The sequence below is a fragment of the Solea senegalensis genome, linkage group LG3, assembly GCF_019176455.1.
Source record: "Solea senegalensis isolate Sse05_10M linkage group LG3, IFAPA_SoseM_1, whole genome shotgun sequence".
In the NCBI taxonomy this organism is placed as follows: Eukaryota; Metazoa; Chordata; class Actinopteri; order Pleuronectiformes; family Soleidae; genus Solea; species Solea senegalensis.
In genome coordinates this window covers 13734799-13806887 of record NC_058023.1, presented here as the reverse complement: position 1 = coordinate 13806887, position 72089 = coordinate 13734799, and the positions used below count along the sequence as shown (strand labels likewise).

The 72089-nt window shown below is 39.8% G+C and overlaps 2 protein-coding genes across 2 annotated transcripts in view; both read left to right on the top strand.

Annotated features, from left to right (window-relative positions):
- The window catches only part of LOC122766125 (phospholipid-transporting ATPase ABCA1-like), an 87522-nt gene extending 84194 nt beyond the window's left edge, over window positions 1-3328 (top strand). Inside the window, exon 36 of the mRNA XM_044020765.1 lies at window positions 589-3328. Within this exon, the coding sequence (XP_043876700.1) occupies window positions 589-711 (123 nt within the window). The 3' untranslated portion in view covers window positions 712-3328. The remainder of the gene's footprint in view (window positions 1-588) is intronic.
- A 29393-nt stretch (window positions 3329-32721) lies between these two features.
- On the top strand, window positions 32722-35837 carry LOC122765858 (caspase activity and apoptosis inhibitor 1). Its single transcript, XM_044020312.1, has 6 exons — window positions 32722-32916; window positions 33835-34029; window positions 34684-34768; window positions 34873-34930; window positions 35031-35098; window positions 35219-35837. The coding sequence occupies exons 1-6, from the start codon at window positions 32812-32814 to the stop codon at window positions 35701-35703; spliced, it is 996 nt and encodes a 331-aa protein (XP_043876247.1). The 5' UTR covers window positions 32722-32811; the 3' UTR covers window positions 35704-35837.
- The last annotated feature ends 36252 nt before the right edge of the window (window positions 35838-72089 follow it).

Here is a 72089-nt window from a genome sequence, read left to right as displayed (position 1 = left end):
CCCATTATTGTCACTCATTGTTGTATCAGTTTGTAGCCATGGAGATGACAGAGTAGTTTCTTTCAGAAATGGGCTTTTATTTTTTTATTAAGATTTTAAATACAATCCAGTAATCCACATGACTTTTGATATTCACGCAGCTGCTGAAAACCTCTCTTATCATTTTAGATTCTCTTTGTAGCTTGTGTCTGCAGAGAATGTGGTTAATTCGCAGCAGACAGCGAAAGCTAAGAGAACAAAAAGCCTGGACTGCAGCAGCGTTTACGGCACACACATGACTTTTTATGAACGACTTAAGATTGATTTCTTTTGACATGAAAATGTATCGCAGAGCGAAGAATGACTGTTTTTACTCCTTTTCTCAGCTGGTCAAAGATGTCAAACCGTGAGCCTCGATGCTTACTTGATGCTTCATAGCTCTCGTCTGATAACTCATTCACATGCACCCCATTGCCTGGACTACAATTTCTGTTTGGTTTAGAGGCAAATGTTGGAGTAGAGAAATGTCCTCAAGCGTTTCAGTCCTGCATGTCTTAAGTGTTCATCTTGCCTTCATCTTTGAGTAACCTTTCCTCATTAACATTCCAGGTCTTTGTGAATTTTGCGAGGCACCAGCACACAGAAGAGGAGTCTCAGGGCTACAACAACCCAGTGGACATTTCAGATGAGCTTCCTGTGCCACCTTCCATGGGGGGTAGAGAAGGTGTATAGTCCACACCTACAGTAGCCTGCAATATATTGTAATCAAAAGTGAATGCATGTGATTTTTCTCTGCAAAGATGCAGTCCTAATTAATACTCTTAACATAGGCACGACCTATTGTTTGTGATATACACTTTGCACTGTTTGTGAAGGTGTCTGTCTGTGTGTGTGTGTAAAAAAACAAAAGCTAAAAATGATCTCTAATGCAACAAATCAAAAACCTAAAATACTACAAATGTATAGCACTGTTAATATAGCCTCCATCCAGTGTGGACATGAATACAGTAGATTTAGTAGAGTTAGAATTAAGGGCCACGTAGTTGAAATATTAATAAAGCACATGTGGACGTCAGATTTGAAAACTGCTGACACCATAGGCTGTATTTAAAAATGGATGTAGCTTTTTTTGGTAGCAAAACAAAAAAAACAAACTTCAGTTATGAGGCACTGAGATTGACAGTTTGACTGGCGCCATGTCAGTTTCTGAGACCAGAGGTTCACACCTGTTACCTGCAACCAGGCTTCTGTTGGACAATACCAGCTGTCAAACACTCAGGTGTTCTCTTATATTCGCTGTGCTCTCTTATCTATTTTTCTCTGTATCAGAAAATCGATTACAAAATTGCCATAATATTCTTTTGAAGAAGACACTGAACTCCTCAGGGAAAGGTTTACTGATCTTATAAATTTAGACAAAACATGGCTTATTTTCCCTTGGATTCTTGATTGAGAGTTCTTTTTGCAACCAGTAGAGTCGCCCCCTGGAGGCTAACTGCTACTTTTTCTCTACGTCTTGGTTTTCACTTTTCACACCAGTAGACTACATCCATTTTTATACACAGGTTAATATACCTCAAGAACATAAAGTGCTGAACTATTCCTGAGTACAGTTGTTTACATGTATTGTTGTATACATTATTATAGGTTGGCATTGGCTTTAGTGTGATGGATTATTGGTGACGTGGAACTGATCAGGTCAGGTGTTTGATGGCACTATCAAGAAAGTCGCGTCATATACGTTCACATTTAATCCCGCCTCAAAGCGAATCAACAAGAGACTGAAGTGAAATTCCTTCATCAACACACAAATCACAGGAGCTCAGTGAGTTTTCACCTCACACTGTGAGTCGCTGACAGGCAATGCATTGATTGCCACCAAGCATAAACGATTAATAACAACTCTGTCAAGTGTGTTGGCTTTGAATGCCTCAGTGAGCCTTCAGTCAGCTGTAGTTGGTGTTTAATGAAAGACATTGGGGTTAGTCACAGTCAAGCAGCTGTCAAACATGTTTGGTCTGAAATAAAGGAAACACATCTTGTAAGTGTTTCAACCACAGCTTACTGGCAACCTTTATTCCGAGCAATTAGACGCAGATTTTATGTATCTTTCTAATATTTCTTATTTAGTGTTTACCTGTTCTTTGTGTACTCTGTGACTCTGCTGATAAAGTAAATATGTTTGTTACAGTGTCTCTCCAAAACAACTCGTAAAAAACTGAAATTTAGTGATGACGCTGCATAGAATTGTGTTAAAGTTCCTTATGTGGGATAGACAAGTAGATTGACAGGGATAGATGTCATTTATTTCCAACTGTACCAAAGAAATTATTTAAAGTTTCTAAGCAACATTGATTAATTTTGCCTTAATAATAATAATAATAATTAATAATAAAGCCAGAATCAGTTCTTACTGTGCTTTCAATTGAGTCATTTTAAAAAGAGAAGTCTGTAGAAGTGCCTTTAATGTAATATAACCACATAAACTTTATTTAGTTCATGAAACTGCCTTAGGAGCGTGATATGTAACAGGTCCTCAATGCATTTAGTTACTTTTCAGTTGCTGTTCAGGGAAGGGAGGGAAACATTGTTTGTACCTCTTGATATTATGACCAAAAATATTTTAAATGTATCATGTAAACTTTTGATTTCACTATAATTGTGTCTAATGTATACAGATATTGTGTCATAACGTTTGAACAAACAATTCAAATAGTTTCTCAAAGCTATATTTTATTATACCCTACACTATAGATTTTAAGTGTCTTAATGTAAAGAATGTAAAACTAGGGATGTCATCATCATCGTACCACAGATCTGGTGTCTGGTCGTTGCCACACTCACTGAGATTCCACTTCACTGAATCTCTACTCAATTCAATACAATTCGAGCTGTTGCTCACAGACAAACTCTCCTCGATTTAATCAGTGTGCAAGCAGTCGTTTAGATTAACAAGATGAAAGGCCGCTTTGCCAGATTAGCTTAAAGAAAATATTATTAGTCACTGTGAAAGCTGTTTGTTTTTACTGTGCCTGCCTTCTTCCACTTCTTCTTGTCGCCAAACTAAAGTTGCAAGGACGCCACATATTTCATGCTGTCGTCAAAAGAACGTCCTGAGTTTTCACAATATTGGGTTTTGATTCGGTAACAAGGCGTTGTACGGGTGACGTCCCTGTTTAAATCACTAAAGCTCTTTTTGTCAAAGCACTTTACTTCAAGTGAGACGTCGTTTGTATGCTTCTGTGTGAAGTCCTCACATGACTATCATCCACTGCAAAGATTAAGATCTCCTCTTTGTACTTGCCTCATGCCAAGCGAAATGATTATTAAACATTTGCACAAATTGTAATGTGACCCTGACTTTAATGTTCATCCATTGCTGCGTTCAGGCCACTAAAAATCTCTTTAGTTTGTTGTTATGTCCTTCGTTTTACGACACCTCTGTTGCAGACTCACACATACGTCCACTCAGACCATTAGAGTGTGCTGATCGACAGTGGGTACGTTTGTTTTATTTTTATTTTTTTATTTATTTTTTTTTAAATGTATTTAGTGGAGACTGTGGTGACTTATTTTAATGTAATTAATTCCAGCACAAATTTCCATTTCTCCTCTGAAAATGACAACCAGCTGTTTCTGCTCTACTTTTCTTTTTACATGCTGATTCCACACTGATGTATTTGTCCTATCTGATACAAACATACTGGAAACCAAGGACAGAAGACAGCAGTCAAATTAAATAACATATGAAATGCATTCAATGACTTTGTTTTGTGTAGCTCTTCAATGGCAAACAAACTTTTTCTCTGACTTTGTCCACGTATCACAACACTGACTTCCAGGTCACCCTGGCCCACAGGTGGGAACTTCACAGATGTGGTGCAGCTCTTGTCTTAAGGTAAGATTGCTTGTCACTACTTCCCACCGTTATTCACATGCATGTACATGGTAGGCATTCATTTATTTAAAGGTGACATAGAATGCTTGTATCACACATATATGTTAGTTATGGAGGTCTACTTACATATATTAACTTGTTTTCATGATTAAAAACCTGTTTCAGACCAAAACCACACCCCCAGAATGTGGACTGTGTTGTGATTGGCCAGCCAACGAGAGCTTTCCCACTGTCCTGTGATTAGCCAGGTACCTGGAAGTGACGTAATGGATAGGCAAGCTCTCAGATGCACAGCTCCCCCTCTGGCAAGGTGGATGCTCTGCATCTCAGCAGCTACAACAAGAGTAGTTCTTCTTCTTCTGCGGTTGAATGTACGCAACCGGATGTGCCCGGACTAGTGCCCGCACCGGGAGGCGCTACGGTGGTGAGAGGAGTGGTGAGGATTTCTGATGACGACATCAACCTACGAAAGTGCCGATCCGCTTCACAATAAAACCCTATTTTCTCAGCAGTGGCTGAAGTGTTTGTTCTGAAACTTTAGGGTTTCATAAACGAGGTAATGACGCAGATACACACACAAACGCAGCGTTAATTGGAGCTTCCGGTGTATGTGGGCTTTAAACTCCTGATTGTCTCCCTGCAGCATTTCTCCTTCAAGTATTTATATTTGCATATGTACAAAACAGTTGAAGGCCTTTCATGAAATGTTCATTTCACTCTCTGCCGTCGTCCATGGCTACTCTTAAAAGAAAATATCCACTCTATGTGCAGTGCATTTGGCATGAAATGATGGGAAAATACAGACCGGAACACCAGAAAGCAACCCATAAGTGACATGTTCCATTTCAAGTATTTGAATGCTGTGCCTTTTTGCACAAGCATTACCAATGTATCCTCAGTTTGTCTTTCATTTATTACATTTTGTTTTACTTACATGTAAAATCACCCGTTCAGAAACAATCAGGTTTAGTTTTCTTTACTGCTCATCACATGCTGCACACTTGTTCGTGACTTGACTGACATTTTGCCAATCTAATTGTAAGGTACAAGAATACAGTTAAAGTCCACTGGAATGGGATGGTTGCAGGAGTTAGAGAAGATTCAATGATCTGCTCGACAGACAAGTGGTGCAGGAAGCTCCTGCCATCTCTCACACTGTAATCACCACTCTGTTCTCTAAGTTTGCTGTTCTCGCTTCAGGCTGCCTGGAATACAGTAATTGGAACAATCTCTGTTCATCTCACTGCAGTTAAACTGCCACGGACGCTTCAGAGGAACTTTTTTATTCGTCTAGAGTGCTTTTTAAGATAACCCTTTCATTTAAACAACAGTCCCTTTATTATTTGTCTTGGTCACTCACTATTATGTCCATTAACATTTTAAAAGAGATGTCCTTACCTTTCGTAATTGTTCAACTTGAAAACTTGTGTATAACTGTCAGAATGTGGAGAGCCAACATGTTCACTGTTAAATACATAGAATGAACAAGTATAATTTACATTATATATGCATATATATACTTTGGAACATTAAGCTAACGTAAAGATAATTCCAAAGTGTTGCTGTACCATGTTTTCTGCACTATGGCAGTTGTATTTAGGCAGTCAAGCTTTGACAAGCACCTTGACTCTCTGCATTTAAAGAAATATTAAAGAAAGTTTTATTCTAAATGAACTATAAAACAAATAGAATTCACTTGGCCTGAGGCAAAAACAACGTTCTGCCTGAAGCTGCTTTGTACATAAAAGCAGGAAGTCAGCATAGTGTGTCATTGCCTCCAGTTGGTTTGCACTGCAAAGCCATTTTGAAACTTAGCGATGATTATGACCTTACTCTATTTATGTGTTTAATTTGTTATTTACATATGAAATAATTTGTTTACTTTTTGTCCCTGTAAAGGTGCATGAAGACCTTTCCCTGCAGGAGAGAGAGCTAGGTCTGTGCCAGCAGTGGACATGTTAAATGTTAATTTTGGCATATTGAATATGCACAATTCAGTTTAAAGCCGAAACCAAGCAGTGACTGGACTAATGCTTCCAAAATATAAGCCGTGTCATGATTTGCACTTATCATATCTGAAGCTCAATATGAAGCAGAGAAATTTGTGTTGTGGGCTGCAGTATATCTTCAGTGGTAATGAATGTCTCATAGAGCAGACCGCAGTGTGTGACCCTGTCTACAGCTGGTGTAAAATATCACTGTTGTCTTGTGGCGAAGCTTCTCCTCTCCTCCTCCATTTAATTGCCTTTGTTGACATTTTTATGCATGCATGTCGGGCTAAACTCTCCATCTTGTCTGCTCGTTTGATTTAGTGGATGAAAATACCTTCTCCTCTCTTGTCCTCTTGTCCTTTTTTCCTCACACAGGAAATGACCTAACAGCTTCTAGATTATTATTCCCACATTCTCTTGTCACTGATGTTCCTGGTTTTATTAAGTTAGATCTGTTTCTTTAATTTCCAAGTTGTTTTTTTTTTTTTTTTATCTGGCATGGAGTTGAAGCCTCAGATTAACTGGGTTTTCAGTCATTTGTATGCAGCGCTGCGTTGGGCGAGAACTTGCTTTGAGCAAGTTCAGAGCTTTATTGCGTCGACTTAATGTGGGCGAGCGACCCCGGTGGTATCAAGGGGTTGGGATGACGCATGCAGTGACAGGGTTCAGCTCAAACAGACAGCGCTGCATCAGAAGTTGCTGCCGTCAAGGTATCGTCACATTTGTCACAGAGCCTTTATTGTTCTTGTAACGGCATCACACCGCGCTGGTGCACGAGTTAGTAAAGTTCATCTAGTGTAAAGAGCAAAGTCACAAAAATTTTTAATTATGTTAGCGATAGCATCATAAAAGGTGATAATAGATGAGATGATGATGAGGGATGGAGTTTGCTATGCGGGCCTCAATTCCCTTTTTGATTGGTGTTCATTTAGGATCTCCTGCTCCCGAACGTGCAACAACACGTCTCTCTCGAAGTCACCTTTGCAGTTGGTGGTGAATTGGTTTTCTTCCCATTTCATTACATCATGTTTGTTTTTGCATTACTTAGCTAGCATGCTCAGGGGGAAGGGCGCTTGATTGTCACACTCCCACAATTACTGCGTAAACCTTATGCACAAATCTGATCAGCAGTTTAATTAAGCCAAGTACTTAACTAATTACTTTCTAACACTATAAATATGATTCATCATTGGTTTCGTGACACTTTCACTTTCATTCATTTCTTTTCACTCAGTGAACCACATATTGAAATCCACCATACACACATACATACATACATACAAACAAACGAACGGCCATTTTATTAGGAACACTTGTTTCACTGCTTGTTAACATTAATATCTAATAAGGCAATTACACGCTAGCAAGTCCATGCATTGAAGCGTGCTGAAGTTTAAACCGAGCACCGGAATGAGGAAGAAAGACGATTTAAATGACTTTGAACGTAGTTGACATGGATCATTGGCACCAAACGGGCTGGTCTGAGTATTTCAGAAACTGCTGATCTGCTGGGATTTTTTACACACAACCATCTCTAGGGTTTACAGAGAATGATCCCAAAAAAAAGAAATTATATTCAATATCCAATATAGTTTCTCTCTGGGAGATAATGCCTTGTTAATGGTCAGAGGAGAATGGTTCAAAATGATTTAAAGGCAACAATAATTCAAATAAGCACTCATTAAAATGTCAAACCTTGAAGCAGTTAGGCTCCAGCAGTTGAAGCTGCCACTTCATCAGGTGTCATCTGTACCTAATATAGTGGCTGGTGAGTAAAGATTTATATATTTACAGTGTAAGGAACATTATGGGTACGACACATCTTTTTAGACAGACCTGAAGGTTTGCATTGTAGGTTCCTACAACAAACTCTAATGTGAGATTTTTATTCCCTTATTTTTAAAAATAAGAAAATAAGATCTCAAACAAACAAAGTAAACAAAAAAATCTGTACGGCTGTTAAAAAAAAAAACCCAGCTCCACTGTCACATTACCTCAGCACAACCACCACTAAAGCTTTCAGCTGATTCCAACTTGAAATTTCGTTTGACATGCTTACCTCTTCTGCAAAAGCCTTTCGTCTCTTGAAAGTAGCATCTTGCAAAAACACGAGTATAAACAAACCGATGCTGTAAGGCAGAGCAGCCGATCGACTGGTTCGCGTGTGTCCATGACAACCTCTCATTTAAACACATATAAGCTTGACCGAGGTGTTTACTGTTGCATTTCATATTGTAGAGAGTCAATGTGAGAATTTCTTGAACTTTGTGTCAAAATCGGACCAAAAACCCTTTTAAAGAATCCATTGAATCTGAAGTTGCAGAAGCCAGCTTTTTTTAGTATGTACAGTACTGTGCAACATTATATACTTTCTCAATCACACATGGAACACATTTGGTGAAAATCTGAGGAACATGTATGCAGTTTTAAAATATAACACTTCACTGATTTGCATTCAGCTTTGTATTACTGGAATAGGGGTAGTATTTTTGAAAAATTATGCTTCCCAATTAAGTAAAATACCAATTAATTTTATGTAAAAATATATATATATATATGTATATGTGTATATATATGTTAAATAGTGAATTATTTCACTATTTAATTAAATATTTCCGAGTCCTTGCTGCAGTGCATCATTAACTTATTTTATCCATCAAAGTCAGTGGGTGGCTTTCTAGCACCTGATTAGTTACCCTGCACATCAAGTCAAGGCAAATCAATTCCACATAATGGATTGATGCAGAGCTAGTGAACACATTCCTATACACTGGGTGGCACTATTCACCTCTGTATGTTTTTTTTTTTTTTACATAAAATGAATTGGTATTTTAATTAATTAATGACACATTTAATTAATTATTTAATGGTGTATTTATTTCCCATAAATATTACCCCCATTCTAGTAATACAAAGCTAAATACAATTTGGTGAAGTATTCCTTTAATGTTATTGGTAAAAACCTGTGTATGCCCTGCCATATTATATATCATTTATATATTATATTACATATTATAATATTATATATTTATATTATTATTATAATATTGACAACTGTCTGCTCTGAAAATGGTCACACCAGGTTCTACAGACATATGTTGTGTGAGTTAAACTCATTAATAGATTTTTTAACAAATCAGACCAACTTTCCGTCATTATTCCCATCAAAATGGCAATGATCAAATAATGTGACAGACATAAAAACAACAAAGCTGGTAGTGCCCAAGAAAAATGACTCATTCCCTGACAAATCACCCCATCCTCATTTAAGATGTAAGAAAAGTCCAGGCAGCAATTAAATTTCCTTCCTCCCACATGTGGCAAGGAAATTTAGCAGTAATCTGTAAAGCATCGTTTTTAAGGAAAAGGTTGAATTATCTTCATTTATTTTACTTTCGTGTTTTACTTACGTTTTTTTCACACTGTGCTTAATTGTGCACTGCCAACAGGGAATCGGGGCTGAGCAGCAACAACTCCATGCACTGATAATTATTTCATTTGCCGGACAGAGTCTGTGTATCTTGAGGGCCAGAAGGTTACAGCAGTGTTTGGCATTGTGGGGGAGTCAAAACAAATGCAGAACACATAAAGACATTTTAAATTCAATAACCGTATATAATAAAAAATGAGGTTTATCCTTCAGTCAGTCAGGATTAAGAGCACGCAGACTTGCTCTAAAGAGTCTTGTTTACAGCCAAGGTTACTGTTTTCCTTTCAGAATCGTCCTCTTTCATCTTGTTGAGTGTGTTTTATCATGTTGTCCTGTTCATTGAAGAGTGCATTCAAGTCTCAACAGTGGTTGCGACTTTGTCTGAAATTGTAATACACTTGACTTGAAAGGACACCAGCGATCTTGTGGGCAAGATAGAGGCAAAATAACGAGTGGGCTCTTACTGCCAATTCAAAACTCACTGTCTAATAGTTTGGCCAAGCGGCTCAGTTTACCAGCGAGGTTGCTGGAGGAGGGGAAGGTGAGTAAAAGAGAAGGAAAAGAAGACTGACTGAGTTCAAGGCCCAAACACTCTCATGCCTCTCTTGTTCTAAAACCTCCTGATGTTTTCCAGGCTGTTTTGCTGCTGGATTTTGCTCCACTCCCAGTGTTAATCTGACATTATGAGGCATTCCGGCTTCCCCTCTCCGCTGACAGCCCAAACTCTTCAGAGGGCGCACACAAGCCAAAGTGGTGCTGAGCGTGTCGGCAGAACCATGCAGCTCCCAGCATGCTTTGCCATCATTGCGTCACCTACCTGGTCTGGCATGGACTGAGCCCCGGAGACCACCTCATTATTCACTTTGACAGGGTTTTAATGACCCAGCAGCTATGCCCAGATTTGTTCTGGGAGCGTGAGCAGATGCCTGAACCTGTAGCTATGGCACTGTCATCAACCTGCCTCTGAATGTGGAAGCAGAACTTTTTCAAGTGAATAGACAGGAAGACAAATTGGTTAGTTGTTAACTGTGATCTATGTTTGTATAAAAATCCTAGAGATGGAGACGGTTTTCTTTCTGATGCTAAGCAGAATATATTCAATAGCCATTAGAACTCTGTTGGAAAATGAGCGTCTAATTCTCATGTGATTTATAACCCCAGTAAACATTTTCCTGAGGAGTTAATGTCTCAGTCACTAGTTTCAAGTCTTCTTCAATAGAGCATGATGGTAATTTCGTAAATGATGTTCTCCCCATTGTGAGAAAAAACATGTTTACTGGAAAAAACATGGCATCAAAATTCAGATATTACTGTGGATGTCATCAAGACCAGCTGCTACTGGTTAAAAACACAAATTCTGTTCGCATATGCCCGACGTCCACATTAAGAGCCAACAATATGAAAAAGTTTAAAAAATGTATGGGAAAAAACCCACTGCTGGCTTTGTTTGTACAATCCAGACCTTCATTTTAATATAGACAGGCACCTGCATTCACTTCCTGAATGGATCTTAATCAGCGTGACTCGACTCTCAGCTGTGAACCAAAAGCACTGCTAAATCCCGTTCGCATATTATTAGTATGGACATCGATTACCTCTAAAACGGAGCTCCAAAAGACAAACGCGTCTGGATACAGATCATATTTATCTGAACAAACTAGAAGGGATATCACTAGACAATGAATGTTGTTGGGGATTAAAAAAACAAAAGGCCTGTTAATGCACCACACACATCTGCCTGCAGGTGCATACTGATCAGTCAAGCTTGACTGAGCACAGGGTGATTAACCCAAGCCTTTATTTTGATGGAGAGACTGAGGGCCACACTTGAAAATGCCACCTCACCGTCCCTTTCGTCTTTGCTGCCTCTTGAAACACAATTGTGCAGCCTGTTGCTAAGGACGCAAGCCCTAAATTTGCCACAAGCGAAGGGCTTTTCTTCCCCTAATATATTTTCCTCCTTTAAATCAAATGAGGTCTGACCTTATCATCGCTTGAATACAAAGAAGGCAGAAGAAGACAGAGGGTTCCCGTTTCAGGACGGACCTGAATGTGTTGCCACAGTCTCAGCAACCTGCACTTTGTCTCAAATGTTTGCCGTCACTGTACTTCACTGCATCGGGGGGGGAGGGAAGTGTTCTGGCCCCAAAAAAACTGCTGACCTTCAAAATGCAGCAGCTTCTGGACAAGCCCCTCAAATATGAGATCAATGGAGAAGAAAGATTAGGACACAGGCCGGCATTCATATTGCTTCTTATGAAAGAGATCGAGAGCTTTCTGAGACGTTTGTCTTACAGATTATGCTGATGTGTCAAAACCTCAGTGCTACTTTTTGAATCTCCCTCAGAAGAGGTTTACATTTTATATTTCCTCGATATGTTCCATTACAGCTTCCCGTTCGTGTGTGAAGTCGAGATATACTAAAAATCCTAGTGTGGCGTTACGAGCTTATCAAAGGGCATCGCCAAAAAATCAAAGGCTATCGTGATTACGTCTCTCCATGAATCTTGTGAATCGTGCGAGTCAAGGCCTTTGCTGCAATAAACAATATTAATAATTGAATGTGAGCAAACTTTGAGTTGTCCTCTGTGTCTTTCTACAAAGCATATTTTTGTTCTGTGATTGAAGTATAGTGTGAGCGTTGTCACCACAATGTTCTGTCCATGTGTGCGATTCTTTCCGGGGTTCTCCGTCTTTCTCTCGTAGTCCAAAAACTTTAGATTAACAACAGATTAGGTTCCTTTGACAATGTAAATTGAACGTAGATTTCTTGAGTTCCTGTTGTCTTGTGTAAATCCCAGGAAAGCCCAGTGGGACAGAAACAACAACCATGCCACAGTCGTCCTTATTCTGATGCTCAGTTTGAACTTCGACGGGTCTTTCTTGACCTTGTTTACCTGCCATGTGAGTGGCTGATGAGCAGTATTTGAATGAGCGGTCAGTGTAATAGGTTTACACGTGCTGCTTAAAGTCATACGTTTCGCTGCGGGCTTGTTATGAAGAGAAAACGACAGTTTCAAATGTATAGAGTGGTCTCAGACTTGGACCCGCACGAACAAGAGAGAACAATGTCCTGCTGTGTGCGTGTGTACAGTTGCAGTAAAAGGCCAGGCCAATCGATCAGCAGGGGCTTAACAGCTTAAGTCAAAGAGCACATTTCTGCTCGCTGCTCGCTGCTCTGTGGGCCTCCCTTTGCTCTGCTTGTTCCAACATTGAATTCAAATGTCCAGACGGCGAATGCGCCCACTGAGCCCCTGTCAGACTAAGATTTATATCTTACAGTCTTATCTGACAGTGACCGAAGCGCGCATGGTAAATACTCGACGGATGTTTTTTGTCATAGTTGAAATGAAAGCTACGTGTAACGCGGAGTGGACGTTATTAGGTCATTGAACCTCATTCCAAAAGCTCTGTCACCTGTCTGTTAATAACATCAGCAGCAGAACGGTCAGCTGGGACTGTGAAATCCACCCGTACCATCTCCTGAAGACCACTTCAACTAAATATTTGCATGAGAGCCCTGGCAGGCGAGATGCATTTTGGCAGAGGCCTGTCAATAACACCTCTGCAAAGCCTGCGAGTCAGCAAGTGTGGACTTTCTGTCCTCACTGCCTCCAGTTGTCTTTCTGCATCTGAAGCCTGCGAGGAAACAAAAGCCCTGAGCAGAGATACTCAGCTCGAGTGAGTGACTTCCAAGCAGCGCCAGTGTGCTCCAGGTTTTGCTTCATGGCACCCTGTGAGTGTGTGTGATAGTTAGTTTTTTTTTTTAGTCATAGATTTTTCAACATTTCAAAGTCAGCCTTTGAGCTTTGCGGGAAAAGTAAATAACCTGTCTGATCCGACACTATCCGCAGCATTAATAAGCAAGTACTACCTCATAATTGTGATGGATGATACGTGTCACCTTTTGTGTTTTCTTGACTTCAAACAAAAATGCTGATCGTGGAAAAGTTTTGGTGGTTGGTTTGTTGGCAGAAGCACTTTGTTCTGCTTCTGCTGAGGAACAGAAGCGCAGGTGTAATGTTTTATGAGCAGAGTGATTGCTTTTTAAAGGCGGGTGATTCGTTATCAGTGCTGCAAGTATTACAACCTGGGCATGTTCTTATCTTAACCCCGCTGTTAGACAGTTAATCAAACCGTTCCCACTTGTCATCGAAAGTCGAGCTCAATGGCTCTCGGCTTTAAAGGGGAAAAAGAAGCCTGTGCAGCGCGTGCGTGTGTTTGGTCTCTGCTTTTGCAGCTGCTTGTTTGTGTTTCCAGCGGCTTTGATTAGTGTTCTCCAGTCTACTTTGGCGTCCCACATCTCCGGAATATATTGAGGGCGCAGAGCAGGAGGAGGCGCTGAGGAGACGCTGAGGAGACGCTCCTCTGCATGCTGTCGTCTCTGAGGACGAGACTGACTGAAGGGAGAGATGCAGAAATGTGTAACATTCATACTGGGGCCTAAAAATAAACACGCTGGTGGCATCATGAGGTGCGAGTCAACAGAAACAGCAACCCCAACTTTGTGTGAAGCCATTCAGCCGGTCCGTGTTGTCCTGCTGCCAGGGAATTAATAGCGCTGTGTAAATGTTGATTTTCAATGTTTATTTTTAATGCTCAAAATGTCTTATTAGGTTGTATTTTGCACATAATTTAATAGGATTCTCAGCGTGAATGAAGAGGGATTTAATTAAGGGGATTGAGACAGCTCAACTAGCTAAAGAGTCTCGCGAAAAATGGAATAGTAATTGTAAAAACTAGAATGAGCTGTTAAAACAAGTCAATGTTTCAGTGAAACAAGGAGAAGAGAGGTAGTTGATACTAAAGGTGATACCACATTGTCTCTCTCGGAAATAATACAATTTTTTAAGGTTGTTTTTAAGGTTCTCACTGAAGGTGAAAAAATATCTGTCGTTTCGTTGCAGTTTACACAGATGGGCGGTGCTATCTCTACTTTACTCTGTTATTCATATTTCTAGAAATTTTAACTTTTACGCCACTATATTTCCCCTAACTTTCTGTTACTCGTTACTACCAAATAAAATCAGAAGAAGAAGAGTTGAAAATGCTTTAAACTACAGTTTTGCCATTCACATGCAGCAACATGGGGTTCAGCATCTCGCTCCAGGAAACATTTAGCAGAGCCAGGAATTGAACCCACAGCCTTCTAGTTGAAAGACCACTGAACTACCGTGGCTCAATCCTAAATCCCCACCTTTTTAATACTTTTACTTCTAAAACTTAAGTACATTTTATGTCAGAAAATTACTTTTTATACTTAAGTACATACGGTAACTGTCATAGACTTTTACGCAAGTCATTTTATAAAAAAGTGACTTCAACTTCTACCAAAGTCATTTTCTAGTTACTTTATACAAGACTACAGATGGGACATTTTTAGCACTTTATGTGTTGGAGGGGAGTGAGTGACACTAAACCAAAAAATAATAATAATAATAATAAGAATAATAATAATAATAATAATAATAAAAATAATTAAAAAAAAACAAGGTTGTTGGCAATCAGTGACACATCCCAGGCTGTGTTAGCCCTATATGGTGAATCATAATGTGATGCAGTATGTAGACAATGTTAAATCTTTTGTTGTTTTTAAATATAATGCATGAATCAGTTTTGTGTGATTTTATTTTCCTAATTTTTTTCTGAAAGAGTAAAAAGAGAAAAAGTCGAGGTCGTTGCATGTTGTTCCCTGAATGGACTTTAAATATCACATAATGTCACGACCAAGAAACCTTCTCCCTGTTAACGTGTGTATATTATGGTCTGCGTCTCTCTTTGTTGCCACCAGAGAACCAACTCCTGTCAGGAATGATCAGTATTTGATGTCAGTGTTTTTTTGTTAAAAGAGTGATTTTGTTTGTGAGCTTTAGACATTTTTTGTTAGTATTTTTTCTCCTCTTAGGAGTGTTTTTTTTTTGTTGCACTTTGAAAATAATAGTTTGCTTATTCTCTCCCGAAGTCTTTGTCCCAGTGTGACACATATTGCTTTTATCACTGCTCTGATGGAATTATTTGACTCAATGCTAAAAGAATTATCGTTGTGTTGTCTTATACTTGACGCCCTCTGTTTTGTCTCCATACTGCAGCTGAAAATCTGCGACAGTAACAACGGGAAGCGAGAAACAGAATTAGACTCGGAAGTGGAGTTGATCAACTCTATGAATGACCTGCAGTAGGTTTATTTCCTTGCAGAGCCCATAATGACTGCTCTCAGGCAGAGATGATAGTTAGAAAGACGGACACTTTTGATATTGGAAGGGTTGACAAGTTCACTGTGACTTCTTTCACCCTCTGTACCATTTCAAAGCTCCAGCCACCCCTCGGTGGCCTCACATAGTGATGGTCAGGCTCTGCCCGTTGCTCATCCTCCTGCTCTTGCCGGACAGAAGGGGACATCTGGGATGACATTCCGAAGCAGATGCGAGGAGTCCATTACGGTTGCCCCCCCAGCTCCTCTGCCATATTTCCTCTGTCAGTGTAACCACCGCAATGAGATTCTGAGGGAGGTGACCAAGAGCTTGGCCTCATCTCCTTTGCAATCTGCTTTCAGGATGACAGAGCAGCCATACGCGGTGGTTCGAGGCATACATGCTCTCTCACACACACACACACATGCAGAGCGCCACACCACATAATGAGGGTCATTAAAGTGTTAGTGAAACGTGTGATTGACAGGTGGCGAGGTGCACTGAGTGGCAGGTCCATCCACAATCCGAGAGATAAAGATGAACGGTGTCACTGCCACACAGACACACTTTATATTATAATGCAGCAGTGGCAATGTCGACGCTTTTACCTGCCGTGACGGAGCCAATCCCGCCGCGACGTCCGGATGAAATAGTTTACGTAAAAAAAGTTTAAGGAGCTTTTTCATCTTCCTTGGGCCAAAATAGTATTGATGCCATTTTAGTGCCTGTCTGTTCTGCTTGATTTGAAGTGCTGTCATGGCTCGATATGATTATATTAGGCCAGGGGAAGGGAAGAGAGCACTCTCCGGAATGTGAAGGCGGAAAAACTTGAAACATCGCCGGACCTTTAGAGGACGACCTCTCTCCGCACGCCGCCGTTTACTAATTGTTTTCTTCGACACATTCATTCACACCGAAATAATGCACTGAGTGGAATGATGCGTCAACTGCGGAGCCAAAAAAAATGCGATGAAATGTTAAAGGTCCAGTGTGTATAAGTGAGGCGGAATATATGGAAGTGTGCCATGGGATTGTATAATCTCTGCTCTGCTAACTGAAGGCTACAGGGAAGAGTGACGTGAGGAATATTCACAATCTGATTTGACTTGTTTTGCATTCTTGAATCTGTTTTAATGAAATTTTACAATCGTTAAATCATTTCACCACTTAAGGCAACAGTTTCACACGTTCTGTATTCAATTTTCTTCCCGGCAACAACAAAAATGTTCTAAAATATCCTTTTGCTGACAAGAGGTCAGAAAGTACAAAAAGCTTTTGCATGGCGGGATTGAAAATGAAAATTCCCCACTTTTTGAGACCTTGAGTAGGATGTTTTGAACTTTAAGAAGAAAAGAGGAAATAAAATAAATCAGCCCATCTTTTGATAAATGTTACAACATAAATTAGAGTCTGTGCTAAAAGGTCAAAGTGTTTTTTTCTGCTTGTGTTCTGTCCAGACTTCAGTCTTCTTTGTGAGTAAGCCCCTGCAAAGACACAGCATTTTCCCCTGTTAAACCTGCAATATAAAAATTTCATTTCAGCTTTCAGCTTACCGTGCAGTAATGCCTCCTGCACAAACACTTAGCTTCGCTGTTTATTAGAACTGCAAATCAATGTCAGCGTGAGTGTCTGACTGCTCTACCTGAACCTATCAGGCTGTATCCATTATGACAAGTGGCAGACTCGCGTTTTTAAACGTTTACAGATGCAGATAAAATGATTGAGCTGCAACAAATCATTTTATTTTGGGCTGTATGACGGAGAACCAAATAGAGGCTTCAGTGATCACACGCGGCCACGTTAATGTGTCTCGACAACTTCGCAGAAAAGAAATTGGGAATCACATGAAAATGAACAGCAGAGCAAAAATCAATAACAACAGAAATTGGTCTGCATCTGAATTTGGATTATTGAGCCATTTCCACCTGGCAGCCACTCTTCTCCAGTTTTACAGTGTTTAGACGTCTAGTTTATGACAGAGGTAGGCTTTCAAAGCACTTACCTCAATTCTTTAAAAATGTTAATGGAGGCAGCGTTTCAGTTTCCCAGTCATTCTCTAATGTGGTTTTGTGGAAAGAAATATTTTATTTGATAGCAAAGTCACCAGCAGATACAGGAACGAGCCAAAGTTCGACTTTACCAAGTTGTGTTCAATTCCAGGAGAAATAAGTTTGGGGGGGAAAAACAGATAAAAGTCCCTGTGTGTGTGTGTGTGCCATGAGTGAAGGTTTTTATTGTCTGAAATGTAATGTACACAAATATGATGCGGACACCTGAGACCTCATAAAAAATGCAGGATTATTGGTTTGGACATTTTCCTTAGATTGCCTTTTTCATATAAAGAAGGCAGGTGAAGGCTGTGGGTCAGACAGAAGGACAATGTATGGAACACTGAGGTGAGAGATCATGCAGGAAGCTCACTTGTTTTCAATTTCACTCGGAAGTTGGCAGAAGAGCTTCCGTAAAATGTTTGGAGAAGTTTGTGCGGACGTTTTTTGGTTTTGTTTCTATGCCCATGGACTCTTCTTGGATGGGGGAAATGTGTGAGCTACCATTTTAAGTTGTATTCGGAAAATCAGCGATGGATTGAAAGTTGTTCATCACAATGGCAGTGCTCGAATTTATTTTTTAACTGGAGCTGGATTGGCCAATCCCTCAATGTGGCAGCTTTTCAAGATACTCTATACTATTATTCTAATTGAAAGCTGCAGAACATCAAGGCGGTTGTGATTTGTGAGCTTTAGAGGAGTTGGAGTGTTTCTGCCTACAGAAGTGCAGAAGTTGTAAAGCCATGGGTCTCAGCATGTGGGTCCAAGGGCACATGATTGACATTTCCAAAGACCTCTCGAGCCACAGCCAGAGCCTAAAAGCTGCCGGATCTCCAGCCGCGTGTGCAGCCCCACCCCCCGATGCCCATCAATGCCGAGGCTGTGTGTGTGTTCCACCCGCATTAGGCGTCTCCTGCTGTCAGGGAGACATTAGCAACCCAGGCTGTGCCCCGTCCTCTGCACACACGCTCCTGTTTTTGTTCCCGGTCACTGTTTAGTTGTAACCTCTAACGTACACTTCCTGGGAAGAGGTGACGACGTGGTGTTTGAGGAGCGTTCCGCCGATTTGTCCAAACCCACGTCATCCGGGAAGACAGGTTTGCCGCCTGGTGACGGAAAGTATTACTCCTCCAAATGTGACTTCATTAAAGTGATTGGAAAGAGTTACGTCACAGTCTGATAGGTTCCCACTGGTTACGGCTCAGCAGTGACATTCATTTAGCAGATTAAACGCTGAGTAGATGTGGAGCTCGAGAAGCAAAGTCAACCTGATGCGCAAAGTTTATTTATTTGTGTTGTTTTCTTTCTTTGTCAGACAGTCTGTGGGGAAATTAACTGATGAGTTCAAGCTGGCAACACGGTTGCTATAGAAACTTCACATGTAAGACTTGTTGTGGAGTTTGACAGCAGAGAGACAAGAGGAGACAGGGAGAGAGAGAGAGAGACAAAGAGGTGGCTGCGTTGAATACTCACTGGAGACAAATCAAAGGTGGAGTCATTTGCAACACAACGTTAATGCCATGTTTTATTTCTTCTCTCTCGTACCGCATCCTCACTGCAGTATCCACCTCAATCACATCTAACTTGACTGCGCCACACACACCATCTTTTTTTAGCAAGATTTTGAATGAAATGGGACAATTAATTAGACCGAGTATAACCAGCGGCACATTATCTGCTGTCAATGTGCCTTTTGTGTGTTTTCATATAATCACTTTGGAAAATAACATGTTTTGGCTGAGTTGTCCGTCTGTGAGCAGGAACATTGTTGTTGACATGATGTGTACGTATTGATCAGGTGTTCTGTTACTGGCCCCTAGTGGTTCGGTCTAGAAATAACAATGCAGTGTTGTAAGTTAAAGGTAATTTATGTTGCAGATAGAGCTGCTGTGATTTAGCAGGACCCACGGCACTCCCTGTAAATGTCAAGACAGCACAGATATTTCCTGCAAGGAAGCGTTCTTCTCCCGCCGTGGAGTACACATCTGTCATCGCTGTGATTGAAAAGAAACGGATAACTGTCTCTTCTAATGGAGCGAGGGACAGAGATGCAAGTTTTCTTTAAGAGCTGTCCCTTAAAGCGCATTTCCCACACCCTTTGTGAAATCTTATTTCAGTTTAAGACCAGTCGGGAAAAGATGTACCTGTAGAGAAAGGACGTTTAAGCTGATTAAATGGCGAATTTCATTTGTAGCCGCAACAGTTGACTGTCGGAGCCCGTCCTAATTTCAGTCTGGGTGACACATGAGATGAGCGTCAGGCTTCAGGCTCTGACAGGAGAGCTGCGGCACTGTCGAGCATCCCTCACTCTTTTCCTCCCACCGCTCTTGATGCTCCTCTCTCCTCACTCGCTCCTCTGTCTTTCTCAGTGACTTTCAGAGGAGAGCAGTGAACATTGTCATGCGGAGCTAGACTTGCACATCTCTATCAAGTCCCGGTGCCCCCTGGAAAAAGTGTTTTAGAGAAAGGAGGGGAAAAAAAATACAGTTTATTTTGAACATCTTCCTGCCCATTCTCATCTTCCCCTGCAAACACTGCCTGTGGGTACAAGAGGAAAAGTGCACAGGGAGCGTGTGCTTGCATACGGAAACACACAGTGAGACGTTCAAAGCCAGCTGCTGCTGATTTGAGACTCTGACGCAGACGCACTCTCCCCTGCTCCCTCTTTATATTGTAAACAAAGTGAACAAACACAAGCAAACACTCTCCACCTCTGTTTGTAGTTACTGTTGGCAGAGCTATGCCTCACTTGGATCCACGCTCTCTCAGAATAAACTTAACCTGGACGTGACTGGAGTTGAAGTTGAGTGAGGGAGACAGAAAGTTAGAAAATGTCACCTTCTGTTCCGCGGCACCTCGACTGCTAGGGGCCCGGCGAGTGCAGCAGGCCGCAGCGGGGGATGGAGGCGGGGGGTTGGAGGGGCATCTGAACCATAGCCTTGGGACAGATGGCAGGTTTAGACTCAGGGACCTGCTAATGAGCGGGTCGTGCCAAGTGGTGTAGGACACAAGGGCATAGGTGAGGATGCTGCGGCAAAGACGCGATCTTCCATTTCGATGAGGTGAGGCCGCGCCCAGATGCTCAGCTGGTGGTGACATACAGTAGCTGACCAGTTGGTTGTAATCCAAGGCCTTTGTTAGTCTGAGACCTGACCATTCGTCGATTATGATCTTCACTCGCAGGACTTCACTGGCATTAAACTTTGCTGCACCATCACTGCGGACCAACAGCTGAACCTTAAAGAGTTTGCCTCACACGATCTTAATAAGGAACGTTGAAGAACACGGAGTCGTCACATGGGGCTGAAGATGGAAGTGGATCACACGCCCCCTTTTTCAATCGCTCAATGCTGCACATTTAACCTTCTGTACTTTCTTTTTATGGATATTGTGACATATAAAATCTCTTTTGTTTCCTGCTCTTTGTTATGTTGTCCATCTGTAAGTGTGCAGAACGTGCTGCTCTTGTCGAGGCCCTAAAATCGCCATCCGTGCACATCAGCTGTCAGTGGCACAGTGAGCCCCACTTACTTACACTTAAAGCATATTGTGTTTCCTGTCGTCAAATGTCACACGGACTCAATGAGACATGGTAAAATGTCACAGTCACAACAAATAAAAACCCAACGATACTCAAAGGCAGGGACAAGAGAGACACGGAGTGAAAAGCCGTTTAACACTTAATGAAAACAGTGAAGACATAAAAGAAAGAAGACAAGATAATGTAAAAGCCAGATGATTACAAATAGAGGAGAAGGAAGAACCATATCACTTTTTTTCCACTTCAGCTCCTCCAAAGTTCTGGTCTTACCACAGTAGATGTCTTTTTTCCACTTTATTGATTTGGCTTTTTATTTTTTTAAATGCCGGTTGCACCCCCCCGCCCCCCATGCTACCCAGTGGCTGTATATATTAGGCAAATTTGGGTTTAAGTGTCTCACCCAGGGACTCATTTGTATGTAGACTGGGGGAGTCGGGGATCAATCCCCCGATCCTCCAGTTATGAAATGACTTTCCTGCCCCAGAGCCACAGCCGTACCAGGAAGGATTTCGCACTGTACTCTTTTAGCATTTTTAAACCTATTATGGACTGCTGAGATTGGCTGGAGAGCGCAATGATCCCTGTTGTGTCCAGAGATGCATGTTAAAGCTGAATCACATAAGACTACAGCGCCTGTTGTTGTTGTTTAAATCAGATGCGTGTTTTTCGAACAAAACATTTCTTTTTATATAGTTATAGTAGATATATAGTATGTATGACACCGTGAGAGACGTTTGTTTAATTTTAAAGTCACTATATGTCTTTTTGCACTTGTTTTTATTGTTTTGTTTATATATTGTATGGTATTGTTGGGTGACACGGCAGAGTAGTGGCTAGCACTGCTGCCTCACAGCAGGAAGGTCACTGGTTCAAATCCTGGATTTACTGAGGGCCTTTCTGTGTGGAGAGTGGATGGACGGTGTACGCCGTCTTTCGCCCTGGGATTGGTTCCAGCCTCCAAAGACAATGGGAGACGTGAGTGAGCATTGTATTGTTTAATGATGCTTTTTTATCAACGACTGGCACCTTATCCATTACCCTGGTTACTTGGTCCCTGGTTCACTTACCGGGTTGTGAATGCTGCTGTATGTTGCTTTTGTGTTTTCGCGGTCTTTATCATGCCTTGTCTTAACTAATTGCCCCAAGCGGGACTATTAAAGTAGCTTAAATTGGATTTCCCAACCTGTAAGACAAAGAAAAGCCGGTCCACACCACAGTCGTTTGTCTGGGAACACATTCAATTTTTTTTTTTTTCCTTCAGACTGACCAGCGTCCTGTGTGTGGAAAAACAGACAGGTGTAGTCGCACGCTGGACGCCATGGTGGATATCGCCTCCCAGGAAACATTTCCACACCTCAGACATCTGCATTTTACACCTCAGTGTCAGTGTGATGGGGCCACTACAGGAGCTCCAGACTGTGATTGGCTCCATGTGAGTTTTTGAAACATGTGGTGCAGTGGAGTATTATCTGGTTTCTTAATAGCCTGCCAATATGTTAAATTTATGTGGCTGGTTGTCACGGTGTGCGTGCTTCTCTCAGATGGATGGACACATATCGTATCTGCAATTCCGATTGGAATATGTGGGCAAAATAATAATGATGTGCTAGTTAAGGTCGAGCCGGCTACCCTTTGCCTTCACTTGAGAAGTCTTTAATTTCACTCGTGAGGCAAGTCATGATCTGCATTTATATCCACCCCGGATATTGATTTCTCTGCTGTGCTCAAATATAGTGTTGTTTCATCTGAGCCCGGCGGTGAAGAATAGTCCGGATGAGGCTGATGTTGGTGGGATAGACAGGCTGCACCGTGGGAGCTCGTTTGTCCGGAGCACAGGTGTGAGCCGAAACAGGAGAGACAGGTAAGAGCTTGGTGATGGATGATGATGGTTCACAGAGGAACATTAATAGTTAAAGCATCACTGATGTGTTGCATTTTGAAGTTTTGCAGCGCTCAGTTGATGTTGGAAAAACAGTTTGGGGGTTTGCAGCAGACCACCCCCAGTGCTTTGTCATATTTAGGACACGTGATGCTTTTGAAATGTTACTGTCATCCATAATCAGCCATCAGCCTGCTGAGTGGAGGCTCTTTTGTTCCCCAATCAAAGAGCTGAAGGGCAGCGGATTTGACGGCGCATGCACGACAGACGCTGACACTGTGCAGACGCCACAGTCCCAGCTCCGGCCCATGTCACCCTAATGCCTCTGTATAGTCTAATCGGTGTGTTGATAGAGCGCTGGACGCCACTTGACTCTGTTGTTTACACCGCCATGGTGGCAGGAAAAAGCTTCTGAATAAGGGTTTCCTGCCGTCAAAGTTCACTGCGCACTTTAAATCCACAGAGATCAAGCAATGTATCGCGGAACTTGACAGACGGAATAAACACTTCAGTCACTGAATGACTCTTACCGTGGCCCCGGGTGCTTTTCATGAGTAAATAGAAGGTTTACACATTGCAATAAGGACGTAATGTGGCACTGGTCAAATCTTGCGGCTTCACAATGGGAGTTCGTTTTACAGTTTAAAGACTTTAAAGACTGAGTTTAAAGACTTTAACGTCTGTCTATGACAAAAACAGCTTGTGCATTGGCCCTCTGACTGTTCCTATTTGAATCAGTGAGTTTTTAGATTATACCCTCATCATGCAAATTCACATTCACACTAAACATTAATATCTTGTCTTCGGGGTTGGACAATAACCGAAGAGTAAATGACAAATTTGATTACTGCTTGCTCTAAATGGTCTCAGACTACATGACTGCTCAATAGTTTGCAAAGCCAGAGCACAGCTTACTTTTATGATTATTTCAGATAATATTCATATTAAATGGCAGGCTCAACAAAATGATCAGCATCTCTATAAAGAGTTACTACAGTATCTACCATGATTGAAGTGGTGCTGTTACAGGCTAAATGTAATAGAATTATTGTATAAAATACCAACATAGTTGGGCGGAACAAAGCACAGGCAAAAACTGTAATCACTAAAACATAATTGAAGTGTTGTGTTCCGTCCCGATTGTGTTGTCATTTAAACAACACATGTCCTGGGTGACAGAGTTTCGGTGTCCATGCTTTGCACAGCATGACATCATCTACCACTGCATCATTGTTTCTGGGCAGCAAAGAGCCCGTCTGTCTCTTCCGCAATGAAACAGTGCCATCTATGGAAATCCAGAGAGTCAGAGAGACAAACCTCAGACTGTAAACTCAAGCGTTTGAAAGTGTGTTTGTGGTTGTTATAGGCCTATTTTTCTTTTTTTATTATTATTTTAAATTCCTCACTTTTTTTGTTATTATTTCTTCTTTTCCTTTTTTTTTTTTTTTAAATATATGATTTTTATCTGATTCAGATTTCTCCTCAGAGCCTTTAAGAGATCGGGAAAGAAAACTGCTTCCAAAAATGAGTCGTGGATAAATCCAGGGATTATGTGACTGTAAATATCACTGTGACAGTTGGAAATAGCACAGATATATCAGTCTTGGCTGCCGTCAATCATACTTAGCATTTGCTGCACAGCTTGTTGCTTCAGAGCTACAGTACGTTGATATTCCTCATCAAAAACACACACACACACATTTTTATCAATGCAGTAATACATTTTATACAGTACAGCTGCATTTTCTGTGTTTCATTTATCATCATTTATTTATTTAATAATTTTATCTATCTTTTTATCGATCTATCTATCTCTATCTACAGTAGAAACCTAACCTAACCTCGTGACACATGCTATAACTCCTGTGAAGGTGAAAGCTGAAGTTCACCTGAGAGCAATTGTTCCATTTAGGAGACATTTCCAGGAAAAAATGATAAAGAAAGGTATCAAATGTGCTTAGCAGAATGTCATAACTAGTTAACAATTTTATATTTAATGACTCAAGCAATGAAATGAAGAATATTAGTTTTATTGGAAATGACTATTCAGCATCCAAAAGTATAGTTTATTTTGACTGACATGACATAATGATATGATAATATGTTATAAAACACGACTATGATGTGCACAAATGACTAAATGTTGTGGAGGTTGAACTAATAGTGATGAGAATGTTCAGTCTGATCTGAGAAAAGCACCAAAGCGACTGAGAGAAACTGAGATAGTGAATGTGGTAAATGTTTCAGAATCAGAAATACTTCATTGGTAACATGTTAGCTGTGATTTGTGAGGAAATGTAAACATCTATTTTTTGTTGTACGTGCTTGTGTGTGCGGGCCACAATGTTGAACTGAAGTCCAGGTACACTCACCGACCACTTTATTAGCTCCACAGGTGGTCACCTGCTGCTGCAGCTCATCTGCTTCAAGGTTTGACGTGTGGTTATTTGAGTTTCAGTTTTTTATCTATCCTCTCAAGCCAAACCAGAGAAATTCTGCTCACTGGATATTTCCTCTTTTTTTTGTGTCATTCTCTGTAAACCACAGAAGATGATCTTTCCATGATCATCTCAGTGGATCGGCAATTTCCTAAAAACTCAAACCAGCATGACACGTTCAAAGTCATTTAAATCCCCTCTTTTCCCCATTCTGATGCCTCGGTTTGAACTTCTGCGCAACTGGCTGATACGATTGCGTGTAAAAAGTAAGGGTTTGCAGAAATGGGAGATGTCTTACTACAGCTGTGAAGTGTGTTCGTGTCACTAATCTCTAACCTCTTCTCATTATCCATCTCTTTGCAGACACTTTTGTTCCTGAAAGGTTGCTCCGTCTTTGGCTGAAGAGGACAGCCAGGTGGTGAGTATACAGCGCGAGACAATCCCCATGCAGGGTGATAACAAGGAACACATCGCTCTGCACTTGTGCTCTCTATTACAGCAGAAATGTGTGGGTTGAACCCAGGCTGAGTGTTCTGGGAATGAACCAGTTCCTCAGAATTGTGCAAGGCGATGGGGTTTGATCTCGAGAGCCTAGAGTCTGTCACTTTCCCTCCCAATCTTAGCCCTCAATTATTGAATCAAAGGTGAGAGGAAGACCAAATCCCTTCCACTGCCTGGTCCTCATCTCGCCCCGCGAGGCTCTCTCTCCCCCTGCCTGTTCATTCACTCAAAGTCAAACACACACAGCACAGCTCTTGGGAACCTTGCAGGTGAGCTGTGGGTTGCACTCCAAAGAAGCTTCAAATTTCATTGCTCTTTCTCCGCAGGAGTGCATGATGGGGGTGAGTTCTGTCCTCGCCTCCTTTTCCCACAAACACCCCCTCACACGCAGCTTATTTCCCGAGTTGCTCGCACATGAATGTGTGCAGACGGCGTCATTTTCATCTCCCTGTCTGTGAAGAAATGCACTTTTCTATCTTTCTTTTTTTTTATCTTATTTACTAAACAATTTTCAAGGCTTGCAGCACACGAGGCTTTTCCCAGAGGAAACACGGCTGTGGTGACAGTTGGAATATGACAATGACTGGCATCACTTGACTGGTTAATGTGAAATGCACACTGACTGTGGGGGACTTGGGTACAGCTTCGATTTAAGGTGGATATTCTCCAGATGATTGAATGCATTAAATGTAAATGTGCACCAGCAAACTGTGTGAGGTTGCATATGGGAGAGAGGTAGAGTCCATACATGTTCCTGAGATAAATACTTTACCCATCCGTAAGTATAGTTTTACACATCGAAACATCAAAACACAGTCTCCTTTAATATTACTGTCGGTTTAGAGCAAAACATGGCAACATAAAACCACATCCAAACCCAAAAGTGATTAAAAGAAATACACGTATATTGTTCCTGACAGTTTATTCTTGACCTTGGAAACTAAAGCTGAAATTGACTCAAGTCAAGGTCCGCTTCTGATACTCTAGACCAAATTGCACGGCCCTCTAACGCACACTGAGATGGCTCAGTTGCCATGGAAACGTAAATCTCAAAACTTTCCTTGATTCTGAGCACTTCAAGGACGTCAGCGTAAATCTGGAGCTGGTTTGTTCAGTCTTGACCTTGAAGTTGTAACGCTGCAGATCTCTGTCAGGGTCGCAGGTTGTTGGATATGCAGTTGGTTGGCAATAAGTGTAAATTAATATCACAGCAGACACTCTGCAGTCATGTGTTTCTGTCTGTTAAATAAATGTATGTTAGTCATGCTGAAATTGCAAATGGCTGCAGTTTTATTTATGAGTCCATCGTGTGCACACTGACAGAAATGGCAGATTTGAATTCATGTGGCGACTGTGCAAAATAAAGCAGCCGATAATGAGTTTGATTTCATGGACATTTCTTTTAGTAAGCAGCATTTGAAACTTTTGAATATTCCACAAGGTTCACTCATGTTTCAAGGAACTTGTTGATAACAGCTCAGGAATCCGACCTGTTTCACATCAGTGTGTGGTCATCGATTGGAAATACTGATACGTACCCATGTGACGCCAAGCTAGAATCCATGCAGCTTTTTGCCAAGTATTGAATCTGAATAGAGTCTGAATTTAACAATGTGGCTAAAGTAGATCTTCAGTTCAGTTCACTTTTCTAATGTTCTTTCTAGGTTTATTATTATTATCGTTATTGTTATTTTGGTCCATATTTACTGCAGCCATATGAAAACGATTACATCGCTTTGTAGAAAATTGCAGTATAGACTGTTATGTCTCCATACAGCCTGCTAACACACCAACACGTGCCTTGACTTTGCCTCCCAGTGTTCTATTGTCCTTCTCTGGGCCTGTATCAGCAGATTCCCAGGCTGTCTAACCAAGCGACTGCTGAGGGGGCTGCTCCAGGTGATAAAAACCCCAAACAGTCACTCCTTTACCCTGAACGACTGCACAGACCGCCTTGATGCTCTGCGCTGTCTGTTCCTCTTGCAAGACGAGTAGAACTCACAAAAGACGGCTGCTGTTCTCGTGTCCTTATTTCTACACTTACCATGGTCAGTAGGCAAATGAGTTCCCCGCAATGCCGCATGCAGCGAGTGACTCATCTTATGGCAAGGCAGACGGAGGCGACAGCAGTGTTTTTTTGTACAAAAACACAAAGGAGCGTCCGCGTGAAGTTTCTGAAGAGAATTCTACTGCACAAATAAACCTGATCACTCAGCAGTATGATGGAAGAAATGCCGGCCCCTGCACTGCTGGTGTATACACAGAAACTCTCTCCTGACAGATGGGGATGCGGCATTAAAAAAAAAAAAGGAATTCTCTGAGTAATAACGTCGACATCACAAATCACACACTGCACTGTACCTTTAAAAGTGATGTCTTAACTTAACTTGCCTTAAAATGTTCAAAAAGTCAGTAAACTTGTACCACAGTGGACTCTCTGCCTTCGTCAAAAGTGATTAGTACAATTAGTGTCGAAGTGTTTACCTGATTTGAATCCTGATTAGCTGCCGTGCTTCTCCACCTCAGAGTGATACCATGAATAGATTTTTAATACACACCTCTAGCTTTCTCTACCCAAGGCAACCACGGCGTCCACACCGCCATGTTCTTGCAGTCCTCTAACAGGCTGCAGAGCAGCACCGTGGAGGAAACTGCCTCTTAATTGAGAACAATTGATATTTAAGTTAGAAACACAACACAGCTGAAGGAGTGAAGCGGGAGAGCCAAAGAAAGGCAATTTATTCTAAAGTGCCATTAGTCAGCGCCACTCTTATATATGCTGCAATTACTTGTTTTTAAGAATGAATGAAAACTGATGAATGTGAATACTTATCCAGCGTGTAGCCAATGAGCTTTCTACTGTAATTGTTCAGGGAGACATTTAATCTTACCATGGAAACACAATCTCCTCAGTTATTCTTGTTTTACAAGTAAACAACTATCAAAGCTACATCTGTTTCACCTTGTTGTCATTATTAAACACAGGAAATTAAAAAAATAAAATAAAATCGTCTGAATCACAAGCCCAGCTACAGCAGAGCTTTGGCATAGAGGTATATTCTTTTACTCTGTGTGCCTTAGACATGGATCTTTCTACCACTTTAAGTGCAGAGATTTGTGTCAGAGTTTAAAAAGTGTGAATGGTTGTTTATTCTTGTGTGTGTGTGTGTGTGTGTACTAGGCCCCCTGTGACCCTCAAATAAATGTTATTTGTGGATGGATGGCTGGAGAGAAGGAAGCATTGACTGTAACTACAATGTTAATGTTATTTTTGCACAGACACTATTTAGTGATCGTGAAGCTGACCTCTGCATTTTGCCCATCCTTATTAAACCCCAATAGTGGACACACAGTGTATTGTCATCAGTGGGATTAGATCAGCCATCCTGACTAAGAATCTCTCTGAGTGAAGGAAAGACAGAGAAACTGACCAGAGGTTTACACGTCTATTTCTGAAACCAGTGATCTATGTAATCATTCTGCCTCTGTTTGGTCTTCATGAACACGAATGATTGATTTTGAAGGTTTATTTTGCACGTCCTGTTTTGTGTGTGGTTGTCTATCGCCCTCCAAAGTTGGAGTTTTCTGAGTTTTTGGCAGACTTCATTCCAAAATAAGCCAGACTTCTGGTCTGTGGGTATTTCAAGTGAATTTCAAGTATACCTTTGATTCAAGCCTGTGTCGACTAAATTGACGGTCTGAATGTGACAGACCTTCATTCATCGTCTACCAATTTATCCATTCATTCACACACGGGGAGAACATGCAAACCCTTTTGCTGGTGAGTCAACAGTGCTAGCCACTTGCTCCACTGTGTGGCCTTTAATGGACATTTGTTTAAACATGAAAGTTACACTTTACAGCATTAAGATAATGTCATTTCTGGCAGAGAACACGTCAGTAAGCCTGATGTAGTTCCTGTGGAACAAAGAAGACGCTTATGTAAGTACTGAATGAGTCATGGGATGGACGCATTTCCAATTATACCAAGTTCCATCTTCATATAATGTTTTCTCTTATAAATAAAACAAGTTCTCTGTGCAGTTTAAAAAAAAATTAAAATCTTCTGACCTTCTCTGTGTTTTGGTTTTAGGAAGACAGAAAAAGGCACAGCTTTATATGAAATGATCACCTCAGTGTGTGCCGCTGAACTGTGGTATCACAATGCACAGATGTTCACATTTGGCAGAAAACTTATTTTACACCAAAGCAGCACACATTCAGCGGGTTGGTTCGAACAAGTGTTGATTGGAGAGAGTCGTCTTGTTGACACGTATACCTGACAGTTCCTTACGTGAGCGATGCTGAAGTCTGTGAGATGAGGCTGGGATGAGTGAAACTGACAGGTGTGGCTTGAACCTGGCAGGCGAATAGTTTGATTCATTTGCTCCAAGTTGAGTTGAAACTGTTGTTTTATTTTTGAAAACAACAGGTTTAAGTGGCTTCTTTGAACCTGTTGACATTGTCATTATCACAACCGCTTCCACTGCTGCTTTGAAAGTGCAAAGTTACATAACTGCACGTGGATTTGATTTAATTTACTTGAGAAATGTGTAAAGAAATAACCAGCCATTGCCTCTTTGACCTTTTGCCCCCGGACTGATTAATACTTTGTTTCCCAAGGCCATCCACTCTCTCAACTAATCGTACACAATTACTCTCTCACCCATAGACACCTCACAATTGTATTAATTATTTTAAATATACAAGCTTCTCTATAAATGGCACTGTACACATACATACATACCCACATGCAACATTCATTTCCACTCTTTTCTCTCGCTTTCTTTAGTTGAACATTTTCTCAGTCTGTGAGTTGTCGTTTTATGCAGATAAACTAAATGAAATGAGAAAAACTCGGCACTATAAATGTCTTGACTGGCTGCGTTTTGTCGTTACACGACGGGGCCTGGGATGTGTATGTAACAGATACTCATTTGAAGACAAAGTGAGAATCTTAAAACACTTATTTAATGTGCTGTTGTGAGCAGGATTGTCTTTCATCGTGACGCAGAACCATTTGGTGAGAATTAGTTCGACCATATATGTATATCAGCGTTTACGCACACGTACCAAATGTGGATGTTTTTTCTGATCTTTTTCCAATGACTCTTTAATGCAGCGTCCCTGTCAACAGAGCCGGCTCCATCATTGCCCTTTTTAACGAGGTGAGATCCAGACACATGGGAGCAGATGTTGCAAAGGAAACACTGTGACGTTATTGTGATCGATGCACACCTCCCACCATATCCGCTGCATAATTTGGCGGATGGCATCAGGATAACAACCAGCGTTATGTGCAGACATCTGTCGCCATGGCGCCCAGGCAGCCATTGCGTTGGCTCCCGCCTTATTTCAGGCACAGGCGGGGAAGCCAATTAGAGTGATTTACAGCCTGCTTCTGTCGTCACCACCTTGAAACCTGTGTCTCAGGCCAGATATGCTTGATATGAGTATTGACTTGTTTACTGGTTAAATTTAAACTATTTCTGCTGCACTTAAACTGTAGGGTTAGGCGCAGCCACACATTATTAGAATGTCCTGTTTATATTTATTTATGCTATTAAGAAGATATTCAGGCTATTTTATTTCAGTGACAAGAAAGAGGTATCTCAATAATTTGCAGGTTTATGTAATTGTTTCAACCCACTCATATTAACTGTAATTACATTTGTCTTCATTGTTTTGATAACATCATGGTGGAATATCTTTACCTGTGTGTCTGATTATTTCACTCCTAATGTACTGTTGACACACAATATCATGAGCCACTGTGATCTCTCACAATTTAAACCTTATCTTATTACACTCTGGTAAAAGTATTTCCTCTACATATTAATAAAACAATGTCAAAACAAATCCTAATGCACAAGTAATCAGTCAAAGGGTGAGTTACAGTTAATATGGTGAATGTGGATTCATGAATGTCCTGTGTGTTACGATCACAACATCCTTAAATTAGCAAACGTGTGGACGGTGCTGTCTAATTGAAAATGCGCAAACACAAACGATGCAGATTAGCTGCTGCACAAGTTGTGGAGGGTTTTTGCGACAGTGAATCTGATGAAGTGGTGATGCAGCCGAAACCTGGGAGATGGCAGTCACTGATAATCTGAGGTGACTTTGATGGGAACAATTTATGGGATACAGTTTGAATGAGGTCACATCAGGAGCAGCACCTGTAGATGTGAAGTAAATAATGGACGTGCAGCTGTGAGATTCACAGAATAACACCACTGACAGGGTTTGTGGCTGTGGCTGGAAGGTGACTTAATTAATAATAATTAAAATACAAGAAATAGGCTCATTACTAACCAGTCAATCATACAATCAAACTTTCTAGAGAACTTTTCATACAAGGCAGTGCATCTCAGTTAAAGTGCTTCACAGGATAAAAACATAATTAAAGAAAGCAACCCACCAGCCTAAATGCCATCCAACAACTGTTTTAGCAGACAATTGGCTGGTATTATGTAAATAAAAATAAAAAATAGGACATCACGAAGGAAAACCCTGGAGACTACAATACTAATGGCTGATCTTAACGGGAGGTAAACGAGAAATTAGTAGTAAAATAAAAACATTATTGAAATAGATACATGAATTAGTGCTTAAAATAAGTTCTCATTTGATACTGCTGGTCATCTGATAAGGATAATTATCAAGTCCGTTTTTTTTAATATATATATATTTTTTGTTTGCTGTTTTAAAGCGGAAAAGATAGAGTCTGTCCATCCATGACATGCAGGCAGTAGCGCTCCAGCCCAACAGGTGGCGGTAATTAAGGACCTCTGACATGTAAAAATAAAGGCGGCGCTATCCAATGACGTCGTACTCCCCGCGACATTCACATTTGTCATGTGAGTGAAAGAGCAAACAATTTTATAAAGAACAACCTGCGCCGTTTGCCTCAAAATGCTTAAAAAGAAACCAGTTAGCGGAGAAAAGAAGAGGAAACACACACAGTCAGAGGAACGACGTGACAAAGATGAACGTAGAAGCAAGGAACCAAACGTGCAGGTGAGATAATCAAGCTAGCTTCATGCTAATCATGTTTTGTATACATAATACAGTAGGCGGTGTTTAGGTGAACTTAACAAACACTGCGGTGACGTGTTGCATGTAAGAATTCAAATGTTTCCCTAAAACCGTGCCAACACAAGGCAAACTAAGCTTATAATAAGGCATGGTTGAGTTAAACAGGGACGTTTTAGTAACAGTTTCTTAAGCTTTATTCAGCAACACAAAGTGCATACACAAACAGACTGAAGAAATCATTTAACTGACAATAAATGCAAGTAGAGCTGCAACTAACGTTTATTTTCATAATCAAATAATCTGTTAGGGCCATACAATGTTACAATGTATTGATCTGTGTTTTTCAAACGTGGAAATGATGTTCTCAAATGTCTTGTTTGTCCATAAAATTATTCAGATTGAATGATTTCTTTGTTATAGGGATCAAGGAAACCAGAACATATTCACATTTAAGAAGCTGGAAATTAAAAATAAATACTTGTTTTAGTCTTTCATTGATTAATTCTCAATTATAAGTAGTTGATAAATTTAATCATCGATTTTTGACCAATTATTTCAGGCCTAAATACAAGAATATGCACAATGCTATTTCTGTGTAGTTTCTCAGTCCCGACAAAATTCTAAAATTAGGAGTAAGTGTAATTATCATAGAATATTGTTTATTATTATTATTGGGCCTTTGGTTCTATGTGTTGTTCGATATATAGAGCAGACTTTAATTTCTCACTGTTAATCAATACAGTGAACAATAATAATAATGATAAAGCAATGTTAAACATCTTAATGAAATTCAATACTGAATTCAAAGTTCTTGTGATAATTGATTGTTCAATACCGTTTCATTAATTGTTTACAACATGTTACCTCGACACATTGATTTAGTAACTTGTTTCTTTGAAGCTGGACTCCAAGGATGAACTTGCTGATGCAGAGCTGGACAGGGTCAGCAGTGACATTGAAGAGGGGGGACTGGACCTGAACCTGCCATTTCGACCCATCACTTCTTATGTGGCTGAAAAGCGTGAGATGTTAGAGCAGTGTTTCCGTGTTCTGGGGGAGAAGAAGCTGCACAAGATGCTGCCTGATGAACTGAAGGTGACTGGGAAGCAAAGAAATTCCCCTTTTAAGCTGTGAACTCTAAATATTATTATAAAGAAAAATCTGCAGTCTAAATACAAATGTCTTGACTGAAATAGCATTTGTTGACTAAAGGTCACAGGTGTATCTTCGCCAGTGTGACTAATTGGTCTGTATCATTTTATTACGAAGATTCAAGAATTTTGCAGTGAATTTCAAACGGACATTTGTTTGCCTTTTTTATGGACCTCACTTCATTTATTGCGACGTGCAGTCTTCCAAACTAATGCTGGAAGACATGTGACCAAGGTCATGTTTTTGCACTGAATTTCAACAAGATGTGCAATTGTGATAATATCTTGAAAAGGTTTGTTCAAATATTCACATTTTACTTTAAACCAGTTATTCGAAAGGTTACTGAAAGGTAGATTAATGCTAATGTGACAGTTGTTTTAGGTTGCAAGTAGAAACTTGCCTATAGCTGTAAACATCGATGTGGAGCTGTATAAAAATCTATAAAATGTGAAAAGCTAATGTTAACGCTACAGTGTTTACATCTTAATATGTGGTAATATGGTGAATATCTCCTAAAGATCATCAGCTTCTGTTGTTTATTTTGGAGGAAAGTGACTTGGCATCAGAGATGCTGTTTAAAAACCCTTTTCTTCACAGGAAATTACTTTAGAGGAAATCAAAAAACTATGTTGGGAACAACTGGAGCCAATCTCTGAGAGTAATCTGATTCAAATCCTAGCAGGTAAGACACAAGGCACATTATTATAAAACAAGCACCTGCGTTTAAAACAATACAGCATTGCGAGGAAATGATTTTCAATCACTTGAAACTGATGTTGTGTCTAGGAGAAGAGGTGACATCTGGAAATGGGAATGAAAACTCTAAAGAGACCCTGGAAAGCCAGTGAGTGAACATTTTCTAAAATTATTTAGGCTACAATTTCTAATTTAGAGTGAAAATAGTGTGTTCTGGTGTGCTCATTTTATTTTTTCCTCCCATCAAGACAAGATAATAATGTTGACTCTACATCGTGCCTGAAAGAAACGGCAAAAATTGAGGATACTAAACAAGGTAAATAACAAGATATACACGGCAAAAATCTTTTGACACACATTTAGAAATGTAACATTAAAAAATGTCATAAAATTATACATATACATTTTAAAAAGACTGGTGTATTTTATTTCACAGAGGGTGGTGGCTCAGGTGAGGAGAGTGATGTCCTGAGCATAAACGCAGATACTAATGATAGTGACATAGAAGGACCTAAAGAGGAGCAGACGGTTAAAGCTGTGGAAAAGCCAGTAAAAAAACAAAATGGCAGCGGAAATGTCGCTGACCCGTCTTTAACGACTGACCCAGCACAGCCAGAGCCTCCCATTGACTCTCCGGCAACTGAAGTAAAGAAAGACATTCAGAGTGACATAGACAAAAGTGTCAGTGAGATCTTAGCCCTTTCATCCTCTTCAAGTAAAGAGGTAGCTCTCAAAGAGAGTACACCACCTCGGTCTGCAGAGGCTACTTTACCTGTTGAAGCTTCAACTTGTGCCCCTGCATCTTGTCAGCCGTCCATTCAACAACTGGCACTTCTGGAGTTGGAAATGAGGGCCAGAGCCATCAAAGCTCTGATGAAAGCAGGTGACAAGAAAACCACTTCTGTGGCCAAAAACATCTGAACATGGTTTATTTTTTTATGTCTTGTGTGGTTTACAGTGGTGCATTGTGTTTGATTTTGAACATGTTTTTATTATTACTCCATATTGGAATGGTTTTATAGACTGTTAAAAGCCAAATTAAACATTGAAAGACATGTTTTGCTTTTCGACTCTCGATGTCCTTTGTGAATTGCAAGAACCACAAGGAAATGGCAAATGCACTTCCTCAGACACTAGATGGCAGTATTACTCTGCAACAGAAAATCTGGAGAGCCCAAGGGCTAATTTAATTGCCACCATTTCAGTCATGAGCAGCATGAAAGTCAAGTCTTCATAGTAATGATATCAGTAATCCATTAATTTAAAATAATTTTGCAACAGCGGAAATTACAATTAACCTTGATAATACATGCTTATCAGCAGGATGTGCTTTTTGTTTAATTACGCACCTTCAAATATATGTCCATTATTTTTTTCTTGTAATATATATATATATATATATATGCAGCTGGTTAATGTGGTTCTAATGTTATGGCTGTAGGCTGAGCTTAGCAGGTGGCAGCAGTGTTGTACTGTCATTAAGACAATGTTTCTTCACTGAACACCTGTTTGACTTGTCAGGCTGAAGCATACATACTAATACCATCTTCTGCCACGTCTTCCATATTTGCATTTTCTGATGGCTATGTCCAGTTTATAGCACGGTTATAAAATGTCTCCATCTGTTAAAAAGGGAACAAAATGTCTCACTACACAAACATCCTGATATAAACTGAATCACTTGCTCATCTGCCAATTTACTTCACCAAAGTAAAGTTTAAAAAATATACATGTTTTGCTGTTTGAACCTCCAGCTAGAATAGCATCCTCCCACCTGACATCATTGAGTTTCTGCTGTGATTTATTCTATATTCTGCATTCTGCAGTTGCTTTGTTCCAGTATGAACTGTGTGTGAGATTATATGTAGATGAGGAGCACAATAGCTCCACACCACGAAGAAGACAATGAAACGTATAAGGAGCCAAGAACCTCCTGGGTTTGCATTTAAAAGGGTTATATGTGGGCAAGGTGAGGGTTGGGAGGGTTAAATGCATCTTTCTTTATGTGTTCATGTGCCATTATCTTTGTACTCATTGATGATTTGAAGAGGAGAGTGTCTACTTAAGTAAAAAGGGAAACGATACTTCCAAAGTGCTTGTGATGTCAGTGATCTGTGAGTATCTGTCACTGCTGTAAGAACGTCAATTATTATTTAGCCTGAGCAGATAAGTGGCCTTTTAAGCAGATTTCAAAACGAGCGAGCTGAACATGGATTGACGGTGGTGATGTGAACGTTGTTAAGTGTCCTTTGAATTCGGATGAACTTGTTAAAATATTGAGGCATGTTGCTTCCAATCGTGGATGGCGTTGTATATGTTAAAGCAAGGGTCATGCAGGAAGTTATCATGAGCCCCGGTTTATCTCTGTAGCAGCCACACTTGTCTGTTTCCGCATGTGCTCTGACTCAGCTCTTCAATGCTCCATAGAGATGAGAAACAGTATTGCAATCTTTAGTTTTACTGAAAGTAAAACCATCACAAGGAGTCCCTGACCAGACTTGCTGAAACAGAATTGCAAATCTGAATCCACCTTGCTGCAAATGTCAAACCACAATAAATGAGTAGTAAAAAGTTTCATGACGTGAGAATAGTTTTCCTTGCACGGCGCCAGTATTTTATTGAGTAGTAATTCATAATGCTACTATATCTGAACAAGCTCAGGGCCTGCAAAGCCATTAATCTACTTTTGCTGCCTATTTGGAGGCTTGGTTGTGTTGACAGCAGGTGAAGCAGAGTAGTCCAGGCATCCCTCTCCCTAACTATTTCACAGCTCATCCTGGGGTTTCCTGATGCTATCACAAGCCAGATAAGGTCTCTGGCCAGTTGTGGATCCACCTCAGGACCTTCTACCCTCTGGAAGACCAACGGAAGTGACACATCTTAAACCCTAACCTTGGTTACTTTACAACCTTGATGCCTGTCTGTCGACCCACAGTGTGAGTAAAGCCACATTATGTAGTAACTGCATTTTGTGATGGATTTGGATTTGCACTTTTTTTTCCTATCAGAATGTGATTTTTGAGCACAGTGTAGTAATCCACCAAAATGGATGCCGATCTTTTAGTGTAAAGCTCCAGTGTGTAACTTATGTTGTCATTTTTCCCTTAAAGTTTGCTATTGTCTCGCTTTTCTAGTGCCGCCGTTACGTTTCTTCCTTCCTGCGGTCAGATGTGATGTAACACAGAGAGAGTCATGTGGATCTGACTGTATAGGGCCGAACAATTTTCAAATCTCAGGAGGAGCAATAAATGTCTTCATTTTCGGTTCCACATTATTCTGGCCTATGCACATTATATTCTGCAGACTGGAGAAAACGTCTTTGTTTCTCCCAGATCTGCACAAGCAACACACATTTATCATTTTAAATATGTTATTCAAATGAAAATGAGTGTCATTCCCATCCCGTCTCATATTGTGAATCATATTGCAATTTCAGTCAAAATAATCACAAAATTGTTCAGCCCTATCTGACAGTAGTTTGAATTTAACCGACATATGTTTATATTTAAAAGCGATGCTCTGCAGCTTTAATTTATATATTTATATATAAAAAAAATTTTTTAAAAATATTCTAGCATGAGTTTATAAGAATAGAGATTGTACTTGAAAGTTCATAGAGACATATAAACTACATGGATATTACACGGACTCATCATTACCCAGCGTCAGGAGACATACAGTACACACATGTGAACAGGTTGATGTTGTACAGGCACATTCTGTAATAACCACCGCAATGTGTCATACATTATTGCAAAATGTGGCAACATTTATTTGTATGTATTTATATCACAACATAGCAGCAGGATGTTGCAAAATGGAGTGAATATTAATTGTGTTATTACAAGATGCTGAGTCGTTACATATTGTGGCTTTGGGCCACACTGATCAAGGTCTAGGTGTTTTCAGCTGAACTCCCCTCTCAGGTCCAGCACCTGTGCCCCAGTTTTCTTACACCATATGAAGTGACACAGTTTCATAGAAACCAGGTTGTTCTGGCATCTCCCCTGGAGCCTTTTTGCCTCGTGGAAATCCTACTCGGAGCTCGTGCCCCAACAACACAGCTCCCACTGACATACAGACCTCTGCACCACATTAAGGCGGTGATTCTCAGAGGAGAGCAACAATATTCCACCCACACAAGTATTTTTCTTTGATATTATCTTAGCAATATTAGACTTAATTGACATTTTCCCCACACTGCTTGTATCCTTTAGGACAAGGCGCCTGGTTATTACTCTCATAGAGAAAATCACACATAGTACTTGCCAGCTCTACCTACTTAGCACCTTACCAGAGGTATAATCAGACATATGTGATTGATAACAACTGTATTGGTCGACGCAGTGTATAATATCAGTGTCAAATGTAATAGAATAAATGATATAGGATGTGCTTCTGAAGTAGATGGTAGGAGTAAAATGTAGCATTAAATGGATATACTTGATAGAAACTATTTGTATATTAGGCCACCTCTACCCATTGTTGTTTTAGCAAACAACAATTTGTTTCTTTAGATTTAGACAGACATTTGATGATCCCAAACAGTCGGTCTGGACTCTGTGGCCGCCACTCCTGTCATTGTTTTACCATCTCCAAATATGATTTCACTGCATTACTAAGTACATTTTGCTGTGTTAAAGTGACTTTGAAAGAGTAAAGTTGACATAAACTCCAGTTCGGACCAAATATAGCCTGGGGTACTGAAATGGACTATGATAATATTTAGTTTTATTAGTTAAAAACAATAAAACTGGGGTTGTGTTAAATTGAAGTATTTCAGTGTTAATTTAACACTGTTCCAGAGTGTATTTGGTGCTAATCAGAAATGGTGTAAAACTGAGTTTCATAGTTTGGCTTAAACATTATAAAAATGTTCTGAGTGGCACTGTGCTTTAGATTGTCGCATGTTGTTGAAAAACAAGACATTGCCAATCAGGTCATTTTCAGAAGGAAGGGCAGACATCTCTGTATAACAGCACCTTGATATTCAGAATCCTTTCTTTTTCACACTTTAGTTCATTCCCCGTGCTTTCCCTCCTTGTGTCAGTGTTTACTGTACACCCTGGTATCTATTTCCTTTATGTTTGTGCGTTCAGTGTTTTTCGTGAACTTGTCGTACAGGCTACTGTGAAAGCACAAAGCGTGTTTGTGAAATAGTGTAATAATAAAAACCTGTCAGTCAAATGTTAAAGTCTACATCTGACTAAATTTCCACTGGGAACAAACTTTATGGGAGAAAATGTATTGAAAACAGATGTACTATATGTTTTTTTTTTAACATGACCACATTTGCATAGATAAATAATCTGTGTTCTTTCGGTAGCTAAAAATTAAGTTGAACTAACAGCTTGTGCTGACAGGCAATAAATAACTAACCACCTCTGTAAGACTAAATAGATTGAAACTTCAAGCAGTGAGTCATTTTGCACATTTCAGTGAATGTCTTTTCTGAGCAGAGTGGAAGAGATGTTTGATTTTAGATGTTTTCATTTTATGACCAATTCTGCATATTAATGCTAATTACTGCAGCCTGAAGTAGCACACAGGAAATGGGGCTTTTATTTAAATACTGAGCTTACTCCAGCAATAATGCTATTAATAACACATTCATGAATCCGTCTGCATTACTATCACTAGACATGGACTAGATGTGTATATAAATTGTATATATATAATGTATATAAATTGAATCAGATCTCAGTGTTGTTGAGCCTTGTTGCACTTTCTGTCGCTGTGTCACAGGTGTGTAGCACATCTGTTCACCATTCACTTCCCTTGCATGCATAAATGATTGGCTTCTTTTCAATGAGGTATCAGCTCAGCAAATTTTTTTTTTTTTCCTTCTTAAACGTGAAGTGGTTCATTGCACATTTGCTGCTATTTGAAAGCGAAGAGCTCCCTTTCTGTTTTTAAAAAAATCTGTGAGAGAGATTTGAGCGTTTGATATTCCACTCCAGTGTAGTATCCGCATGTGGAGAGGATTCCTCCCTTTCCACCGACTCCTCTGACATCTGACTTTCAGATTCCATGCATGCTCACTTTGTATGGGTTTCTCCCCATACAACTTCAGGGTCTGCATTCAAATGGCACATTAATACCATCAAACAACCATTGAAATTCTGGCCGGCAGACCGACAAGCCAATAAAAGCAAAATGCTTTTGAATGATATTGAGACAGCAGACAGGACAGATGACCTCGCACAGTCAAATTGGTGAAATCCAATGAAATATCACAATATTACATCAAAGCCAACTCTCATTGTGATGGCAACAGGATCAGCGAGTTGTATCCTTGAGGTTTCAGTCGAATAGTAGGCTCAGTGAATCTGTAATATTGCCTGGATTGTAAGTGTTCATGGAATCTGTGGTTGAGCTTCTATCAGTAAACATGACTCAAACTGAACTGACTATGTAGACTGCAGTTTTAATCTATGGTTTATTGTTAAATATCAGATTTTAATGGTTTTAAATATAATCAAATGTTTGATAGAGTCAAACCATTGTCAAATACGTCCCCACAATAACCCTTGGTAAATTGCAGTGGGAATAATGCACAATTCTTACTGTATATGGACATCCTAAGGGGGTGTGTTTATAGGTCAGGCTTAACAAAATGCATTTTTTTCGTCTTCTTAAGTGTTGTTGAGTCAAAATTATGATTCATTTCATATCGCTTTATTTTTTTAACGTGGGAGTTGTGATAATCACAAAATAGGACTTATATATAGATATATATGTGTATATATCTACATATTGCCGATCCCTATCGCCTCTGTATATACATTTTGACATAGTAATGGAAAAAGGCGGCCTAAATGCTCTGTGTTCTAAGGGTTAAAGGTCCAGTGCATAACATTCAGGGGGGTTTATTGGATAAAAAACTGAATGTACTACCCATAATTATGTCTATGTATTAATATTATATCACTTCAAAATAACAATCACCCGCTTTTAGTTTTTAGCCTTGGAATAAGCCTTTCATAGGTACTTTACAGCAGCCTAAATGGACAAACAAGTCAGAGCCTGTGTTTTGGATGCTAATGACAGCCACATGAACCTGGTGCATAAATCTGCAAAGCAAATGGAGAAAACAAACAAACAACAAAGCAAAAAAAGGGATAAAGTATGATGATTATGCAATTCTTACACACAGGGCCTTAAGGCCTGTTAGCTCAAAGTGATTCTTTGTCAAAACAGATGGTGGCAACGGCAACATCATGTAAAAAAGTAAAGCAGGACGACTGCAAACAGTATGAAGTGTGACTGAAAACACAATATCAGTGCTCACAACTGTTTTTAATTTGGTCAAATTAGAGTGTTTTAAACATAATTTTAACATTATTTTTGGAAAAAAAAGAAAATCTATAATTTATTGATTATATGTTAACACATCTCCTGTTGATTTAGAAATGAAGAAACTCTTTCTTGAAGCTAATCCCTCTGTGATGCTAACCTTTAAACAGCTGGATTATTATAGTCCCAGCTGTCGAATGAACACCAGTGGACCACCAAAGTGTCCCCTGGACAGATGATGGATCACTGTACACGGTCCTGCTAACTCACACTTTTATGATGCTAGGTGAAGACGGCGCCATTTGTGCTGGGGTTGGAAGACATTGAACTGTCAAACCCTGCTGAAGTGCCATTTATTTATTTTCATTTGGATGATTTATTTCCCACAGAAGCACAAAAGAACTGAGCCAAGTAAATTACTTTTGTCAAACTTGTGATAAAACTGTCAAACTGCTTCCCACCACCAGCTGGCATTACATAAGTAATTGTCAAAGGGAATGTCAAGCGAGGAGTATATTGCTTGGTTAGTTTTTCTGTTTTGCTTTCTATTGGGGTTTTACGTTCCTTTGCTTTGATTTAATGGCCTTGTTGTGTGTTTTAACTACGTTGCAGCATGTCGCTCTTTAGGGAAAACCCAAACAGTAGCAGATACTTCTCTTCACTGCTTTGATTTTCACGTCATTTTAAGTGTCATGTTTTGAACCCAGAATTTGCATTTGCTCCGTTGTTCTTTGTCTTCCGAGTTCAAAAATAACAATCAGGAGAATGGCGCAGTGTCACTTTTAATTGATAACCTGTATGAGCGTCTGGTCACAACAACCGTTCCAGCTCCCATGAGCTATAAAGTTGAGACATGCGAAGTTGTTGACAGAGTTGCTAAAACTATTGTATAACAGGCATGAGTCATATGATCAACAAAGTGTGCCACACAAAAGCTTTACCCCCACACTGCCACTTCAAGTCCCAACAGCCATAATCTCCTCCTCTTCTTCTTCACATCATGTGAGTGGTGTGCTATTTCAGCCCTGCTTCTTGACAACCAATTAACCAGCCACTGTCTGCTGCACACTTCCCCGGATCTGATTGCTTATCCCTCGCTCTGATTGTGAGGGGTTACAGAGAAACAGCACTTTTGCAACTTAAGAGGCATATTATTGTGGTAATAATCAGAAGGAATTGTAGTAATGAAGTGAATCAAGTGATTTCAAATGTTGCTATGTGGAGTTTTTAATATGTCAAATCAGGGGGAAATGTTCACAGTGAACCCAGCTCTTCCAGCTGCTGTATTTCTCTGGCTCTTCTTATTTATTATCGTTAAACACTGCTATGAACACAGAGCACATCTGCTGAGGTACAGTATGTTTTTTGGCGCAAAGTTTTCTCTTTATAACTGTCTTTGGTTATTGGTTTTGAACAGACTTGTTATGTACACTGAAAAAAAAAAATAGTTGACAAACTTCAAAAACATGACGTTAATTGGTAAAACACACACATATATGTATATATATGTATATATATATATATATATATATATATATATATATATATATATATATATATATATATATATATATATAAAAGCCTGTCTAGTGTTTTAATTACAATTGTCTACATGCATTTTGATTTAATGCTTTAATTCTGTTTTATTTATGTCTGTTTTTTACGGACTAATTTTGTGTCATAAATGTGGTTTTTTGTTGTGAACTATGTATCAAAACAAACTTTTACTTTGAAATGGTGTGCAATGTCATCCTAAGTATTTGTAATTGCAACATGGATTATCAAGATATTTTAATTTCGAATCACTTAACCATTAATTTTTCCCGAATTGTTGGAATTTTTTCACTTGGCCTGGCCCCTCCTGACCAGACTAGAAGTTCACCGGCCCCCAGGTCATTTTGAGTTTGAAGCCCCTGATGTGATATTAGTTTGAATAAATGTATTGAACATAATTCATTTGTGTTACTAACTGTACTAAGTAATTTTTTAAAGCTTTGTAAACCATTCACGTTTTATTCAGTGTAGAATTCTGGACGTGTTTTCAGTTTTTAACTTGCAAAACTAAAAGTAGTGCATGGTTCCTAGTATTTAATTATTTGACAGAAGATAAAATGAAAGTGATTGATGGCGCCATCTATGGGGCGACGTTATTCTTTGTCAGTCTGAAATACCGGCAAGTTTGAACATTTAGTAGCACAACTTAGTGACATACAACACAACTTTTTGCATCACATTAAAATGTATTTGTTTTGTCTCTGTCTCACAGTTTTGGATTATACTGTATGTCATTAGATTGCTGTTCATCTGAAAATATGATCGTTGATGTTTTTTAGTTATTAGAAAAACATCACAAAACCAATATCTGAAAACATTTCTAAACAATATTAATTGTCTCTGCTGTCCCCATTCGGAGGCAAAGACGGGCTCAATTTGTTTGATGAATAGCAAGATTTGTTTTCATATCAGCAACAAAGATTTGTCATATTGTGCAAAATGTGCTTTACACATTCTTTCATTTGAAGTTGCATAGATATTTTCTTCATTTAAGTAATGGACCTCTCAAGTTCCGTGCTTAAAAGCGGCGTCATCATGTCGCTAATTTGAAAGGCAAACATTCACTGCAGGGCCAGATGTGGAACAGATGTTTCAACCTAAATCCTGTTATGTTCCTCATCAGGTGTGTTTGGACCTGCTGGGACGACGAGAGGTGGCCGTTTATGTCCGTGCCCGAGATCCTTAAACCCGTGGACTGGCTCCAACTCATTGGTACCTGCATAGTCTTCCTGAGGAGGTAAGTTTGCACAAGGTCACCCAGCTTATTTTGTTGACGCTGTTTGCAAATACTTTAGAAGAAAACTGTGTTGACATAAGTATTCATCACCAATGAGAACACAGCCATTTGGTGCAATGTTGATGAGCAGAAATGTAATTGTGGAACGAATCTGCAGTGTGTGTGCATGGCTTAGGAAATGAACTGTTTTGTTTGTCAGTGGCTAAATAGTTCAGAACGTTCATAATGGTTTCTCCGGAATTAATCAAGGTGACTCCAACATAAATTAACATTCCCCTGCCATTTGGTTTAATCTGCAATGCAGCCACCTTACGCTTTCACAATTGAGCTTCCTCACCGTTTTTTCTTTCAAAGATGAACTGACTATCAATGTGCGCAGTTAAAGGTCATGCGGATGTGATGAGTCACTTCAAAAATCAAAGTCCCGAAACCGAGATCCATCATGAGTCCTCCTGGATTCACTGCAAAGGTCCAGCTATTATAGTGCTAAATCCAGCCCAACGTCTTTCTTATGCGACTCATTAGTCACTGCGGTAATTATATGCCATAAAAAGACCAGTGTTCTTGATGTAAGTGATGACTGCTTTATTTTTTGCTCTCTGATCAGAAGTCTGTTTTTGCCCTCCTGTGACGTAAACAAACACACCCCTGCCAGTGAGCGTGTCCTGTGAATCGCCTGGAAGTCACAGCAGCCATGTTGGATGTTTTATCAAAGCTTTATCATCCTTAACACAGGCTCATTACGCGGGTGCTGAGACGACATGGTAATGGAAGCCGAGCAGGCCTCCAGAATAATGGCTCCCAACAGCTGAATATGTGAAACACTGAGGCAGAGGCTTACTGTTGCACTTAACCTCACCGAGGTCCTCATTTAGGTGATTGAGGACACAGATGCTGAGGTGAAGGGCTGCTTGGGGGTTGTTTTGTCATTTTCAATCTACGCTTGATGAAATGAGTCAGCTGTTTAGGTGCAGGAGAGGTAATTACAGTTGTACATTTTATTAAATGATGTTTTTTTAACTCTGTAATAAAATCAGAGTAGTGTAGTTTTAACAGTTTTGGATGCCTTTGGGATTATCTTAATAGAGGTGCTGACCTGTAGCATCTGTGGTAGCATCTGAGGCTTTCTGGACACATTTGAATCACGCACATGAAGTGTCCCACTTACACAGAGTAAGATTCAGGTTATAAGTTTGAGAAAGAGACCGTTGCAGTGTTCTTGCACCGGGGTTGAAATCTTCCACCGAAAGCTTTGCCAAAGTGATGTGTAAGTGCCTGTTTCTGTAATGGGCTATGCCATGGGAATGTTACCATGGTAACATGGCAAAGGCGCCAGTACTGCTCAATGCTGCTCTTTGGGGAGTATCTGGGGAGCTTCTGCTTTGTGGGAAATGATGATAATAGGGCAGAGTGTTGGATAAAACTCAAATGGGAGAGATCAACCCCTCATATTGCAGGGAAAAGTGATGACATTCATCTATTATTACATAGTTGTTGTTTTTTTTCTGACCAGCTTCTGTAGTTACTATCTCACCATTTGTAGGCTACCTATTTTCACATTTTTATTGGTTATATTCTATGAACAGTTAATTATACGGATAGCTTAATTAACTGTTAAAAAAAGAAAGAAACGCTCATTGTGCTAATGTGCAATTCAATATTTGATAGTTGCATAATTATTTTTAAATAATGCTTTTTTTTCATTTTGTGTTACTACAGCTTTTGAGAGCTTTACTTCTTCAGTTAAACTGATGAATGAACATGCAATGATGAATTCTTGTTTTTTGTAAGCTTCTTTCATTTTTAATGCACATTCTCTGTATACAAAGATTCTAGTATTTTTATGTCACAAGCAAAATAGTCCAACTTATAGTAGTAAGTACTAAAAGTAGAAAAGTACTATCTTAAATCAGGATAGAGGAAATAATAAAAGTCCAGTGCATAAAATGCATAAAGATGTATCACATCCTGTACATTCAACTTAGAACCTTTTGAAAAATGTTTACACTCCAAATAAAGTGGCATGCTTGTCCTCTGTGTTCACATAACCTAAAACACCATTTGACCCAGTGACTCCTCTAACAGTGTGAAACCTCTGCTCAGATCAGATTCTTGTTTGCCCCCCACCTGCGCCCTGTTGCTCTGTTTCCGCTGCTGATGTGTGTCCTTATGTATGGGTTTTGCTCACTGTTGGCTGGTGTGTAGTACACACGTGTGCGTTTTGCTACCTATATTTGTCGAAGGCAGCGCTGTGTTCGATCACAACTGCGCATAAATGACAGGGCGCCCAGAAATAGCGGAAGACTGGAGCTCTCTGGAGTTGAAAATGTCACATTAATTTCAAACACATTACCCCCTGCCTGAAGACTTAATGAAGAAGCCCATTAGAATGTCATACCTGCTTCCTTTTGAGTTTTGTACAAAGTTTATTTGATATGTCTGAGTCAATTACCCAAAGTCTTTGTGATATGGAGCTGTTCAGTGGACCTGAACCTCCACCTCTACTTTGTGAGCGCCTGGATATTTTATGCACGACTTTGCTTTGAATAACTTCCAGGCAGAAATTCTTCTTTTGCAGAGTATTTAATTTCCCCCCACCTGTCAGTTTAAAGGTTTTGTCCTTGACGTCTCTTTGCTAAGTCTGAGCCACTGATACTAAGTAAAGTCTTAAAGATCTGTTTTTAAACAAAGCCTGTGCACAATGGGACTGAAAGGAGGAGGCACAAATGCAGTTGACTAATCGTCTTGACTTTTAAACTGAAGCGAATGTAGTTTTGCTTTTGTTATGAGTTTTTTTTTTTTTAATATTAAATGTTTTATTCCATGGTGGCACAATAGAATTTGGAGCTCAAAGGGGTATTTCAGCGGTTAAGTAGAAAATACTTAGAGTAGACAGAATAAACGGAATAGTAAGGAGAAAAAAATATCTATCTTTGCAAGAAAAATGTATATCTATGTTTGTATGTGCATATAAACAGTCCTTACAAACGTTATATGTATATATATATACATTTAGATATATACGTGTGTATATGTATCTATGTATTTATGTATGTATATTGGAGTTGGCCTATTCTAATACATAATAATAATAACCATCATCATTATCAACACTTAGACACATACTGGATAAAAGTGGATAAGAAGATTTTTAGTTAATATGTTACTAAATATATTTCAAATTAAAATCACAAAAGGCATTCCTTCTTCCTCAGGAAGGTTTTTTATAGAAGGAAGTCTAGGGGTTGAATATTGTGATGATATCCTCAGGTGTCATTGTCGAGGTTATATTGTCTCTGACATTAGATGTCTGTTGATGTTATTGTTCGGCCTCAGAACATTTTTGTATGGCGTGTCCTTCATCTCAAAAACGATACTATGGGACCTTACTGGGGGGCGGGGTTTGTGTGTGGCAGAGCAGAGGTAATCCCGGAATTCACATCTGCTTTCAGACACACTTCAACCTGTTTGATGCCGACTCGCTTTTACTAATACAAGCTTGTCTTCACGTGAAACAAATCACTTCCTGTGTGCAGCATGGGAATGCCATGGAGTGACGTTCAATTTAAACACTGCTTTACTGAGAAACGGGTGGACTTGACTGGCCTAATCAGCATTGTGTGAACTCACTGTTCTCACCATGGTTTGAATGTAAACGGTGTTTGTTTATTTTTAAAAGTAACACCACTACAGTTTTAAATTACTGCTGCACAGGTGCATACTGTATATGATGTGTAGGCAAATGTGGTGTTTCAAATGTATAAAAAAACAAGCATATGTACATTTTTGTACATAATTTGTGTTTAGTTGTTGTGACAACTGCCCTACTTGTATTTTAACTCCACGGCAGTCATTTGTATTTGTCAGGATTCTCACAGTGGAGTTTGTCTCTTTGGACATGAAGCGTTTCAAGTCCTCCTCAGACACATTGCTGAAGCTCTGGGACAAACACCGGATGAGTGACTAAGAAAACAATTCCCCTGGATATGCATGCTGTCTCGCTCTTCCTCTCTCCCGCGCTCTTTCTGTGTCTCTCCAGGGCTGAATCACATTTCTCTTGCTTCCCTCCAATGTGTCTCTGTCACATATAGGTACACGGGCACATCCACACAGGCATCCGCTCCCTCTGACACACACACACACACACACACACATATGCACACAGTCTGACAAATCCCCCCCTTTCTGCCAAAAAGTCGATAAATAAATGCATTGTCTCTTCACTTTCTGCTGTTGGCATCAGCCTGTCTAAATTGTCTGAGAAGGCAGTGGAGTGTGAAATTGAGTTCAGAACTGTACGCTGTGTGAGGGTGCACAAGATGAGCGGATGTTTGCTTATTTATTCATATTGCAGCAGCATTCAGTCGCGCTTTTGCAAGGAAGGGTCAGTTAAACACGTTGAGGTGTTGTTGGGGGAAATTTGACAAGTTTAAAGGAAGAAGCTTATGCGCCGGCATTTTTGCCTTCGCAAGAGGAGCAAGAGGTTACTCATCTAAGGGCTGAATGGAGCTTTAAAGTGAAATTGTGTGGTTCGAGTGTGGTAATATACCATTTTTCCAAAAATAAAACCTGGTAAATCCTGGTTTGAAATGTTTTGTTTTGTTTTGTTTTTTTTAATCAGATGTCTTTACTCAGCGATCCCTTTAAAGTCAATTGACTGCAAAGTTTTATCCGCTTTGGCTCCAGCTGAGACGTCACTATTCCCACACTGATGACGCAGGAGTGTAAAAGAAACCACCACTCATAATAATAATGGTTTTAATTGCTTTTTTTTTTTTTTAGCTGCTTCAACCAGGTTTAAAAACCTCGGTTATACCCAGTAATTTCAGTTTGAAAGAGGCTTTAGTTTCTTATTTCTTTAGCCTCTGGGTGCTGTGAACCCGAATGACTTCCCTTTGACAGTTGCTATCATTTGTTCTAAATGCCATCTACTCTGAAGCCCAGTAGTTGCATACAAAGAAAAAAGGTCATTTAACTTGAATCACTAGGTAGTGATTGAATAAATTCACAGTGATTTGCTCCCTACTATTTCTGAAAAGATGAATTTCTTCTTCGAAGCCAAAGTTTTCGTGCGAGAATAATAGCACCTGCCCACTCTAATTTGCCAAGAACAAATGATTTTGCTTGAGAGTGTAACTTTTGCGCCGCTTTCCCAAGATTTAATCAGAGGTACAACACAAAACCTTCCCCTCCTCAGCTCTTTTCTTGCCATTCTGTGATGAATGTGTTGTTACCGGATGATGTATGTTTATAGATTGCTGGGGATAACTGCTGTTTTGAAGAGTTATGGCTTCCCCTCACATCACAGAAAAGTGCCTCTATGCAAAAATCATTCAGGGATTTCGGGTTTGTCTCTCAATTTCACTGAGCACAGTACATGATGAATGTGTGTTTGTTAAAAACATCTCTAAACTTTGTTTCCAGAGTTTTTGACAAGGCTTTGTGGATGTCTGGCAGGCGCGCCGTGTTTTACGTATTTTGAAGATTAGCTGCAGTGTCCTTCTCTGTCACCAGAATCACCAGCAGGGAGGTCGTTTTTTTCCCGACATTTTTATTTGAGACTGACAGAAATTGGAATGGCAGTGTAAATCCCATCAAAGTCTTTGCATTCTCAGCATTACCTGTGAGAACTGTCCAGAGGTCGACTGATGGTCCAGCTTCCATTTTTGCAGAGCTCATCCATCACTAACACTAATGCGTTTCATTTGGAGGACCACAGTGCATAACCACATATTTAAATACCACTGATTTGCATGAGCAGTTTAGTTTTGCTTTACTGAGGATAGGCTGTTATTGTTAATTTTTTCTCTTGTTGTGTGAAAATGACAGTTGATGCAGCTATTTAAACTTATCTATAGCCTTAGTTGATGCCCGTGGCTGCGTCCTAAACCTTATTATGGACCGTGACTGAAAAGATGCTCCGTGTATGGTAACCACACACCCCTAAGGACAAATTGGTCTATTATCTCTTTTAATCATCTGCTCTCATTAAATGAGTAAATACACGATTACTGTCATTGTAATTAATATGCAGTTAGGCTGTGTCTTTAATTCTCTAACACCATTTCCTGTTGCAGTGTTACTTTATCACACACCAGATTGTTTTATACCATGATGCCCTTTTCTGAAATGCATAGTCATTTTAATGTGGTTCGTAATAATGTAATTAGTTTTTCTTTGATGCCTCTAATGCCTGAGACTGTTTCACTTCACTGAGTGGAGATTTGTGGTCATTACTGGCCCAAAGCTTGTTTTTTTTTGTTGTTGTTGTTTTTACTTGAAACAAGATGGATGATCTTTCAGTATGTGGTTGTATAATATAGATTATACATACTTGGATTGAGCTCATCTGTCTACAAACACACAGTGCTGGTCGTCAGTTGGAAAGCTCCGCCTGTAAATGTCACACAGTCTGATAGTCGGTGTTTAATATCACAGTGTAACCTTTTCTTTTTTTGTTTAAGCTTGACTGTGTGTTGCTCTTAGTCACAACTGTACAAAGCAGTAGGCGTCAGTGGCTAATCAACAATGCCTTTTCCCCCCCAACCTCTCTCACGGTTACTTCTCTCCAAACATTTTTGATTTAAAGTCTCGGTCACTGGTATTCTCTCAGACTTTGGAAGCCATCAGTTCCACTGTCCCATTATGCTGGTGCTAGCCACAAACTCCCTTGATGTTTACACAAATCAATATTTTAATACTCAATGGCAGGTTCGTCATTAAACAAAAATAGTTGTCCTCCAACGAGACGAGGGTTGCCCTATTAAAAGGTTTTTAATGAAGGGAAAGTGGAAGATGGTGGTAGACCCCCTACGAGCTTTTGATACAATGCACTGTTACCTCATTAATTCCTGATGATGTTCACAATATTCCAGAACAGTTGTGAGAACCATGTGTTACTCTGCAGACTCTCAGTCTCCATGGGGACACTGCCACGTTGGGGCTTATGGGCACCAGCTGGACTTGGCATCACAGCTTGGCTCTAGGCGGTGATAATGGCCTCCCGGCTTCTTGTACACATCACATGCTTTGTCACTTTAAACTGCCCTGTAATGGCCTCTAAGGGCTTCCATGAATTGTGCAATAAAAGAAAATCACAGAGGCAACCCAAACAGAATAGTAAGCAAGCTAGAAACTTTTGTGAAGGAGCTCTTGCCACGTGGAGGAAAAATTGGTGTTTTATTGTGCTGTGCAGACATTGCCTAATGTGGTGGTCCTCGATTTCTCTTTTCTGTCATGTCCCACATTTCGCACCGGTTACTGTTGTGCAAATGTAGAATATGCTCTGTCTGTGTCAGGTCCAGACACAGAGTTGTCATAGTTTGGATTTTGACTGAGATGTTTGCTTTAATGTGCATACACTGTGGAGATCCAAGCAGCAACAACAATCTTGGTGTCACGGCCAACAGGCAAAAATACAGAGACACTCACTGCTTCCACTGAATGACATGGCAACAATGTAGAGCTGATTTTCTGGTTTCTGTCCTGCCAACGTTTGCCGGAGTGTAGTACAGCTGTAGACAGACAGTCCAATTAGGAACAGTATAAATGCAGTACTGACAGGCCCACACACTGTTGACATCATTTTCATTCATTTCAAGTGGTTTGTACTTGTGATTTGATGTGATGAATGTCGTGTTTCATTTAGAGGGAGGCATAGATGCAAGGTACTGAAAAAATCATTTTCCCTCAAAGTCCTATTACGAACTTCTCATGGTCTTCTTCAGCAAATGGAGTTTGCAGTCAGTTGTCATCCTCCTCATGGTCATAGAAAAATGAAAGGATCTGTCATGTATGGTCAGGAAAGTTTTAATTATTTGGTGCTGACCCGCTACATTTCCTACTATTGAATATTATTTCTGTCCTTACAATAAACTCCCAATGCGGCCACACAGTGGAGTAGTGTCTAGCACTAGACCCCGGATTGTGACACAAATGCATGTGGGGTTTCCTCGTGTACAAAACATTCCATCTCTGTGTGTTTGCCCTGCAATGGACTGAAGACTTGTCCATGGTGTGACCCCGCCTTTCACCCTGTCACCCAGACAATGAATGAATAAGTGTGTCCCGATGTAAACACAATTTACGGAAGCCTCGTCCAGACCTGGTATTGACATCCATCCTCAGTACAAAATGGGGTTTTTCACAAATCTGGCTGCACAAGTAACAGGGAGAAAGAGAGAGAAACAATTTAAATGGAAACAGGAGTGAACTGAAGATCGACCCAAGCTGCTGTAACATGAAATAAGTTTTTAACCATTGCAAATAGAAATGATGTGACGATCAGTGTCAATATGCGACAGTGGCTACAAGTGTAGTAGGTCAGAGGATTGTGATCTTGCATGCTCAGGAATGTGGTCACATGGTGCATCCTCAAACTCAATCTCTGTTTTTTTGTGATCAGATCTGGAGGAAGAAAAGCACTTAAACGTGGCTGCTTTGTTCAGGTTTTGTGAAAGATCTCATTTTTGGTTCAGTGTGAAACAGGGTAAGTGTCTCAGCTCCTTGAATTAGGATGTTCTCAGCTCCAAGCGAAGCCACAGCTGAAAACGAGCAGGAGCAAATCATGTCACAGTTATGAGCCTGTATTGTTGCTCAATTTGAATTAGTGCCTAAATGAAGCATTATGATACATGCACACAACCTCTTGGGTTATTATCCCAGTCTTTACAGCAGTCGGTGTTATTTTAATCACATTGAAGCATAGTTTAAGCAGAATAATAAAACAAATGAGGAGGCTAATTACAAGAGCGTCTGTTTGACTCAACCAGGACGTACATATTCAAGGGCTGTTAATATGTATTTAAGATGAAGTTTGTATTTTGTGTGTGCCGCTGGTTGACACTCAAGGCCAAACAGCACCAAACTATAGACATGATTGAAATGACATGTAATCTGTCCTCTAACGACACAGTGAGCATCTCACTGCAGGAACCTATCAGCTGCATTTGTCTCTGTGATTGTACACAGCCCCAGGTTGTTGAAGATATCGTGATGAGATATTGAGCTACAGCACGGGGGGGGGGGCGAGTGACGGAAAGTCAAGGCAATATACTCCATGAATATTATTTAAGTATCAAGGAATCAGGCTGCATTTTGCCTTCGGATCAACTTCACTTTTAATTGTTTTGCCATACGAGCATTGAACTGTGGGAAATTAAAGCATCCCTCAGGAAAGCAAACATCCTGCTCCTTGAGTGATGAAGGAGGTGGAAATGTGCACTTCACTCTGCGCTCCAGAAATTCCCATAAAGGATTATTCCCGTGTAACAGGAATGTTGGCTCCCGGGCTGGTTTTACATCACTCTAGTTTATTCTTTTATATAATCCTCTCCTTTCTTGGTCTTAATTATTTCAAATTTTACAGAGAGAAGAAGTTGAGTCTTTCAAAATATTAAACGTTATGTCATAAAAATGAAATGGACCTTGACTTTTGTGGCAGGAGAACTTTTTTAATGTTGCATTTCCCATGTTTGTGTTTGCATTGCATTGTTTACATATCAAAAACAAATGAGGCCATTATGGCTTCTTTCCTCATATCTAATCATATATGCAATCGTAATCCACAAACTGCATTAAATATGCCGTAATTTGTTTTTGCCTGCTTGAGGGGATCCCATATATGATATAGAGACTATACAATAATCTACTCACATCTCCAGGCTTCTTCTCCTATAATCTCTCTGGCCTACTGCACTTCAGAAAACAAAGTAGGTCAAAACGTGTGCAGCTCTGCGGCAACATGGGTGAAAGTGAGGTGTTCCAGCAGAGATGTCAGTTCTGTGACAGTCATTTCACTTCCCTGTATTTAAGATGGTATTTTAAAGTATTATTGTCTATAAATGAATTGGGGGTTGGTCAGAGAACAGAGGAGATAATGGCTGCGTTTGCAAAGTTTAAGCAAAGAAAGCAATGGAAGTCAGTTTTTTTAAAGATCTTTCAGGCACAGCTGCACAATAACAGGCTTTACTGTAGAAATGCAGAAAGTCATTCATTTACCATAGTAGCATAAGAAAAATATTTTGATAAACTCCTTAAACAACAAAACCAAAAACTGAGAATAACAACAGAACAGTTGACCTCTGAGTGATTTGTCTCGGTTAACTTAGCGACATGTTCATGGCCATAGTTGATTGTGATTTCAGCTGCTTATAACCTCGCAGTCTTTCACTCATTCATGTGAGTGTAAGTAATTGTTTTTTTTTTTTCCAGTGTACTGCTTTGGAACATATTTGCACCATGTTTCCTTAACTCACATGGAGACATTGTGATCGGCGCACCCTGAAATCGACATACATAATGTATAATGAGTCTTCACTACAGAATGTATTATTTGATATATGCAGCTTGCAAACACTTTTCACCAGAGGGTTGAATCTATGAGGCAGCCCTGCCTAATTTCCCGGTTTACATTTTTAAAACTGTCTCCATTTGACAGCAGCCATTTACCAATTTTGGCATTTGTCGCAGCCATTACATACAACTCAACTTTTTATTTCCTGTGCCTTTCAGTCATCTGGACACAGGCAGAAGGAGCTATTTTTCATACCACTCTGTATGCCCACTTACTCACTGACAAAGGCGCTGTTTGTAATTAGACGACTTTTATTGTCTGCCAAATTGCGGGTTGTTTTTCTTCACAGGCTCCAAACGATCATATGCTCACAGTTGCCAGTGAGAAACTGAAAACCACTTTGTCCATACATGGAGATAGCCATAATTGATATTGTAATATGTAACTTGGCTGAGAACTGGTTCCTGGTTGCTGGAGATTTGATCAGCCTTCTGCCCTTTTGTCAAGTTGAACAGACTGTAAAGGCAAAGAGATGAACCCCAGGGACCAATGAACAGCTAAACAGATGACATGAATCTGAGCAAGACTTCCAATGAACTTTCCTTGAACTACAGAGGAGCTGTGATCCATAGCCATCTCTCTCCCACTCTCTCCTTTCCTCCCCTTTATAATATAACTTCTCTCTCTCGCTCTCTTCTCCCACACCCTTATTTCTCTTTTTATTAATTTCCCCTGTTCTCTTCCCTCTCAGAAGGAACCAAATGCAGTAGTACTGTAGTTCTTAAGCTAAAGTCACTAACAAGGCACTGCCACAGTGCAGTGCCACTCCGCTGCTTTCCCATCATGTGGGAATTTGGTTTGAAAGACAGCAGTTCATTTTCCGATGTGTGGGCTTTCACTGCAACCATCCCCTACTCGCTCTCCAAGTGTGGCTGACCAGAAAGGGTTCCCAGGCCATTGGTTTGATTTATCCACTCTGGTAAGGCAGTGAGCAACAATAGCTCGCATAAAATGAAAATTCCCCCAACCTCTCACAATATGCTTGGCTGTTTAGGCTGCTGTTATTACACAACGTTTTTTTAAAAAGAGCCTTGTAATTTCAACATTATTGTCATTTAATTATCTAAGTTATGATCTACTTCATGTATTTGCGTCATCGCATATTTTCTTTGAAATGTGAATTCTTCAATATAATGTAGCGGTGTGGCGTTTTTATAACCATCATAAATCCTCATTTTCTGTAAGTGCTAATACCCGTTTTAAGGTTAATCTCGAAAAGGCTTGACGTTATTAAATCATACTGTGTCACAGAAAAGAAAAAAAAGAATTCCTGCAGCTCACTGGCATTCATCTATGGAGACCTCCATTGTGCACCGTGTCAAACCAACAGGGGGCAGTGTAGGAGTTTATAACAATTCCATCATGTCTTTCCGTCGAGAGTCAACCACAGTCTCTGTCCTTTTCAGATCCACCAAGGAGCAGGCAGGCATAGATTTACATGCATCAGTGATGACTTTAAAAATACTTTTCACACACTCATAATCTCTCTGACTCTCTCTGTTCGTCTCTCCTGACTTTCAGTCACCGTCTTTAAAAGGACGAGCAAGGACATTCTTATTTTTGTCTTTTCGTATATGGCAGTATTAGGTTGCTCTAATGCAATGGCAATGCAAAAATAATACAAGCAATATTAACACACATTTAACATTATGTTTGGGAAATGTGTTTTGAACGCCCTCTGAGGTTAGATTGAGGCAGCTGTGATTTACCACCACCCTCTATGTTTATGTCCCATACTTATTTGCAAGTTAATGTATGAACTCTCTTGTCATATTCAGGCATTCACTTATTAATTATAATTTTGTTCTGAGGACACGAGATGGAGGCAGCGAGGGTCAGCCATTAATCCAAATGTTCGGTGGTCAAGACAAAGGACCGCATGAATGAAAGCCTGAATGTTACACAACAAAGTTAGTGGTGGTGGAGAAGAGAATTGTGTTCTATAGTTATAACCAATTTACAATGGACCGTATCTATTTTCTGTGTTGACTTGTGCAATGCTGTGCGGAGACAGACCCAACCTTTCCCTTCAAATAAATGGTGTCCGCTATTATAGGAGCAATATACAGAATACATTCAATTATTTACACGTATTTGGAAACAATATTGACGTGCCCCTGACACAGCTATACACAGGATACAGATGGGTAATAATATAACAGCAATCACATGAATGAAGTTAATTAGAATGCACGATAATACAGCTTTCACTATTCAGGAGTATATGATGGAGTAAAAGCTAAAGCATTAATATTATACGGAAATCTTGAGTAACCTTGTTTTATCCACGAGTTGATAAAACCCCTCATTGATTGTATTCGTTCTATGTATAAGTGTATGAGTTGTTATATTAAGAATTGCTACAAATAGAGATCATTCATTCATGGAGATCATTTTACCTGTTTCCATCTGCGTTTCCTGTTGTATTTTGCCTTCAAACATGATTTGCTCTTAATGACCTGTGGCCCAGTAACTTTGATTCAGATGTTATTTAACTTGGTCTGGTGACTCCCGCATGATTCGAGTTGACTTCTTGGTTATAGCCTTGGCTCTTAAGTATGTATGAAGGGGCTTCCTGAGGTGATGTATTGGCATGAGAACACTACACCTGTCAGTGCTAATATTTAATGTACGCAGTCCCTCAGGGTGAAAATGTCACACTTGTTTGCAATGCCCCCACGTATTTCACACTTTGTTGAATCGAAGGAGCAAAACCCCGGTGGAGTGTCGGATTGGTGCCATATTGTCATAATGTTGTCTAAAAGGCACACAGTATTTATTTAAGTGAGGTACTATACAGGTTATAATAATGAGTAACAGGTACGTTATCCATTAGTTGCCCATGACAGATTTGGTTGCTTCTAATTATTATAAATTAATTTTTATTATCTACACAAATCTGTTACATGCATTTGTCTACAATGCAAGATGAGGTTCCGTTTCAGAGTTGAAGTCTATAGTTATAAACTCTGAGTTAAGGTACTGAGTTCTGCCCAAGAGGTCTACAGTACCTAACTAACGAATTAGACCTTTTTATAGATGTGCTGTGTACCTTTTTGGGTCCAAAATAAATGTATAGCAATTTATATATATATGTATACATGTATATTTCCTAAGGCAGCAGTTCTCGGCAAATGCAGCCTCTGATAAGTGGGAGAAGGGGGATTCTTGCTGTGGTCAAATAATTAAATAAATATGTCTTACTCTGATCACTTTTTGTTTTCCTCAGTGGAAAACGTTCTAAGGTCAAGGAAAGATGTGGAGGAGAATTCCTCAGACCTTAGAATCCAACTGTGCTAACACTAGACTGTGCAACTTTGCAAGGGTGGATGTTATTTATGCATGACACTAAATGTTTTGCTGCTTTAAAATCCATTGGACAACATTGGCCCTTTCCTTTGTGTATTATGGTTTACAATTATGGCTGTTTCTTTGATGCTATTGGGTCATTTCACTTAGAAAATAGAAACTAATGTTGGTGGTCAAAAGTGGTATGATTTTTGGAGTGTTTCCTCAACACTGATACTCAGCTCTGCTTTCCTTGCTTTATAATGCGATGCTTCAGGACTCATTGAAAAGAATTGATTCTGTTTTGAAAATAGTCGCCAGTAAGCAATTATATCCCTAATTGTTATCAGACCTGGAGCTTTCACTGAGCCTTTTGTTTACATCACTTCTTATCTGGCATTTACTGGCAAGATGCCTCATGAAAAATTAAGCTGCATCAGAGTGGTGATAGTGTCAGTAGAGTGTAGTGGGTATGGACAGACCTGCTGGGGCACTACTTTCTTCTGACTTCCTGAGGCCACAGGAAGCTCCATTTGGAGGATTACACTCACATTATCTCTTATCTGTAATCCCTCCTTCAGTCACCTGGCACTTAAACATCAGATTTGGACTTTACTGCCTCTGACAGCGAGATTGGCATTCAGTATCCTGCTACTCTATGCCTCTTACCCTGAACTGTCTCATAATAAAACAGACATCAGCAAACTGGACATACTCAGGAAACTAGTGTGAAATGCCAGGTTGTAACTATGGCACATCTGAAAAGTTACAGTTCTTGCTTTCTGAACTGGTTGAGACACATATTTATAGATAGAAATAATTGCAGGACTTCAGGCAAACATTTGCCTAAACACATTTCTCCATACCTCAGCATTGTTTGGAGACACAAGGATGAAGGAGTGAGTGAAAATATCGATTTGGTGATATATCGTGCAATGCGATAATCGAAACGGTGGGGCAAATATCGGTATTTTAAGGTAAACAGTCCCTGCCAGTTTCACTTGCCGGGCGTCGTACTCGATGTCTCCTTGCAATGGCGCTGCTCAAATGAATGAGGGGAAACTTTGGGTAGAAGTTTCCTGGCCAGCAGAGAAAGCTACATTAAGCTCAGCCGCGTTCAATACATAGAGTTTATGCCCTTTGTTCTCTATGTTGTGAATAAACAGAAATCCTGCACTTAGGGTTAGGGTTTTATTTTCTTCAGTTTGACAGATATTGTTATGTATCGCTATGTGATTGCAGTTGTCTTGATTATCACAGAATCTACTGTGGACCATTCTATCTTATTGTCATTGAATAATTCAATTCCTATTTCAATAATTCAATTACAAATTCAAGGAACGTCTGTCCTTCTGTCCGCCTGCTTGTTAACTGCCCAACAGTTCGCAGGCTTCAAACGTGGCAGGTGACTTACTCAGGACACCAGTATGCGCTCTGCCAACTGTGGCAGCGTTTGAATGACAAATGCGAGAGAGATGTTGCTAAAAGAGCCGCTTCTCCACTGTCTTACATGGAGAAATGAGTGGAGACGGGTGCCGCGCTCACCTATTTTTCAGTATGCGGGTTGCTGTGGCAACCGTGGTGGTAAATTACACACTTGAATGTTCTTTGATCAAAGAACACACCAATATTTGCAGTGCCAACTTTGACTTTGTTTGGATGAGAAATGCAAGAGATGTCTGTCTGTCTGTCTGCTAGTCACACATCCGTCAAACAGTTCGCTCGACAGCCTCTAAATTTGGCAGGTGACTTACTGAGGGCACCACTGTGTGCAGTGCTGACTTTGAAATTGCTTGGATAAGAAATGCAAGGAAAAGGATACGCGCGGTGTTTTTTGTGTAATACATTCAATGAAGCGTTTAACTGAATTTACAAAGCAAATAGCACAGAAGGCATTTTAAAAACGGCTAGGAGTATGAGGGTATGATATAAAATATTCAAGGGTTCTGTTCCATCATGTTTTTTAAGTCGGATTCTTCATTTTTGGGGGGAAGGTTAATGCCCAGATATAACAACAATAGAGGTTGGTCCAGAATCATTGTCTTTACCCCTTTCAACACTGTTATAGTCAATATGTCATGGCCCATTGGCTTTGTAATTTCATGTAATTGCCATGTGAGTTGTACATTGTTCACTTGTACCTATGGCTTAGAAACCTGATTCGGAAATGGAACAGTGGATGCAATTACAATGTATAAAGAAGACGAAAAATGAGATTATAGCTCCCCACTTAGCTATACTTTAATTATTATACTTAGAATAATTATCTTCTGCCTTCTCATGAGAAGAATTTCTGCTTCAGGCTGCTTTATATTTTTCCATTTTCTTCCAACTATACTGCCCTCTTTTCACAGTTACTTTGGAATTGAACCTTTTGAGACTAAATTAAATCTGGGTTTCTGTGATGTCTGTGACTCCCTGCGTGAACAGGTGGTGGATGTAGCGGCTGCATTTTCCTGGCACGCTCTTCCAAAGGGCTGTCCCTGACTTCTCAGCCTCACCCATAAGCCTCAGATGTTCTTCTGTTTTATTTATGTTTCATATATGAAATTTCCTTGTCCAGTATTTTGCCAGTTTTCCTGGCGTCAATATCTGTTCTTTGCATCTTCCTGGTTACACGTTTTACTCATCAATGATGCACAAACTCCACTGAATGTTCAAATGTGTCTCTGTTCTCATCAAAACTACGGCTGCAGAACATTTTTATGAAAGCCACAGCAACATTGCAAAATAAATGTAATATCCTGACAGGAAGTTAATTTGTTGAGACAACAATAACAGTTAAGTGGCTCAGCTTACATATTAGTCAGCTGCTCAAATATAAATGTCTTTCCTCTTTCTCTCTTTAAATGTATTTTTCATTCTGTTAAATTGCTTGTGTTTGGATTCAGACTTGCAACAGAATGAAAAATACCAAGACCGATAATGCTGGTTTCTCATTTTCAGACGCCTGCGCTCATCAATCAGTCCCATAAACGTCAGTTAGTCTTGTCATTCTTTTTCTTTGTCTTCAGATGTGTTTTATGTTAGTTGTTTTGTGTATGTAATTTCTATCTAACGTCACCCTAATGCAGTGTATTACTGCCTTGACACATAAGTTCCCCGATAAGATATAATGGGGATTCACCAACTTCCCCTCTGAGGTTTCTGTATTTAAAGATGTTGGACAAGTTCATAAATCACTCACTTAGCTAATGTGGATATCCCTTTTGGAGAAAATGACTATGGATTTGTAGGTGATGGCGATTGCAGAATGAAAGTAAGCACATTTGTCATTGTTATCATTCCGACTGGTGTTGGCCACTGAGGATGCTGTTCAGGAAATGACGAGAGGAGGAGACTTAAATAGCCTGGTCTTGCTGTGGATGAATGGGAAGTGCACTTAAATTCAATCATTACATCTGTTAGCTCACATTTTGAAGATGTCATCAGTGCAGCTGGATAAATGCTTTAACACATGAAGGTAAGGTCAGAAATGTTAAACCACCTGTTATCCATTGGTGGCGACAGCACAGATATCCACAAACCATTGTGACATTATTCTTTCCACCCTCGGCGTTGCTGATTACATCCAAAGAGTGTTCACATCACTGACTTGAGAGAGGCTGCTTGACTTGTCTGGATACTCAAGCAAACTGACTACGTTTGTAGACATTCACTTGAAGTGATCACGTTCATGTTACTTATTTGTTGTGTTGGTTTGATCCGGCTCCAGTAGCCATTATTGTCTGAATGCTGCATCAGCAGGCTTGTTTGTCATACTTTGACAAAATAAGATCACTTCACTGAAGCCAATTTACCGCTTTCAATCACAACATTAACTTCATCAGCAGATGATTCATACACAGCAGTCAGCCCTCTTCCGTGTAGATGAAGAATATGAAGTAATGCCGTATGTGTTTGCTCATGCATTTTAACATTTTTAATCTATTTTTCTATTATATGATACATTTTAGGAGTTATAGCCAAAATGGAGATGGTAAGACACTCGTGCTGTGTCATGCTTAGTATACATCGACATGCTCAGTGCAGATATAGCTAATAAATAGTGCAGTGTTTTTAGGCAATGTCCTGATACACGAGCTGAAAACAGACTTTCTCAAAGCTTGTTTGGTTCTCACAGGTTATGTCAATTTCATATGCTTTCACTAAGTGTTTATTTAATTCAATTTAATATCAAGTGCCTCAATACCAGTCTTTAAAATTAGGAAAATATGTCCTAACATATATATAATATGGATATACTGATCAGCCCTAGCTCAGAATTAACGTTTCATTGTGCTTCTATCTCTGCAGGCTTGCTCGATCAAGCAGCGATATAGGACAGATTAGCCTGATGCTTGTCTAAGTTCAAAAGTTAGGCGATCAGTAAACTTCGTATACTTTATCCTAAGATGTACTAAAATTGTGTGTGTACTGAATTTCACAGCAGTCCACCCTAACCACCTCATAGCTCGTCTTATTTACTACGCCTTTTGTTGTGAGTCCTTTGCCTTAAAAGTTGAGTTTCCAATTTCATCTGTGAAAAATGCAATCAACAAAAGTCTCTCACATTTTCACGGCTGTTGTTCAGCTTTCAGTTCATCTTAATTTGTGTTACTTTTGTTTTACTTGAGCAGTTGATACTACATTATGAGACATTAAGAGGGAGATTGTTTGTTTTTCCATCTATCCATTTTCTACCACTTTATCCTGCACTGTGCCAATCTCAGCTGACAGTTCGCCAGTCCATCGCAGGGCCACATATAACCATTCAACCATTCACTCTCACACCTAGGGTCAATTTAGAGTGACCTGTTTACCCCATATTGCATGTTTTTGGACTGTGAGAGGAAGCCAACATGCAAACTCCATGCAGAAAGGTGCTTGTTCCAACCAGGGCTTGAACCAAGAGTGCAAGAGTGCTAACCACTACACCAACCGTGTGGCCCTTGTTTGTTTATATGGTTTAGAAATGGTATTTCTCAGTGAATAATTCAAATAAGCACAGTAGCTTAAAAGATCAATATTCCCTGAAAAAGTGAAAGAGTCTGATTGTCTTTTGTATTCTGCTAAAAATGAAACCACATTCAAAGCTTTTGTTAATTGACTTTTGATTGGGAAATAATTAAATTCATTATCCGCACTTTAATGTTTACCCCACTTATAATTTAAGCTTTTAATTTTTTTTCCCAACACAATTGCATTCTTGACTTTTCATTTATCTTCATAGAAAAGGGAGGTGATTACAGAGTTACATATTCTCTTTTACTGCACAATGAAAACGGAACGAATGGAAACAAACTGCAAGTTCACCCTTTAAAGCCATTCCCATGGGGGGAGAAGTTTTGACAAAATCAAATTTGATACAAATTGCATTTGCTCGCAAGGAGGAGACATCGAAAACCTTTTCGCAAGAATACGCTGACAGTGATTTCATTTGTCTAAGTAGATAAATCATACATATTGAACTTGTCTCTCACGGAGTGTCACTGCTCAGACCTGATTTAATTTGCCACTTTCTGGTGGAGCAAGAAGCCATGCTGAAACACAGACACTCTGAAGGTTACACCGTTTCAGCATTTTAATTAGTGGCATATTTCAACTTCTTTCCACATCCATCAACTGTACGAGTTACAACCAAGTGCATTTCCGTTTCTATCCATTGTTTGGTATCTTTGAAGTCCAGATCCCTGAAAATGATAATTGGTGCTTTTGAAAACACAACATGTTCTTTTGACTGACCTTTACCGAGTCTGTGCAGTCTGTGTGTCTGCATCACACCCTAAAGTCATCAACACAAGTCTAATAAGAGAATTCAAATCGTCCACCAGAAAATGTACCATTAAATTGGGGTGCAGTTGGGAGGTTGCTATGTACCTGATGAGTCTACATTTATGAGGCTCTTAGCAAAGAGTTGGAGGTGATGGGTGCCATGTCTGACAAGGGGACAGAAGCAATCACAGAGTAAAAAAAAGTCTGATGAAAGACGAACCATTTACTGAATACTGAAAGCTATATTTTACAGCTGCTATTCTACCAAATTGCTTTTGTGCGTCAGGGTGGCTTTTTAAATAATGCAATCGGTTAAAAGCTCTCTGTGAATGCTATGCTTGCATAGCGTGGGAAGCTAGAATGGGATTGAGTACATTTTTAGGAAAGAGGGTTATAATTTATGTGCCACTGAAAAAGGGCCACTTTGTGTGTTTTTTTTTCTTCTTTGCCACTTTGATCTTTTTTTTTTAAGACGAGTTTAAAGACCATTTCGTTCATTGTCTTTAATAGCAGTCATTCACATGAATCTGGACTGTTTTGACAGCTGGATTTTTAAGGGTATTATGATATGATGGCAGCATGTGGCCTTTGCTTGATTTTGCCTTTTCAAGCAAATTATTGTATGTACGGCACCAGTGTTTTGTACGATGGTAGCGCCAATGTTAAGTGTAGCATGCATCTGCGTCGCCTCTGCCTGCTCCGGTGTTGTAATTAAAAGCTCTAAGTGGCACTTGTTAGCATGGTCACACATTCACAGGGGGTGGGGGTTTGGGGTATAGCTTGTTGACCCTCCCCATCACTGCTGTTGATGCTTCTCATTGGCAAAACATAGGGTTCGCCCTCTGGACTATGGCTGACACAATGATGGATCAGTTCTTCCATATTGGCTTGTTGATCCATAGTCACGCCTCACTTTGCCCCCTCTGACAGAGTGGATATTGGCATTTGCCACTCAGGCGGCTGCGCCCCCGAGCCCCATAAATGCTGATTAGTCAAATGAGTCGCAGCCAGAGGAATAATTAATGTTTAACAGTGGGGTCTTTACTCTGTGGATGATCGAAGGGCGCCGAGGTGAGCGTGGCGCTGAAGATTGGACAGCAGGGCCCTGGCACCCTGTGAGGAGAGCTGGGCTGGGGCCTGATCAATGTTAATGTTATCCCAGGTTAACCTCGGTGTACTTATAAGTGGCTGCACAGTGAGGCCGAGGGAGGGATTGGTGTCTGACATTGGACCTAGCATTTAATTGTCCCCTAATTCATTTGTTTATTGCTAACTGAATCAAGGGGGACATTTATAGCAGCCAGCAGGAAGAGGGACCTCATGTCTGACAGAATGTGGCCAGGAGTTTTTGGTGGTACATTTTAGCTGCTACTGCTCTCTACTTTCTTGATTTTAGTACATTTAGTGGCGTATGTCGAGCCCAATCTGCCTTCTCATTGGATGATGCATGTTGTGATTCATTTGTAAAGAGCTACTTGAATGGTTTTCACTGGTTCAGTGAATTGAACTAGCCACGCTTTTTCCAAGAAACAGGGCGGCTAGTTCTTGGACACTGGCTTTCACAGATAACATGGCTGCCAGCAGGGACAGAGGAAAAGACAAATTTAAACCTCTCGGAGAAACACAACAAACCACAACAACAAAATGCCCAGCTTATAAAAATGTATGCTTAAGTCTACAGTATCTTAGGAAGATACTTGGCAAGGCCTATATAACTGAAGTTTCTCCTGCACAAAAATCAGCAGGGAACATGTGTTTTAAGCTTGCGGGAAAACATGAACTGCTGGTTTATTACCGGCTTGTCGGGGGAGGTTGTGTAATTTAAGGTAAATCCAAACAAAGGATTAGAAACACCAACGTTACAAGAAAACACACTTGAACTTACTGATGAAAGCAGCAGTGGATTCACCCTTCCTGTGTGGTGTGATGTGTGATGGGAGTTTGGTGCAGGGAATTTCCAGACTTAAGTTTCCACTCAGAAAAGACTGTGTAAAGGAGAAAAAAGCAAAAAACATATTCTTGTGTCTCTTATGAGGGAGTGGGGGGTCCCGGGCTGCTTCTTGGTAACAGTGGCTCAGAAGATGTATCCCTTTAAAGTGTCATACTACTACAGATTTGTTTTCATCTACATACAGTGCATACAAAAATAATCTACAACCACTCAGTAACAGTCAGTTACGTTGACTATCATGATTTAGGACGAAACTTTTTAGGACGAAACTATGTTATTCAGAAACACTTGTTCCAGAAAATTCTGAGGGGTATTTTTCAATATTTTCTGACATTTTATTAACCAAAGGAGAAATTACAATGAGTCATTTAAGAAAGCAATCTAGAGATGAATCAATAATGAATGCAGTCATTATTTACAGCCCTCCAATGCACGCAGAATGTCTTCCCCTTGTAATATTTTACTAATCAGAGTCGGCTCATTCAGCACACGGCCTGTAAACTTTTTTACCAGACCAACCTTAATGTGATCTAATCCACTTGAGACATCAACAACAGTGAATCATATTTCCATTTCAAGGAATACATCCAGACAGTGATCTAAGCATGATTTTTTTTTTTAGAGCCGATGTAAAAAGAGCAGAAATTCAGCCCTGCTTATACAATAAACACCACACCCAAAAGCCTTTCTGAATGACTTGCAGGTATGTTTGAATTGGCTGTACTATTTTTCATTTTGAAGTAATAAATTATTTAAGGAGCAGACGGAAGTCTGCGACATGCTTGACCTTCAAAGCAGAAAGTCCTCCCTGTTATTACAGTATTTATATCGCTGTCCCCATCCGCACAAGCAAGGATATAAAAATATTTAATTACTCAATTAAGTGAGGTGGAATATGACCCTGTAGAAAATAGGTGAGGGAACCGGGCACACGTGACCAGACTCAACAATGGGGACAGCACAGAGTGCTTTTTTAGGTTATATTATGTTAATTTACATTTGAAGTAAGAAAAAATGAGGTGACATTAGGGGGGGGAATCAGTCATTATTGTGAGGTGGTTCCACATTCAAATGACACATGTGAATGACACTGATAGAGGAATAATGGCAGGCTTGGAGAATGGTCCCCTAAATGGTTTAGATTGCTGTATTTTTTTTCCCCACGCCATAAAAAAACAAACGGAGAAGCACATTCTCTTTTCAGCTCTGTCACCGCATCTCACCAGTGATGTTATGGATTTATGGGGGAAGAGAACATTCATGTCCCAGATGGGGGGGGTGGCGGGGGGGCTCTAATACGGTTGCATTCAGTTCATTATCGATTGTTTCTTCTTCTTCTTTTTTTTTTACTGCACTAAAAAGTGTTCAAAGGGCTGACGAGGCGGGGATTACTGTCAGCGACGTGGAATAAAACTTTCATAGAAGCAGTTTGCCATTCCTTAGTGCTCAAAGCTACTTTGAAAGTGAAATTCTGAATTTACATTTTGCGTCACTTCGCTACCTTAAACTGTCCACTCCAGTGGGTAAGAACTCACAGGAGGAACTGGATTCAGATAAAATATTGTACTAGTTTTCATTCTGTGGTCACATTCCATAAGTAACTACCCACAGTATTTGATGGAATATGTTGAGGTAGACCAAATAATTAGTCAGGCCATTTCATCAATTATTCTGCATGGGTGCTCTGAAGGTTTGACAATATTTTATTAGTTTCATACATTAAATATTTAGTATATTAGCATTATTGTTATTTAAATACAGTGCAGACACAAAACGGAGATTAGCGGGTCAATAAATATCAATTTCAGTTCAGCAATTTATATGATTTGTCATTATTAAATTGTTTTATCAGAGGCAGGGAAAAAAGAAAATCAAAATGCCTTGATTTTGCCTTGAAGTTTGTTGTTGGCCATAATCAGACTGTATACTCTGAATGAACAAACAGAACTTTTAAGCGGCTTCCAATTTCCCCTTTTTTTTCAGTAAAAATTGTAATTTCCCAAAAGTATTTCTATAATATTTGTGTCAGGTCATGATGGTGAATTCAAAGGTAGAGGGGGAAAAAAATGTACTGGGAAGTTTTAGAATGAAACTCTTCAGAATCAAAGCTGACAAAAGTCACCACCTCCTCGTAGAGCATGAAGGTTTTTTTCTGTCCTCTGCAGACATTGATTAATCATCTCCTGAGGAGTTTGAACGTCCATTCATTCAAGGAGGGGCTTCCATTCCACAGCCTTAGGAGAGATTAATCATGTTTTGATTTCTTAAAGGATTGCTGACTTAAAGTTGTCATCGAAATCCATTTGATCTTTTCTTCCGATTAGGTTTTATAATAAGCACACTGACTGCTGACTGCAGCCAAATTCAACCACAAACTAAAAGCTTAATTTTTTCCTTGATATTACTGCTCGTGAAAAAAGACTTAATGGGTTTGCTGTTTAGACAGCCATGTATTATATACCTCACACTTTATAATCCTGGCAAGAGCAAACAAGATGTATTATTGTGACATTAGTAAAGCATAAATGTTTGATGTTTGGTCTAATTATGGCACTATACAGAAGCTACATCTGGGAACTTGAATGGGATACACTGCCGTTAGTTTTTATATATTTGGAACACAGTTGAAGCAGGATCTCAGTTTTTTGTTCAAAATTAATTGTTTTGGTTCATCCCCTGAAAATAATGAATGCAATCCCTATAGGGACAAAAAGTCACTGCAGATTGCCACACTTCGGCTTGTCAGAATATGTGTTGTTTTTTTAAGCACATCCATCCTTATAAAACCACACCATTTTCAAAATGTGTGTCTGGTTGGCATTAGATGTGTTTGATATAGCTTCATGTTAAGTATGAGCGGAAAATATAACACAAGTTGTAATTCTGAACATTTAATGCCCTGTTGTTTCTGTAATAATGTCATGAAACGTTCCAGCTGCAGCAGTAAGACATTACAATGCATTGGTTTTAAATGAGAACAAATCTGACATGGTGAGAGTGAACATTAAACCACGGGTGTGTTATCAGTTAGAGAAATTACACTTGGTTATTAAAAGCTGCATCTTTTTTTCTCTGAATCCATTGAGCTAACATGGACAATCTGAATCCAGCACAGGAATGGCAGATGTTGCCACTTCCAATAAAAAAACTACACTTTAGAGAAGTGATAACTATATAAAATATATAGAAAAGCTATTGCAGATTAAACATTCAGGGAGTAAGCAAAATTATTATTCTCAATAAACCATCCTAGTGACATTGTGTTTGTATCTGATTCAGTGTTCCATTTTAGATGGATCAACATATAGGTTTGAACAAGCCATACACAACAAACACACACACATTAGTGAATGAAGTGCTTCGAGTGGCTTCTTTTATGCATCTACACTGTCTTTTTAAAACCTTTTTATGAGATTGCATTAGCCCAGACATGGATTCCCAACAGATCACACCGTAAGAGCACCGCAGGATCACTTACAAAATCATCGCATTATTCTCCGTATCATGTAACCTTGGGCTTTGCATGACATGTCTGGAATGACATTTAATGCACATGTATCAAGCAACAGAGCGTGAAATCCCAAGGAGATCCTATGACAGAGGCATTATCAGTAATAGATTAACACTGTCGCGCACATTGTTGACCACATACGTTCACCTTGGAACAGTCAACAAAAATGGGTGACACTCATGGTATCGGTATACCATGAGTAATGAATAACTAAATAAATTCAATATTATCCATAAACCCTTAATGTTATATGAACATGTTGTGAGTGAGGACTGCAAATATCCGGGTGTTTTTAATGGCTGATAAATGCATCAGCACAAATGTCATAAACAGCAAAGTTCTTTGAAAGTTATCAGTAAATGACTTTATTGGACAGATATCGAAATTAGTAGGTATTGGTATCAGTATCATTTGAGCAGTCGACAAATTTGCCCCTTTGTCTAAAGAGCATGAACGATTATGATGATACAAGGCAATACAAATTTACAATGGACAATATTTGCAAGTTAGGGTTAATCAAACCTGGGTGCACATGAAAAAGCGGCTGTGTGTATATACGGTACGCATCATGGCAGATTTGGAAAGCAGTCTTATCCAAGCCAATTTGTTAGGCAGCGCTAATGCCAGACAGCTGCGCAATTACACCTCAGCACAAAGCTAAGCCAATCTGCTATAGACGGTAATGGCTCGTACTGATATGCCTATGTCTGTCTGAACAGTACCCACACGCTGAATTGTCAACATAATGTCACACTCACATCTCAGGTTTGAGTGGTGGAGCCGCGTCTTTTCTTTTTTTTTTTTTTTCCTTCGGTGCTTGTTACTTGATAATGAAAGTGAGATGATGGCAGCAAAATGCACCCATATTAATCTCTCGGCATTTTCTACCATGACAGCACAATTTTCAGTGCCGACGCGAACGGTCCTCCGCCTCCCTGTATGTATGTGTCTCTGAGAGCAGATGCAGACGACGCTCGCATCTCGCAGAGCCAATTTGGATGTAATGTTTAAGGTCTGTCATTGTGGAACAGGGAGCGAGAGAGAGAGAGAGAGAGACTCTGTTGACATGAAAGAAACTTCAGCATTCCCATATTTTTTAGTTATTTTTCACATATTTATTTACTTGTTACTAAAAATGTTTATGAACACTTTGTATACATTTCCCATTTCTGAGTGAGTGTTGATATAAACAAACAAAATAGGACACTCACTGAAGGAGGATGGAACCGTGTCCTTGTCTGTTCTGATTACCTGCAGCGTCATTATTTGCTTCCATGAATTGAGCTCAGAGAGCAGAGCACTGTGTCTGTCTTGCTACAGTTTTCATCTCTTTCTTTTTAAAATGAAATTCTTGGGAAAGGTGCAAAAAAAAGTGTCACAAAACCACAGATGTCAGCCAACAATGGGTTAATGCTAAAACGATGCTGCTAATATTACAGAGCAAGCAGTAATGAATATCAGGACGACATCAGTGAGTTGCTCTGGGAGACAGGTTTCCTCATTATGATCAACCCGAGCACAGTGGATTATTAAATACTTAATTGAGCAACAACTGTATATTCACCCTGGCCAGAACTGTTCCTAACAAGTGCTCCTTCTTAAATAACGTACCATTCCAAGTTGTTGTATGACATTTCAAAACGTTCAAACAAAGTTTTTTTTTTTTTATCATCGTCAATAAGAAAATATTGATTAATGCAGTAGTAATCTTAGATCTCTGTTTTTATTCCTGACAGAAGGGTTTTTACTCGATGTTGTAAAACATATAATATTCCACCAGGTGGTTAATTGTCCTCCAGTCTTATGCGACAGTACAGTCTGCTGTATAACATTGTGACACAAGATGGCCACCTCTTTAAAGCTTGCCTTAAGTAAACATACAACGTTTATTCTAAGCAGACAGATTTTATTATTTATTTGGAAGTGATTATACATTACATATACTAAAATTCTGCCTCCTACATGTTACATACTGGACCTTTAAGTCATACACTGGCTCAGGGTTTCTTTTTTTTAAATCCCAACTGACAACTGGGCATACTTGTTCAGAGCACTTTTTATCCTGACAGTATACCTTGATATTGAATGTATAAAGTGAAAATGGCTGCGGTCTCATTCAAAGCCGACCGTTCTCTGTGACATCGAAAACAGCAACAGGCTAAGAGGGCACTTTAAAGCCTTTGTCAGTGTGGAGTGACAGGGATGTTTATGTGTATAGAGTAAAAGCCGGCCACAGTGTCTCCTTGAAAGACAATGCATGACTAGCGGCAGTGGAATTATAATGTCTCTCTGTTTGCTTTGTCTGTCTCTTACCACCAAGTTTACAAAGAATCAATAGTAATAGGCCATTTTGGTCTAACAG

Coding starts and splice junctions, on each gene's coding strand:
- LOC122765858 (XM_044020312.1), top strand. CDS start 32,812: ATGCTTAAAAAGAAACCAGTTAGCGGAGAAAAGAAGAGGAAACACACA. Junction 32,917..33,834: donor GCAAGGAACCAAACGTGCAG/GTGAGATAATCA, acceptor GTTTCTTTGAAG/CTGGACTCCAAGGATGAACT. Junction 34,931..35,030: donor AAAGAGACCCTGGAAAGCCA/GTGAGTGAACAT, acceptor CCTCCCATCAAG/ACAAGATAATAATGTTGACT.